Raw genomic sequence first — 71,686 nt, forward strand, 5'->3', positions numbered from 1 at the left:
CTCCGCGGGACTCCGATGGCCATGGAACCCACACTGCTTCCATAGCCGCCGGTCGTTACGTGTTCCCTGCTTCGACTCTCGGCTACGCCAAGGGTGTTGCTGCAGGGATGGCACCGAAAGCTCGGCTTGCCGTTTACAAAGTATGCTGGATTGCTGGATGTTACGACTCCGATATTCTCGCAGCCTTTGATGCTGCTGTAAATGATGGAGTCGATGTTATTTCGCTGAGTGTGGGTGGCGTTGTAGTTCCCTATTATTTGGATGCAATTGCTATTGGTGCATTCGGAGCTGTAGATCGCGGTGTCTTTGTCTCTGCCTCTGCTGGTAATGGCGGCCCTGGTGGACTTACAGTCACCAACGTTGCTCCATGGGTTGCCACCGTTGGTGCTGGAACTCTTGACAGGGATTTTCCAGCTGATGTGAAGCTTGGAAATGGAAAGGTGATTCCTGGTGTGAGTGTTTATGGCGGGCCAGGTTTGGCTCCAGGGAAGATGTATCCTCTCATTTACGCCGGTAGTGAAGGAACTGGAGATGGTTACTCAAGTTCTTTATGTTTGGAGGGTTCTCTAGATCCCAAGCTTGTTAAAGACAAAATTGTATTGTGTGATAGAGGGATCAATTCCAGAGCTGCCAAGGGTGATGTTGTGAAGAAAGCAGGGGGTGCAGGAATGATCTTAGCTAATGGGGTTTTTGATGGTGAAGGTTTGGTTGCCGATTGCCATGTGTTGCCTGCTACTTCAGTGGGTGCATCTGCCGGTGACGAGATTAGAAGGTATATTTCTAAGGCGTCTAAATCAAAGTCACCACCTACTGCTACTATCGTTTTTAAGGGCACGAGACTCGGTGTTAGGCCAGCACCAGTTGTTGCTTCATTTTCGGCTAGAGGTCCTAATCCTGAGTCTCCTGAAATTTTGAAACCTGATGTTATTGCTCCTGGTTTGAACATTCTTGCTGCTTGGCCTGATAAAGTTGGGCCATCTGGTGTTCCTACTGATAACAGAAGAACTGAGTTTAACATTCTTTCTGGTACTTCTATGGCTTGTCCACATGTTTCTGGGTTAGCCGCCTTGTTAAAGGCTGCACACCCAGATTGGAGTCCAGCAGCAATAAAATCAGCATTGATGACAACTGCTTATACAGTTGATAATCGCGGAGAAATAATGCTTGATGAATCCACAGGGAATACTTCAACTGTGATGGATTTTGGTGCTGGTCATGTTCATCCACAGAAGGCTATTGATCCTGGGTTAATCTATGATATGTCAACATTTGATTATGTGGATTTTCTATGCAATTCAAATTACACAGTTAACAACATCCAAATTGTGACAAGGAAGACTGCAGATTGCAGTGGAGCAAAAAGGGCAGGCCATGCAGGGAACTTGAACTACCCTTCAATGTCTGCTGTGTTTCAACAATATGGGGAGCATAATATGTCCACTCATTTTATTAGGACAGTGACTAATGTTGGGGATCCAAATTCTGTGTACAAAGTTACAATTAATCCACCCAGTGGGATTCTGGTGACAGTGCAACCAGAGAAGCTTGTGTTCAGAAGGGTGGGACAGAAATTGAGCTTCCTTGTTAGAGCAGAAACCATGGCAGTGAAGCTTCCACCTGGGGGCTCAAGCCAGAAGAGTGGTTCTATAATTTGGTCAGATGGGAAGCGCACTGTCTCCAGCCCTTTAGTCGTGACATTGCAGCAACCTCTTTAGGTTAGGAATTTTTTGCTGTATTTTCTATTATAGGTTTTTATATATTATCTGTTTATGTATAAAGGGAATGCATGAGGCGTTTTCTATATCAGAAAGCGAATGGAGTTGGGATTTCTATGCAGATTGAATTAATGTACAATTTCCTAGCAATAGAATCTTCAACTAATTCCAATTTTCTGTCTACTGCATGTGGGAAGGATTAGCATCAATTGTGATTGTTTATTAATCTGTTAAATATGCAAGGAAGTGTAATCATTAAATAATGACAATGATTAGGACAAAAATCATGTGGGGGATGTTTTTCTTGAAGTTATAAATGGCCTAAGTTGCTGTTGTCTTGTATTTAGCGCCCCGTGTGCTGCTTTTTGATCAGAGAGCTGCATATTCAGGTAAAACTAAACTATTGCAGCAAATCCATCCTCAGGATTCTTTTATTATTTGATTATATTATTATCAAATCAATATTAGAGTTTCGTTATGCTTAAAGTTTAGCTTCTTCATTTGGCTCTGACGGTGAATCGAACAAGAAACCTCGCTGCCGTGGAAAAATGGTATTGGGTTGTTAGCCATTGCTGTCTGCTGAATCGAAGAGGTGGATTTTGAGGGTTTTTGCAGTTTCTAAATGGGAAAAAAAAAAAAAAAAATCTAATAGTCCGGACTTTTGATTTGACCATCTCTGAATTTGCCAATGCCATAGCCCATAATCCACAGGCAAGAAGCCGAGAACAAGAGGACAACATGGCAATAATAACATTAGGAAAAGCAGGCTTCTAGGGTTACACAAGCAACTGCCAACCCAATAATTATCTCAAGTTAGTTTTAAGTTTTAACAACGACGTTTGAGGCCCAGTAGAAAGAACCCATTTTTTATGGGTCTGTTCCCAACAATTCATCTTACCCAGATAATATAATTCATTGAGATTAGTAAATTAGAGGTTAATGAATTTGATTGACATATGTAGCTGTTAAATTTGGCCTCATCTTACTATATTTCAAATCGAAAATGACATGGGCAATTGATGATTCATTTCCTGTCTGATTTGATTTGATCTCTGAAGCTTGTAAGGAGATTCTGGATGGTCCTAGATTGGAATTCAGAGCACCTTGCTCAAACTTTTATCTAATTTTTATTTTTATTTTTAATTAATTAAATTATGAGTAAAATTTACTATCTCAGCTTTAGCAAAGTTCGTGGTTAACATAAATATCATACTTTTGCTTTTAAGGTGGTGAAGCAGAACATGTCAATTAGGTCGGCAACGTTGTCTGTTCTTGTGCAAAAAGATAAGAAATGCTGTCTCTTTCCGATGCTAATCATGTGATTTCTCCTAACTTCCTTTTAATATAATTAATGATATTATCAAAACTGCCCTTTTAATTTTGCCTGTACATATATCAGATTATATATATATATATGTATGAAAACAAATATTTTTTTTTTTAAATTTATTTAAATATATTTATTATTAAATTAAATATGTGAATATAAAAATAAATGATAATTCATTCATAATATAATTATTTTATAAATTTTAGACGATGAAAAAATGATGTAATATTATATTTTAAAAATTTATTATTAAAATAAATAATGTCAAATAAAGAATAATAATAAATAAAATAATGTTATATTTTCTACATCAATTTTTTAATTATATTTAAAATTCACTTAAAAATAATAAGATAAAATTACATTCGAGACTACAAAATCAAATGATGGTGAGATTTTTAAAGCAATCATAGAAAATTATCATTATTTTTTTAGTTCATTTAATGTAAAATCAATTTTATATGAAAATAAATGCATTAATTATTTAATTATTATCATGTTTTTGAATCACATATGAGCTAATAATCACCGTTTGATATTTCTCAATTAAATATAAATTTTAATTTTAATTTTTAAAATAAAAATAATATTGTTTTTCATGTCTATAATTTTCAGTGATATCGATATATTGGCTACAAAATATTAACATAATATTAATTTATGATTAAAATAAAAGCACAAATTTCTATCTGAAAAATCTAAATTACATAGTACTTCTTTATAATTTAGTTCAAGAAAAGCTATTATTTAATTCATATAGATTAAGTAGTTCTTGAACATTGGTTAGTTCTTATCTTTTTATACAATTAATTATCAATTTCTCTTATAATATGCGTAAACTAAATAATTTTAATTTTAAAATTAAAAAAATTATGTAATTTTTATATAAACTGAATAATTATATTTTAAAATTATGAGATTAACTAAAGGAAATAGCATTTTATTCATAATATACTACTAATGATTTAGATAAATGGATAAATTTAATAGTTAACGAATTAAAAAGTCCGCCATTAAAATATTTAACAATTTAAAATATATATAGAATAATGAGTAGTATCGAATCGAATAAATCGAAAATTAAAATTTTAGTATTTATAAAAATTGAACCAAATTGATTTTATTAGAAATTGAATTGAATCGAACCGATATAATTCGGTTTGGTTTGTTTGGTTTTAATTTTTATTTTAATTAAAAAAATATTTTAATTTTAATATGATCTAATTTATTTATATTATTGAAAATAACATATTATTATTACTAATCGGTTCGGTTTGGTTTTTTCTATTTTTTTTATAAAAATCGAATTGAATTAAAATAATCAAAATTTTTAAAATTAAAAATCAAATCGAACCGAAATGAATAAAAAATCGAACTAAATTTTTAAATTAATTCAATTCAATCGATTTTTTCGATTTGAACCAAATACTGCTAACTCCTATTGACTAGTATTTTATTAAAAAATAAAATAATAAAAAAATTAATTAATTTTATTAAACTGAATAACTAATAATTTCTTTTTCATTTTATGAAAAATTACATTGTAAATTTTTAGAGAAATCATATAATTTGTTTATATACTATTAAAATAAATTAATCTAATTTATATTAATAAGACTAACCTTTCATTTGAAATTTAAAATTTCGTACAAATTTAATTTAATTGATTTTTATTTTTATAATTTTTTGAAGAATTCAATTACTTTTAATTTAAAAATTTTCACAATAGCAAAAATTGAAAGTTTATATAATTTTATAAAAATTTATTTAAATTCTCATATTACAAAATAAATAATGTCAAATGAGGATAAATGTCTAACACATGTTTTGATGAGTGCAGCTATAAAACATAACTAAGTGTTCCTTTTTTTTTTTGAATTGTTATTTTTTTTTAGAAAAACTAAAGTTCTCCTTTGTATTAGTTTCATTAAATACAAATATTAAAAATACTTAGCAAAAATTTAATTTAATTATTATGTTTTATTTTTTAATAAACTAATATCTCTTATAATTTTTTTATAAAACATGTTTTTATTATAAAACTAGCTATAAATAATAAATTTATTTTAATATAAAATAGTATTTTTTTAAAAATTTTTTTAAGTAGAGACGGAGTCATTGAATATTGAACAAAAAATTAAACTTACAATAACATCACAAACCACAAAGCACTTAGGACCTAAAAAAGAAAAAACAAGATAATTCAACCTAATTTTAATAGCTGCCTTTGATTTGACTTCGATACGGAAACTCATTCGAAGCAAAATAAACTTTTGAACTTTGGAATATCATTCTTCATTTGAAGATAAATATTGCCAAAAAAAACTCTAAAAATATTAATCACAAGATCATAAAGTTTTTGTAGAAATTCTTGAAAAAAGAAGGGAATATGAGTAATTCCGAAACGAGATTCGGTCTCCAAATGAATTAAATAAAAACTAAATCGAATGGCCCCAGTTTCAAACAAATAGTCTCTCTGAAAGAGTTATACTAATCCCTGGATCAAAGATATCTACAGATTGAAATAAGTGCTGGCGAAAAAGGAGATAATATATTTTTTGATGATACATATGTATCTTTCGAGATTCAGTTTCACGAGTCATTACACTAATCATTGAATCTAAACGAAAATGAAACCATAGTCAATCTGGAAGAAAAAACACCTCAAAACCAACATATAAGGAGAGAGACAAGATGATAAATTCATAACTACATAATCAGCGACAAGAAAAGGAGATAAACTCTTCGGTGAATTCATTCGCGCCTTTCGAATGGTCTATTTGCGACAAAAGTTTTACAATCACTTATAGTAAATAAGCAACCTACACTCTCACAAAAATAATCCAATGAAATTGAAATATGAGTTTTTATTGTTTAAACAGAGCTTTCAAGACCTGAATAAAAAATTCTACAAATTGAAATATCCCGTCTCAAAACTCAAAATCTCTTTGAAACCCATAAATCATTTTCATGCACACAGTAAAGAGAAACAACAACGTAAAAAAAAACAAAGGCAGTCAGAAAATAAATATTCTCCTATAAGCCTCAAGACTATATAGAAAATGCACAATAAAAAATCCCTGACGGCAAGGGGAGTGAAGATCTACGGACTGGGAGGAAAGGCTGGCCTTCCCTTATTTGGGGACAGAAAAAGGTTGATGGAGCCGTAGAGAAAAGGCCGAGAGCCAAGAAAAAAAAGGAAAAAATATATGGAAATATAGTTAAATTGACAATTTTTTTTTCAAGGGAAGTTGCACTCAGATGGACAATTAAACAATCAACGTTATTTATTTATTTTTTTAAAAAAATCAACGTTTTAAATGCATTAATTTACACAATAGCCCTTGGCTTGGCTGATTATGAAGGAAAAGGAGTGGGTCCCAAGCTAAAAAACTTTGCTTTTCTCTGTTTGTCGTTTATTGATTTAAGGCAGATCCTTCCTGGAGTAAGTGCATGAACCTTCTTTCTTTTTATTTGTTTGTTTTCATCTTGAGGCTTCTATTATTTGTTATTTTTTAAATTATTTTATTTATTCATCCTTTCATTTATTTTTCAAAATTTTAAACTGATTGTCTACAAAAAAAAATTTGAGGAAATAGTGAGTAATAACAAATCCTAAAAATCTTAAGGTATAGGTTATCGTCTATTATCATATTAGAATTGATTATCTAATGGGCAGAATTAAAGAAATTTCAGATTTCGATTTTAATTTGAATTAATTTAATAATTAAAATATTTTCATATATTTTAAAAAATGTTGATTTGAAGTAAAATGAATTAGAATTGTCGGATTCCATACCATAAATAAAGAGAAAATTTTGTCGGATTTTTTCCTTTTTTTTCTTCATGAGAAAATAAGATGCTTTTATTGAATTTTGAATCCTGGTCTGAAGTCTGAACCGGACCTTTGCCTAACGGTGACACGCTTTTTTACTAACCTCTCCACCTGACCTTTTGGGTAAATTTACATGGAATATTCTAAAAGAAAATTTACTATTTAAATTCAATTATCAAAAAAATTTTATTAATTAAACTCTTTATTTTAAAAAATACAATTAAATATTACATGGCATTTTGGTCTTTCCAGATTGCCTTTGTTCGTACACTAACTAAAACATAAATTTTTAAAGAATTATTATAAAATAAAAAGCTGAAAAGTTATTACTAACACGATATTTAATAATAATAATAATAATAAATTTAAATAGAAATAACTCCATGATTCAAATGATTTGGCAGAGAAGTAGGTTATGAGAAAGTCTGGAGTGGAATTTGTATCATGACTTTTCTTACTTAACAAAGCCTTTACGTTAGTCCTTTTCTTTAAATGATAAAACAATAAATTGTTTTTCTAATATTATTTTTGCAATCATTATTAAATAAATATTTTTAAAAATATATTAATGACTTAATTCAACATTAAAAATATATTAATATTTGCATTAATATATGAAAATGTTTTTACGAAATTAAAATTAAAATTTAATATTTGCATTTATATATGAATTATTATTACTTTTTTAAAATTCATTGATTTACCTCATCAATATAGAAATTCATAAGATTTTGATTTCAATGATATTAAAATTAGTTTTGTATTAATAAATTTGAATTATCAATTTAATATACTTATAATTTTTTATTATGTATTGCAATCGTTTTTAATAACTATAAGATTTTAATTTAAGAATGTTACTAAAATAAATAAAGAAATTCAATTAATTGAAAATCTGCATCCAAATGTAAATCAACAAATTCAAAAGGCTATTACGGTAACACGGCACTCATCAATGCATCCTGAAAGGACAAAAGGGTAATTTGACGTTCTAATTCATCATTTACTTGCAAATATAAAATCTTCTCGCAGCTCACGGCCAACTCTTACACTGTTCTCCCCAGCTGCTTACTTCCTTTCACAAATCACAATCACATCTCTCTCTCAATAGCTCAGCTTTCCACAATCGCATTTTCATCCCAGTTTCTCTCTGAAATCATTTTCATTTTCATCCCTCTGAGCGCTATCATCACCAGCTGCAGCTACAACCACCATGTGTGGCGGTGCTATCATCTCGGACTTCATCCCTCCCACCGTTGCTGGGCGATCTTCCCGCCGGTTGACGGCGGACTTTCTCTGGCCTGATCTGAAGAAACCCATTGAGAAGAAGTATTCGAAGCCGGTCGTTGTTGATCTTGACGATGATTTCGAGGCTGATTTCCAGGAGTTTAAGGATGAGTCTGATGCCGATGAGGTAGATGATGTCTTGCTTGATGTCAAGCCTTTTGCTTTCTCTGCTACTGCCTCTCCTCCTACTCGCAATCGCAGTCTTTCCAGGGGTAATGGTTTTATTAACCACCACCTTTTCATCTGCTTTTATGATATTTTTTTTTGTGGGTTTCTAATTTTAGTTCTCTATTTGTTCGAGTTCGTTGTTTCTGTTCTGCAGCTGATTCTTGTTTGGATTTTTTTATGGAGAAATTTTTAATCTTACTTGTAATGGATTTTCATTTTCTAGTTGAGTGTTTGTCTTGGATGCAAGTATTTGTCTTATATTTTTGCGTTTTCTTCCGCTCTTAACATTTCTTTTTTCGAAAAAGGTTCTTGCTTTTTCTATACATTTATTTCATTATTTGAGCAACTTGAAGTTCATGATGGGAATGATTCTCTGTTTCTTAGACGGCTCTTGTGTTACTTTAATGATCATTTTGTGGAAAAAAACACTTTCCCCCCTAATTTTCACGTGGGTATCTTTTGTTTCTATGGGTTGAGAGTTCTCACAACATTTTTATGAGATCTTTTGTCCTTGATTCAGGTTGCCATTATGGTAATATGCTTTGATCAGAAGAAAATGAGAGAAAAAAAAATGTAGGCTGCTACTTTGTCAGGCTCTTGGGTTTTAAATCTGGGATTTTATTCTTCTAAATTTACGAATCTAACTTTATCTAAAGTATTATTTCTTAATTTGACCATGATTATTTTTCAGTTGTTAGATTTTGTTTCTGTCTTGCAAATGAGCATATTTAATATCCTTTAATTTTATCTTTTTCTGCAACTTTAGTTATTCCTTGCCCTTTTAATCTCTGTTAATTTTCTTAAGATCGGTAGGAAAATTAACACAAGGGACAGATAGTCGGGCACAAATGTATCCTTTTGGGATCAAGGGGGAAAAAGAATTTTCCTTGCAATTGTTGTTGTGAAATTATAGCATATGCTATTCTATAATGATCCTTTCTGGTTTGATTGAATAGATCATTTGAATAAATAGTTTTGTTGTGAAATAATGGTATTCTGTTTGCCACTTTGTTCTTTCTGAGCATTAAAGTTCGTTTCTTTAATATGAAGTTAGTCATTTAAGCTTCAAACCTTAGCAGTTAATGTTATTTGTCGGCCATAAATTTGCTATTGCACAAACATAATAATTCTGTGAAATGCTTCTGGCAACGATGAGATCAATTTGCTGTTTTGAAAAATGGATAGTCTTGGTAGACTACAAGTTATGCTTCAACCATATAATCCATGGTGCCTTCCAATTGCATATCGTCTAAGACTGTGTTCTCAAGTGGTTTCATGAAAGGAAAAGTGGCATATTACATGTGTTTATCTCTTGTGTACTGATATTCTTCTTTCCTTGTTAATTTTTTGCCAGATGCTTGTTTTTTTTATTTGTGAGCCTAAGATTTTTTTAGAATGTTGCTTAACATATATTTCCCTCTTTTATGATGTGATAAGATTTTCTAAGCTTGGCATTATTGCACCCTTTTTTGTGCCTTAAAATTGTTATTTGTGTAATATCTCTAGCTTTGTGATTTAGGCTCTACAGCTGTAAAGTCTGTGGAATTCAATGGGCAAGCTGAAAAATCTGCAAAGAGAAAGAGAAAGAACCAGTATAGAGGAATCCGGCAGCGCCCATGGGGAAAATGGGCTGCTGAGATTCGTGACCCTGGGAAAGGAGTACGAGTTTGGCTAGGAACATTCAATACTGCTGAAGAAGCTGCAAGGGCATATGATGCTGAGGCACGAAGAATTCGTGGCAAGAAAGCTAAAGTGAACTTTCCTGATGAAGCTCCACGTGCTTCACCTAAGCGTACAGTTAAGGCAATCCCTCGGAAACCACTTGCTAAGGCAAACTTGGCTCAGAATTTGAGTTACTTGGACAATACAGAACCGGACTACTTCAATACTTTGGGCTCTGTTGATGAGAAACCACTAGTGGGCCAGTTTGGTTTGATGGACTCTTTTCCTGCGAATGTAGATGGTGCAAACAAATCTATTTCTCCATGTGATAGTGTCCCCATGTATTTCAATTCTGACCAGGGGAGTAACTCACTTGACTGTTCCGACTTTGGATGGGGAGAGCAGGCCTCAAAGACTCCTGAAATCTCTTCTGTTCTTTCTGGAACAGAAATTGATGAATCTCTGTTTATGGAGGATGCCAATCCTAAAAAGAAGATAAAGGCCGACTCTGAAATTCTGGTGCCAGTAGAAGAAAACAATGGAAAATCTCCGTCTGAAGAGCTGTTGGCTTTTCAGAACCAGATGAACTTTCAGATGCCATATCTCGAGGGAAGTTGGGAGGCCTCATTAGACAACTTCCTTAATGGAGACTCGACTCAGGATGGTGGAAATCCAATGGATCTGTGGAGCTTTGATGACCTCCCTAATTTAGTTGGAGGACCTTATTGAGCAAACTATTATCTGCCTGTTAGCTTCTGTAAATAAGGCTACATGTTAGTAAGTTGGATAATTTCTGTTAGCCTCAAAATTGCTTGATTGTGTTCTCTTTACATTGATCAAAAGCTTGAAGGTTTTGTCATATTAGCTCTCTAATATAATTTTTGTTTGCTGTGTAGGGATGGTTGTGTCTGATACAATGGTAAGAGCACACCTGGACATGCTTAAATCCTATGTGGGTTCTAAGGAGCTTTTGGTGCAACAGTAGTAAATAGGTATTTTAGGTTCTCCTTATTACATTTTGAGACATTTGGAACTTTTAATGACTGTAATTGTCATTTGTATGTGTGATTTGTGTTGAAAACTGGAACCATATAAATTTTCAAGTTTGCTTTTGTTGTTTTCTGCTGTGGTCTTGGGTTTTTACATGAGGCCATCATTTTTGAATCTGTGCTTCGCTCCCTTTCAAGCCCTGGCTTCCCCAATTGCCATAAGAAGTGGTGTCAAGAAAAATTTTAATTAGGTAGTATAAAAAAATAATTTGTAAATGACTGATAAATTTTTTTGAACAATTGTTTTTTGTCCTCCAACCACCATAGCTTTGCACGTGGGACGAGTGCAGCTGCGATGATAACAAGGAGGAAAGTCAAGGGTGAGGGCGGTGGACTTCTCATAATGTCATGTGAGCTCGTACGTCCACCTCCAATGTTTAGGGCGAGTAGCTCCAAAATTAAGGTGAAGCAAAGGAGAGATCTGGGAGCGGGTCCCTTCCTTTTAATATTTTGGGGATCATAATTATAGGAATGTGAGCCGTGTCTGGCACTCTGCTTTTTAGCAGGTCACATGCTGACTTGGTGGATCACCATATTAAAATTCTTGCTCCTTTTGCCCGTCAGTTCAGTGCATAGATAGTAGGTAAACAATTCATTTTGGAATTCAATTGGTTGCACATTCTTATATGTGGAGTGAATGTGAAATTTGAAGAGAAAATGGGAGTTTCAATAATGGAGGTCAGAATGGTGGCTGGGCATAGAATGTGGGAGAATAATCATCAAATTGAATTAATTTGTAAGTTTGGTTTGGTTTTTATATTTATTTTAATTTGATCTAATTTTAATTTTTTAAAAAATTGATTATTTCAATATAATTTAGTTTTCATTAGAAAAAATTTAATAAAATCAAATTGAACCGATTAGGTTTAATTAGTTAATAATACTATATCTTTTTAATAGTATAGAACTAAGTGAATACTCTTGACATTCACTCACTCCCTCCACTAGTTTGTTTCATTTGTTTCTTTAAATTGGAAGAAGCTAGTGATGAGATCCTACCTAAAGGGGTTGGCAGGAATGTTAGCCCGTATTGATTTGGTTTTTAATGGTTTCATCCGGTTGAATTAAATTGATAAAACGGAGCGATTTATTGAATCCAAAATGCTTCTCAGCGTTCAAGGCCCATCATATTGAATTCATCAACATTTGGCCCATACAAGCCCAGCAACTGTTAATGGAAGTGAAAAGACGTTTTTCACCTCTCAACGAAGAGGGGATGATGTCATAATGATCGAAGAATTGGAAAAAGAAAGAGTGGAATGTTGTAGTCTAGTTTGAGTAAGAGGGAAGGGTATGAACGAGGAGAAGAGGACAAGAAGCAAAAGCCAGAGAAGACATAAACTTGTCCAATCTCAAAACTCAAATAGCCAACATGAAGCAAGGACCAAGAAACAGTCTTCCAACAATATCACATGGAATGGAAGTGAGACAAGCAAAGGTTGCTGGCTGCTATCTCAGCCTAGAGGAAGGTAAAGGGCCCCAGAAGCAGATTTAATTTTTTTTTTTTTTTAAAATAATGTTTAAATAGTGTGAAGATTTTTGTAAACTTGGTATCAAAGATACTTATAAAATCTCAATATGGATAAATCTTGTTAACTTTGTTTCAAAGAATTAAGGTAATTCCACATAGTTATGATGATACAAGAATAAAAACAAGGACTCTGAATAGACTTCTAACCGTAAAAATATGCTATATTATTTCATTATGATATAATATTTTTCTAATTTAATTTTATATATGAGATGTGAAGAACTCGTGCTGCACTTCCATAATTAAATTAAAAAGCATACCTTATTATATAATTATATCTCAATGTGGTCAATAAGCACAGCTTTCAAATATTGAATCAAATCAATTATTTTATTTTCATTTGAGGTGGACTCCAAACCTGCAGATATTATTCAAGAAAATCAATGATTCACAATAAGAACTTCCCCCTCCCAAAAAAAAAAAGAAAAAAAAAATGGCAGAAAAGAAAAGAAAATGGCCGTTTAAATTTGTAGCTGTACACCTGAAACATAGACATTAAATTTTCAGTTGCTGTTGCCTGTTGGTTGATGTTTCTGGTCTGATGTACTGTCTTCCTCTGTTGTTTTTTGTAAATTTTCAGTTAAAAGATGAAAAAAAAGAAGAAAAAAAATTACAATAATATTATTATTTATCAATTTTTTTATTTAATTATCGATAAAAGTTTATTATAATAATAAGGTTAAGTGCCTTTAAAAAGAAAAAAAAAATTAGCTAGATTTATTCTTAAAGAATTATTGTGAGGAGGATTAAACATTTTGAGTAAAGTAATGTTTTATGGATCATAAAATAAACATATATAAAAATGCCCTCAGAAATTTTTTTTTTAAAAATTGAATTTTGAATTTATATACGATGACAAGTTCTCCATTCAAATCTATGCAATATATATGGTGAATTTTATGCAAAATGTTGATATTTTTAGAGGTGATGTGACTTCTGAAAGTTCTTTTTTTTTAATTTTTTTTTACATTAGATCACATGGCATGGAATAATACAAATAATGTATTTTCTTTATGTGATTATGTCAAACTTCACAAGAATTGACCACTTTTAATTTTTAAAATTTAAGTCTGAATACCTTGTTTCGGTCCAAAGAAAAAAGCTTTGAATTGCATGATTTCTCTCGCAAAAATCAAATAATGACAGATTTACTTTATACATATATGTATATATATGCAATAGAAGATTTCTGTGACTAATGCAACCAGAAAGCCAGCCATGGCAAGGCCAAGGCTAAGCTCTCTCTTCTTCGTTGTCTTCCATCTTCAGCTAGTTCTCATTTCAGCAACTTCAGAAGCAAAATCCGACGAGCACCCAAAGAAACATGTTCATTTCTTCATCTTTGGTGACTCATTTCTAGACGCCGGAAACAACAACTATATCAACACCACAACTCTTGACCAAGCCAATTTCTGGCCTTATGGGGAGACTCACTTCAACTTCCCCACCGGCCGTTTCTCCGATGGTCGTTTGATGGTAGACTTTATTGGTGAGTTATGTAAATCTCATTTTGCTCAACCAACAAGATATATATTCTGCCTCTGCTTCAATTCCTCGTTATATATATATATTATCATTATCTTCTTGTCTAATATTGGATTTATTATTATTTTCTTTTCCCTTATAGCTGAGTATGCAAATCTTCCATTAATCCTACCTTTTCTGCAACCTGGCATTGATCAATATAGATTTGGAGTGAATTTTGCATCAGGAGGAGCAGGTGCTTTGGTTGAAACTTTTCAAGGGGATGTAAGTCTACTGTTGCAATGAAAATTATCTTCATCAGTACATAAATTTCTTCTTTTCTTTTTTGTTTTTTTCTTGGAAAAAATATACTGTTCTTTACATGTTAGTTAGGAAAATCTTTCCACTCATGCTACTTTTAGTACAATCAACTTATTGTCTGGATGAACAACCTTTTCCTTTTAATCTTTTTTTTTTTTTCCTTCCATTGGTTTCTATAATCCATAGATGTTATGCTTTTCAAATGTTTTTGCTTGTTAAAAGAACAAAAGGGAAAAGGTTAAAGATCAGAGATCAAGGCTTTAATGGTGAATATATTTAAATGTTAGAAACCTGTAGAGACTATTGACCCAAAAGCTTGTGGGTGATGTAAGCTTAAGTTGAGACAGGTTTTCTTTTTATTGGCCGGATGTACCTAACGTTTTGGGTCCACTAGTTCTTTTGGTCATTGATTAGCAAGCTTGATTTGTCAAAATCAATAGGGAAGGACCCCAGGAAAGAAAAAAGAAAAAAACTTGATGACATCCTCCTACTTCTTTCTTCACATTTCAATCAGACATAAATTTGTTCATATTTGGGACAATTCAAAAGTGAAAAAAGGGGTAAAAAAACGACACAAACGTCCATGTCATGGTTTTGTTTTCTTATTTCTTTTAGGTGATTGATCTAAAAACACAGTTGAGCTACTACAAGAAGGTGGAGAAATGGTTAAGAGACAAATTAGGCAATAATGAAGCTAAGATGACAATATCAAAAGCTGTTCACTTGTTTAGCATCGGTAGTAATGATTACATGAGCCCTTTCTTGACCAATTCCACTGTCTTAAACTCTTACTCCAACTCCAGATTTGTTGGGATGGTCATTGGCAATTTGACTGCAGTTCTTAAAGTAAGTTTTTCAATTATTAATCTTTGCCTACAATCATTACTAGCAAATGGGTGTTTAAAAAAGTGACCCAAATGGGCTGATTATTTGTTACTTGGCAGGATGTTTATGAGCTAGGAGGCAGGAAATTTGCATTCATCAATCTGCCAGAATTAGGCTGTCTTCCTGCTATGAGAATAATTAAACCAGAAAATAATGGTAAATGCTTGGAGGAAGCTTCACTTCTAGCAACTTTACATAATAAAGCTCTCTCCAAGCTCCTCTTTGGATTGGAGAAACAATTAAAGGGTTTCAGATATTCAATCTATGACTTCAAAACCAGTCTTCATCAAAGAATGAAGCATCCTTCCAAATATGGTACGTACTGCAAATAACTACTCATCCAAAATATAAAAATTAACGAAAAATCATATAAAAATTAACGAAAAATCTCATGTATTTATATCATAAATTCAAATAGATCTGATTAAGATAAGAATGGCTCAAAATTAACAAGTCTCAAATTTGCTCAAAATTCTCATGGGACAAGCCATAGTGGTAATTCTTGGGGGAGAAAAATTCTATATCTCAGCTTAAATTTTTAGTACCTTATGTTTGTAAAATTGGAATTGTTACTGAATTGGGAAAATTGGGTGATGAAGGTTTGAAGCAAGGGAAGGCAGCATGCTGTGGAACAGGGAAGTTTAGAGGGGTTTACAGCTGTGGAGGAAAGAGAGCAGTGAAAGAGTTTGAGTTATGTAAAAACCCAAATGAATATCTGTTTTGGGACTCTTTTCATCTCACAGAAATGGCTTACAAACAATTGGCAGATGAAATGTGGGGTGGAAATGGAAATTCTCTTGCTGTTGGGCCTTACAATCTCAAGCAACTTTTCCAAAATTGAATAAAATTTATCTCCTACATCTTCTACTTTTGTAAAATTTAAGTAAACAATATTTGATATTATTTTTTTGCTTCTATTCTTTTCTATCTCTATGGAATAAACACTTCTTTTTCAAGTTTTCGATTGGCACTGTTTCGCGTAAACAAATTATTTATGGGATTTAATATAATCCATTTTTGTCTTTTAAGGATATAATCTGAAAGATCGGAAAGGAATTTTTTAATGTATAATTATTGATATAGTATATTGAAATATTTCCATTTAATTGATATTAATTTAGTATAAATTAGCCCTACCATAAGAACTTAGTTATGATAACTTGAACAAGAAAACACTTTTCTATGGGATGTTATAGTTATCGAATGGTTTAAATGTTTATAAAATATAATATTTTTGTATCGTGTATTTAATTAGGTGGTTAAGATAGAAGTCTAAATTATTTAGTTTATTTTATCAGTGAAGATAATGATTTCTGAAAATAAATCAATGACAACTTGATTTAAAAATATTGTCGTTTATCATAATCAGAAAACTAAACCAATTAGTGAAATAATTCAAAGGTCAACTTCTTATAGTATTTATTTATTTTAAAATGTTCTATTATGATGCCATACACTTGCGTCACTTAAAGAGGTCATGTTTTTAATTTTACTTCTGATAAGTTGAAATCCAATAGAGAATAGGATTAGGTTTCATCATAAATCCAATAGAGAGTAAGATTAGGTTATATGAGTATGAACTTAGTTTTATTTACTCCCTCTCCTCCCTTTTATCTTTATCTTTTTTTTTTTTTAACGTGTAACCGTATTTCTATATCCTTATAGTCTATTATTTCTGTGCGGGGCCGTACGTATGGATATATTGTCCGTCTTTTCTATCGTCAGACGGTCATTTAATACCCTTCAGCATCGCGCAGATACAATCTGAACGCTCGGAGGTTAGTTGCTTCGCATATCCATCACCTCTAGTGAGATTGACCTTTTTCTCATGGGCTTGTTCCTTGTTGAGTCCAGCCTGCCCGAATCAAACCTGGGCTGCATACTAGTAGCCCGGCCTATACATTGGATTTGGATGGGCTATGGCTTGGTCTTTCAATTTGGGTTCGACCGCGCCCGGGTATGAGAGCCCAATGGTTGTCAAGTGCCCCTTTACCTACTTATTAATTATTACATGATTAATGAGAAAGTAAATCTCGAAACCCCGATTATGACCGTGCGGCTCTAGAAATGCTTTTGCCAAAGTATCTTATCTCCACCTTTACCCATTTCAAATTCACATTTTTTACTTCACTCTCAATTCTTCTTCTTGTGCTGCTTTTGCTAACTCGTCTTCTTTCTTCTCTTTAATCCTTACTTTCTAAATTTGAGGTACGTCTCACTTTTTTCATGGCTTCCATTAGAATTCCTGATGTCGTTGGCTTAGTGTCTTCTATCATCCCTTCTTCTCTTTTCAATTTCTTCTTTCGCGAGTACACCAACATCACCATAGGATTAGGGCTCTCCTTCGTATCGAGATGATTGTTCTTCCCAATCCTCCTCCGGCGGGCTTGATAGATGCTCGACAAAGACGTAGTTTAGTTTTCTTTGTGAAACAGCATGATTTCAGGCTGACGTTCCCTTTTACCCCTTTCTTTATTAAGGTTTTTTTGTCACTTTAGGGTGACTCCCCGTATACTATCTCCCAACTTCATTATGTTCATGTGTTGTTTCGAGTCAATTTGTCTGTGTTGGGGTTTTGCCCCTTCTATTGCTTTATTCTCCACCTTCTTCTGCCTCATTCGGTCTACCTATGGATTCTATTACTTCAGTCTCCGGGCAAGGTTATCCATCTTCGCCTGGTACAAGGACTCGATAAAGGGTTGGGCTGAGGCCTTCTTGGTTGTCGAGCTGAAAGGAAGCTCAGGAATCAACTGAGATGTTGATCTCTTTTAGGAGAGGTCCCTCAGGGCTACAATGATTTTCCTACGTCGATCCTATTAGATCAGGTCTGCCTTCTCCGATTGACCTTTGTGAGGAAGAAATATGACGTCGAGAAGTGCATATTCATGTCCAACCTTCAAGACTGTCAGGAAGCTGGTATTATTATTATTTTTTTTCATTTTTCTTCCTTGTTGCATTTCTCTTTTGTTATTCTGAGTTCTAACTGAGTTGTTATCTCTTTTTTCAGCTTTTTCTGTTCCTATGGAGAATGTCAAGCTTCCGAAGAACTTCTCTTTGGCCAGAGAGAACATGAAGGCGATCCTGGTAGCCTTTAAGGCTAATAAATTAGTGGTTGATATGACTCGGAAAGTTTTTCAGGCGATGGATCCAGCAGCAGTGGGTCATTCGACTGTCTCTGCCCTTACTTTGGCACTGGTAATCTACCACCTCGAGGACGTCCATTCCCACTAAAATGTCGACTTCAGTCAAGCCTCCGGCTACTCCAAAACAAGCTTCCAAAAAGCCCATTGCTATTGGCGAATCTGCCGAGAGCATTTCAGAGGAGGGCACTGGAGTTGCCCCTTTGGACGTCCCACCTACCTAAGCTGTGGGGGCCATTGTGATTGGAGAAGCGGCCAGCAAGCGAGCTCAAACCTCAGAGCCTGCTATAGAAGGCAGGGTTGCCAAGCAAGCTCGTGTTGCGGAGCCTACAAAGACAACCTCTCCTCCCTCCACTGATAAAGGAAAGAAGGTGGTAGAGCAGTTGTTCTTAGCTCCTGACAACAAGCTCTTGAATGCTGCTGAAGTGACTCCAGAATCTATGCCAGATTCAGCTGCCAAGGAGCTCTGCATTAAGATGTTTATGGGAACTTCGGATGCCTTGGGTCAGCCACCTTGCCTGCTCCACCAAACAACAAGCGACATTCAATACTCGTTCTGTGGACGACCTCAGAGATAGCTTGAGGGAGATGCTCCTCATGCTAACTAGTTTTATTTTTCTTTTAGGGTATTTTAAGCTCTTTTGGTTTTTTCTAGTTTCATTTTTCTTTCTTTATGGTAGGCCTTTGGGGTTTTCCTTGATATTGATGCTCAGAACCGGTTTTTCCAGAGCTCAGTGGAGCAGTGCATCACTGAGGAGCGTCAAGATGAGAACATCATCGCTACTGGTGAGGCTCGTGGGCAAACTATTGTAGCTAGATATACAACTCGGACTTCCTCTTGTCTTCCTCGCACTATGCCCACCCCTGATTCTGTTGGGAACTTCATGGTCAGGTATCAGATGCTGGTCACTGCCTCGAAATTGTACAGTATTGACCTTTCCAAAATGGCATTATAATTCAATGGCAATTTTACCACGAGGAATACTACATAGTGAGTGCGAAATAGGGGTGGTTCTCCCAGAGTGAGGGCTACTTTTACTTTACCCTCCTTTGCCATCTCTAACCAGTTGTTCCTCTGGTATATTCATCTGTTGGAAGACCCGGTAAACTAGTAGATTTACCTTGCTCCTATCGTCCACTAGGACTTTGCGAACACGAAAATTGTGAATGATAGCCTCTATGATTAGGGCATCATCATGAGGCATTTGACTTCATGGGCGTCTTCCAGAGAGAAGGAGATGGTCACTAGGGAGTGGTCCTGTAACGACCCCAAAATGGACCGTCACCGGCACTAGGATTCAGGTCGGCTTAAGGCCGCCAGAACCCGTAGCAAGCCTGCTATGCTCTCTGTGTACCTGTAAATCTCATACATGATCATACATTTCTGTGAAAATAAAAACTCTTTTCTCTGTACCAAGGCTTAACCTGTGCATGCACTATCTCTGTACTCTGTACTCTGTACTCTGTACCCCTGACTAGAGCTTGCTCTAGATGGGTTAACTCATACATGTTAAGCTTGGTTTTTCACATATTCTGTAAAACATATACATATACAGATCATGTACATATCAACAGATTTACAACACAAACTACTAAGTTAAGCACATCTATAACTGTAAACATACTTATTACATCTCTTTAACATTACATGTCCACTCTACACTATTACATTTCTCTTTTCTCTTTCTGTGTTCTGCTGACTTGCCCTGTACACTGTACACTGAACCTGCAAGACTGGGGTTAAGGGAGTGGGATGAGCTCTATAGCCCAGTGAGTAGAACAATAAATCAATTCATTAAAATATGATCTCATGGAATGCGTCATAACACAGACAATTCACATCAAGAGTAAACCTGTCACCACATAGTCTCAGTAACTCTGTGCCAGGGCGTAGCATCGAGCACCTGGTCTTCCTGTCATATATGTATATGTGTATATAACACCACTGTACTTACCATTGCCAGGGCGTAGTCAAAGGCTCCTGGTCTTTACTATACCTGCCAGGGCGTAGTCAAAGGCTCCTGGACTTCTCTATACCTGCCAGGGCGTAGTCAAAGGCTCCTGGACTTCCTGTCTGAGACTATTGGATCATTCAGCATTTACCCACATCAACAATGTATTATGCAATGCAACATATTCGTGGATACTAATGAAATCAACTTATTACAGAATCATGATGCATGAAATATGCTAAAACATTTCATTGGTCAGTTAAAATTAAGTTTAGTTCCACTCACCTCTGGCTATCTGGACTGACTAACTCTGCAGGCTCTGAAAACTCTGGAGCAGTACTCACTGCTGCTCTCTCTGGTTCCTCTGGTCTGTACCTATATAGATAGACTCATATGAGGGACCAAACTAGCTTATGAACAATTCTATTAAATTCCCCAAGAATCCTCTTAAACTCACTCTAATAACCATGCAAAGCATGCAAAGGAAAACTGGACAGAACACTTTCGACGGCAGGTTCGGCGGCCGAAAGTCCTCTCCAGAGACGAAACTCAAGCACCTTCGGCGGCCGAATCTCCACTTTCGGCTGCCGAACGCTTTCGGGGGCAAGTTTTGGAGGCCACAAGGCACTCCAGAGACGAAAGTCTCTAACCTTCGGCGGCACCTTCGGCGGTCGAACTTCCCTCCAGAGCCGAAAGTCCAAAAGCTCGGGGGCAAGCTTGGGCAGCCGAAGCCACCTCCTCTCTCCTCCTCAGGGGTTCGGCGGCCGAATGTACCTTCGGCTGCCGAACCTGAGTTCATCAGCAGGGCAGAAACTTGTCCTGCCTCTCGCCAAATGCACCAAACTCCACTTCAACTGCACACCATACTTCCTCCACTTGCATACACTCATGTATATGCTCAAAGGGGTCAAAAACTACCTATAAATCCCAAACACACAACACAAACAACACAGAAACAAGCTTTATGCACAAAATCATCAAAACCTCATAAATAACCCTATTCATGCAACTCTTTCCATCAACCCCATAAAACCTTCAGAAAACATACAAACAAGCTCAGGATCTTCACTTACCTCTTGAAATCAAGAAGATGAACGATCCTAACGTGGAGTTTTGGAGCAATTTGCCTTTAAACTCTCCAAACTTCAAAACTTTGAGTGTTTAGCTTAAAACCTTCAAAGAATCATGAAAATTAAGTAAATCTTTGCATGATTTAATGAAAACATGAAGAAATACTCACAAAGGACAGAGTTTCACCTCAGAAGATAAAAGAAACGGTGCTCTAACCGCTTCAACCGACTGAGGGCCATTTATAGGTGGCTGGCCAGACCACCTTCGGCGGCTAAACGTGAAACCGAAAGCCATGCATGTTCGGCGGCCGAACCTCAACTTCGGCGGCCGAACCTGGCTTTTCTGTCTTGGTTCATTTCACTCAAAAACTCATTTCCGTAAGCGTAAAACTTAATGAACATCTCAAAACATTTTAGAAAAACATAAATCTAACCCTTCTAGAGACTTCCGACATCCCGGACTCCACCAGAAAGTAGAATTCCGATGCCGGACTCTAGCCGGGTATTACATTCTCCCCCCCTTAAGAACATTCGTCCTCGAATGGTTCTAAAACAAACAAATAAACACAAAAAAGGAGGAAATTAACCTCAAAACAGATATGGATACTGCTGAAGCATCGACTCTCGCGTCTCCCAAGTACACTCTTCTAGATTATGGTGGTTCCACAGCACTTTCACCATCGGAATCTCCTTGTTCCTTAGCTGTCTGATCTGCGTGTCCAGAATCCGCACTGGCTGCTCTATATAGGTGAGATCTGTAAGAATCTCCACCTCAGGCTCACTCAGAACCTGATTTGGATCTGACACAAACTGCTGGAGCATAGAAACATGAAATACCGGGTGAATTCTCTCCATAGAAGTAGGTAAATCCAGTTTATACGACACATTTCCGATCCTCTGCAAAATCTCAAAGGGTCCAATGTACCGTGGAGCTAATTTACCTTTCTTCTCAAAACGAAGTACTCCTTTCATTGGAGACACTTTCAGCAATACCATACTACCTTCCTGAAACTCTAACTGTTTCCTGCGAACGTCTGCATAACTTTTCTGTCTACTCTGAGCTGTCCTGATTCTCTCTTTGATTATGGGCACCACTCTACTGGTAATCTCTACTAACTCTGGCCCTGCAAGTGCCTTCTCTCCTATCTCTTCCCAGCAAACAGGGGATCACTTCCTCCCATACAAAGCTTCATACGGAGCCATCCCGATGCTAGCATGATGGCTGTTATTGTAGGCAAACTCCACCAAAGGTAGATGCTGCCTCCAAGAACCGCCAAAGTCTAACACACACAGTCGAAGCATATCCTCTATGGTCTGGATGGTCCTCTCTGACTGTCCATCAGTCTGTGGGTGGAAAGCAGTGCTAAACTCTAATCTCGTGCCCATCGCACTCTGCAGACTTCGCCAAAATCTGGAGGTAAACTGAGGTCCTCTGTTTGAAACTATAGACACTGGAACTCCATGTAATCTCACTATCTCATCCAGATAGACCTGTGCCAACTTATCCACAGAATAGTTACTCCGAACTGGAAGAAAATGAGCAGATTTCGTGAGTCTGTCCACAATCACCCATATAGAATCTATCCTGTTGGACGTTGCTGGTAAACCCACTATAAAATCCATAGCTATGTTCTCCCATTTCCACTTTGGAATCGGTAATGGGTTAAGCATTCCAGCTGGTTTTTGATGCTCTAGTTTCACCCTCTGGCAAACCTCACAAGCTGTCACAAACTGCGCCACTTCTTTCTTCATGGCTGGCCACCAATAAACTCTTTTCAGATCCTGGTACATCTTGATGGCTCCTGGGTGAACACTATACTTTGCATTATGAGCTTCCCTCATAATGTCTTCCTTCACACTGCCACGATCTGGTACACAAAGTCGACTCCCATAACGGAGGATCCCTTTGCTGTCAAATCAGAATTCTACACTGTTGCCTGACTGAACAGTCCTGGCAATTTTCATCAACTCTGGGTCCTCGTGCTGTCTCTGAGCTATCTGCTCCAGAAACACAGGTGTCACTCTCATCTGTGCTATCAACGCACCTGTACCAGATAACTCTAGCTGTAACCCCTCTTCTAAGAGCTTGTAAAGCTCCATCACGACTGGTCTCCGTTCTACTGCTATATGGGATAAACTGCCTAGTGACTTCCGGCTTAGGGCGTCTGCCACAACATTCGCCTTACCCGGATGATACTGGATCTTACAATCATAATCACTGAGCAATTCTACCCATCTTCTCTGCCTCAAATTCAGCTCTCTCTGACTCAAGATGTACTGTAAACTCTTGTGATCAGTGAAGATCTCGCATTTAACCCCATAGAGGTAATGCCGCTACATCTTAAGTGCAAAGATAACTGCTGCCATCTCTAGGTCATGGGTAGGGTAATTCAACTCGTGCTTCTTCAACTATCTAGAAGCATAAGCTATCACCCTATCACTCTACATCAAAACACAGCCCAATCCCACTCGAGATGCATCACAGAACACTGTGAAATTCTCATTACTAACAGGCAGAGCTAACACTGGTGCTGTTGTCAATCTCCGCTTGAGCTCCTCAAAACTCTCTTCACATTGGTCTGACCAGACAAACTTCTGGTTCTTCTGAGTCAGTTTGGTCATAGGAGCCGCTATCTTTGAGAAGTCCTGAACGAACCTCCTGTAGTAACCTGCCAGTCCCAGAAAGCTTTTAATCTCAGTCACTGTAGTGGGTCTGGGCCAGTTAGCTACAACCTCTATCTTCTTGGGGTCTACCTCAATACCCTCTGCTGATACCACATGTCCCAAGAAGGAAATGCTCCGCAACCAAAACTCACACTTCGAGAACTTGGCATACAATCCATGCTCTCTCAGTGTCTGCAGAATTATCCTCAGATGCTGGGCATGCTCCTCTGCATCTCTGGAATACACTAAAATATCATCGATGAAAACAATGACAAAGTGATCCAGAAACTCACTGAAAACTCTATTCATGAGATCCATGAATGCTGCAGGGGCGTTAGTCAACCCGAACGGCATCACTAAGAACTCATAATGCCCATATCTGGTCCTGAAAGCTGTTTTCGGCACATCTGCCTCTCTAACTCTCAACTGATGATACTCGGATCTTAGATCTATTTTCGAGAAACAACCTACTCCAGCTAGCTGGTCAAATAGATCATCAATCCTAGGTAGAGGATACCTATTCTTGGTAGTGACCTTGTTCAACTGTCTGTAGTCAATACAAAGTCTGAGGGATCCATCCTTCTTTTTAACAAAGAGCACTGGAGCACCCCAAGGTGAGGTACTAGGGCGGATGAAACCCTTATCTACCAAATCCTGCAACTGTTCTTTCAACTCTTTTAACTCTGCTGGTGCCATCCTGTAGGGAGGAATAGAGATAGGTCTGGTACCTGGCAGCAATTCAATTTCAAACCCTATCTCCCTATCAGGTGGTAGTCCTGGCAAATCGTCTGGGAACACATCGAGGAACTCTCGGACGACTGGTACTGCGGCTGGTTCCCTAACCTGACTGTCTAGCTCTCTCACATGAGCTAGAAACCCCTGACAACCCCTCCTAAGCAAACGACGAGCCTAAAGGGCTGAAATCATACCTCTGGGTGTACCTCTCTTGTCTCCTCTGAAGACACACTCTGACCCATCCTGGTCTCTGAGACTCACTAGCTTCTCTCTACAGTCCAAAGTAGCACTATATGTAGATAACCAATCCATCCCTAGAATGACATCAAAATCCGTCAAATCTAGAACCACAAGGTCAGCTGGAAGGTATCTACCCTCTGTAAATACTGGACTGAAACGACAGACTGACACTGCCACTGATGGGTCACATTTAGGTCCACTGACCCAGAGAGGATACTCTAACTCAGAACTGATCAAACCCAATCTCTCTATGGCTCTCGAAGCAATAAAGGAATGAGAAGCACCGGGGTCCATCAACGCATACACATCTGAACACCCAATGATGAGATTACCTGACACCACTGTGTTCGACGTGTTAGCCTCTTCTTGTGTCACAGTAAAAATCCGTGCTGGGGCTACCGGATTTCCACCTCGGGAACCTGCTGCTGAAGTAGAGGCTGCCCCTCTCCCTCTACCTCTGCCACTACTCTGAGGCATGACTGGCGCTGCTGGCTGAACAACTGGCTGTACCACACTGCCTGAACTCATCTGCTGGGATGGTGCAAAAGTCACCTGAGGACAATCCCGAGCAATATGCCCTTCCTGTCCACATCTAAAATAAGCTGTAGATCCCAACCGACAAACTCCGCCATGTGGTTTTCCGCATCTTCTGCAGACTGGAGCTGTGCCAGAGCTTGAGCCACTACCTATTCCCAGACCTGACTTGACTTTACTCCAGAACTTACTCTTTGTTCCTTTCGCTCTATCCCATCTCTTGCTGCCTGCGGCTGCTGAACTGGGGGCCTTAGAACCCGAAGCCTGTGCCTTTGACTGTTTCTGAATATTGGCACTCGCTTCCATTTTCCTGGCTGCGTCCACTATCGTGTGGAAACTCTCCTTTTCTGCTGGAAGAATCAAGGAAGAATACCTGGGATGCAATCTCATAGTATATCTCCTTGCCTTCTTCTGATCAGTATCATAGGCTTGACCCACATACTGAAGCAAATCCAGGAACTTATCTGTGAATTCATCAACACTCATCTCATCTGTCTGTCGTAACTGTTCAAACTCTATTACTTTCATTTCCCGAGAACTGTCAGGAAAAGCCCACCCTGCAAATTCATTGGCGAACTCTCCCCATGACATGCTATCTATTCTGGGCTCCACATAATTCTTGAACCATTCTCTAGCTTTCTTGCATTTTAATGTGAAACCTGCCATCTCAATGGCCCTACTATCATCAGCTCCCAATTCACTGGTTATCATCCTAACTGATCTGAGGTATTCAAATGGATCATCTCCCGTGTTGTATTTAGGAGCATCCAATTTCAAGTACTCCGTCATTTGTACTTTACCTCCAGATGAGCTAGGTTGATGTCTGTCAACAACAGGGACTACTGGTTCTGGTGGTGGTACTGGTTCATTTGGCTCTGGGTGTGCTGCACTTGGATGGGTAGGGGAAGATGGATACATAGGATATGGTGGGTAATAATGAGGATAAGGCATATATGGCATGTAAGGAAGATATGGGACAAAACTAGAGTACTCCGACATACCTTCCATCGGATACTCTGGATAGCCAAAACCTGAGGTCTGAGCGCCTCCCTGCGACTCTCCCATACCTTCCTCAAATCTGCCTATACCCATGCTAACATCTCTAGACTGGTCAATCTCCATAGCCTCCCTCCTTTCCTCTGATCTTTCTCCTCTCGCTGTACCTCTTCTGCTCTCGTCTACAGACCTTCTAGGGTCTATTGACGTACCTTCCCTGCTAGATCTCTGAGACCTTGCCCTTGGCAATGCAGGAGGACGAGCAGCTGTTCTCTCACTCTCTGGTGGGACTCCAGTCAATCGAGCTGATCGACGAGTTCCTCTCATTTTAACTCTGGAAAACAAAGCATATAACATAGCACTTTAGCATATAAACATCACACATCAATAATGCACATGCATAACTCATGGCATGAAATAGATAGGACTCAATACCCTATCCTAGTGGACATGATTTCCTATTGTGCTTGACCACTTCTAACCTCTATAAGCCCGACACTATCTCTATAGGTCCGATCATGTGAACCTAGGGCTCTGATACCAATCTGTAACGACCCCAAAATGGACCGTCATCGGCGCTAGGATTCAGGTCGGCTTAAGGCCACCAGAACCCGTAGCAAGCCTGCTATACTCTCTGTGTACCTGTAAATCTCATACATGATCATACATTTCTGTGAAAATAAAAACTCTTTTCTCTGTACCAAGGCTTAACCTGTGCATGCACTATCTCTGTACTCTGTACTCTGTACTCTGTACCCCTGACTAGAGCTTGCTCTAGATGGGTTAACTCATACCTGTTAAGCCTGGTTTTTCACATATTCTGTAAAACATATACATATACAGATCATGTACATATCAACAGATTTACAACACAAACTACTAAGTCAAGCACATCTATAACTGTAAACATACTTATTACATCTCTTTAACATTACATGTCCACTCTACACTATTATATTTCTCTTTTCTCTTTCTGTGTTCTGCTGACTTGCCCTGTACACTGTACACTGAACCTGCAAGACTGGGGTTAAGGGAGTGGGATGAGCTCTATAGCCCAGTGAGTAGAACAGTAAATCAATTCATTAAAATATGATCTCATGGAATGCGTCATAACACAGACAATTCACATTAAGAGTAAACCTGTCACCACATAGTCTCAGTAACTCTGTGCCAGGGCATAGCATCGAGCACCTGGTCTTCCTGTCATATATGTATATGTGTATATAACACCACTGTACTTACCATTGCCAGGGCGTAGTCAAAGGCTCCTGGTCTTTACTATACCTGCCAGGGCGTAGTCAAAGGCTCCTGGACTTCTCTATACCTGCCAGGGCGTAGTCAAAGGCTCTTGGACTTCCTGTCTGAGACTATTGGATCATTCAGCATTTACCCACATCAACAATGTATTATGCAATGCAACATATTCGTGGATACTAATGAAATCAACCTATTACAGAATCATGATGCATGAAATATGCTAAAACATTTCATTGGTCAGTTAAAATTAAGTTTAGTTCCACTCACCTCTGGCTATCTGGACTGACTAACTCTGCAGGCTCTGAAAACTCTGGAGCAGTACTCACTGCTGCTCTCTCTGGTTCCTCTGGTCTGTACCTATACAGATAGACTCATATGAGGGACCAAACTAGCTTATGAACAATTCTATTAAATTCCCCAAGAATCCTCTTAAACTCACTCTAATAACCATGCAAAGCATGCAAAGGAAAACTGGACAGAACACTTTCGGCGGCAGGTTCGGCGGCCGAAAGTCCTCTCCAGAGACGAAACTCAAGCACCTTCGGCGGCCGAATCTCCACTTTTAGCTGTCGAACTCTTTCGGGGGCAAGTTTCAGAGGCCACAAGGCACTCTAGAGACGAAAGTCTCTAACCTTCGGCGGCACCTTCGGCGGTCGAACTTCCCTCCAGAGCCGAAAGTCCAAAAGCTCGGGGGCAAGCTTGGGCAGCCGAAGCCACCTCCTCTCTCCTCCTCAGGGGTTCGGCTGCCGAATGTACCTTCGGCTGCCGAACCTGAGTTCATCAGCAGGGCAGAAACTTGCCCTGCCTCTCGCCAAATGCACCAAACTCCACTTCAACTGCACACCATACTTCCTCCACTTGCATACACTCATGTATATGCTCAAAGGGGTCAAAAACTACCTATAAACCCCAAACACACAACACAAACAACACAGAAACAAGCTTTATGCACAAAATCATCAAAACCTCATAAATAACCCTATTCATGCAACTCTTTCCATCAACCCCATAAAACCTTCAGAAAACATAAAAACAAGCTCAGGATCTTCACTTACCTCTTGAAATCAAGAAGATGAACGATCCTAACGTGGAGTTTTGGAGCAACTTGCCTTTAAACTCTCCAAACTTCAAAACTTTGAGTGTTTAGCTTAAAACCTTCAAAGAATCATGAAAACTAAGTAAATCTTTGCATGATTTAATGAAAACATGAAGAAATACTCACAAAGGACAGAGTTTCACCTCAGAAGATAAAAGAAACGGTGCTCTGACCGCTTCAACCGACTGAGGCCATTTATAGGTGGCTGGCCAGACCACCTTCGGCGGCCAAACGTGAAACCGAAAGCCATGCATGTTCGGCGGCCGAACCTCAACTTCGGCGGCCGAACCTGGCTTTTCTGCCTTGGTTCATTTCACTCAAAAACTCATTTCCGTAAGCGTAAAACTTAATGAACATCTCAAAACATTTTAGAAAAACATAAATCTAACCCTTCTAGAGACTTCCGACATCCCGGACTCCACCAGAAAGTAGAATTCCGATGCCGGACTCTAGCCGGGTATTACAGGTCCACTATCTGTATAATTTCAACATTGCTCCCTTCTCCATTCCTTCTTCTATTCTTCCCCCTTCTGCTCATATGACCCTTAGTTCCTCCCATGATCATGTTGATCATCCCGCTGGAGCCATCATTCATTGGTCCCCCTATCTGTCTATGAGGTCTCTCTGCCACCGTGTTTTGTTGAGGTCTCTGCCCTTTCAGCTTCTTTACAAAGTTTCTGAAGTGCCCTCTCTTGATGAGCCTTTCTATCTCATTTATTAATTGGTAGCAATCATTAGTGTCATGGCCATGAGTCCTATGGTATTGGCAATACTTGTTCGGATCTCTTCTACTCGCATCGGCCTTCATGGGCTTAGGCCATTGTTTAAAGTCCTTGTCCTGAACAGCCACAAACACCTCAGCCTTCAACACATTTAAGGGAGTGATTACCTTAGAGATTTAGGGTTGGTATGGTCTTTGTTCCTTTCTTTCCCACTGGTGCCTGTTCAATACCTTCGGCCCCCAATTTTACCTCCACTCCTACCTTTCAGGTCGTTTTTCTTCAACAGCCTTCCCTCTATCTCCTGCTTCCTGGGCGAATCTACTAATGGTTAAGGCGTCATCTTGCCTTATGTACTTCTCTGCACTTTTCATTAGCTCTACTAGGGTAGTGGGTGTCTTTCTACACAATGAGCCGAAAAACTCCAGGGAGGTGGTCCCTTTTTGCATGACTTTTACCGCTCTGGCCTCATCAAGCTTAGGGATCTGCAAAGCCTCCGAGTTGAACCTGGCTACGTACTCCCTTAGGGACTCATTTCTCCTTTGTCTAATCGTCTCTAGGCAGCTAGTCTTTCTCTCTGCCGAGACCCTAGCAATGAACCTGCTGATAAAAACACTAGTTAGGTCCATGAAGCTTTTAATACTCGTTGCTTCCAGGCTATTAAACCATGCTCGTGCTGGTTCGGTGAAAGTGGTAGGAAAGGCCTTGCACATCAGAGCATCAGAGTGGGTCTGAAGCTCCACAAACATCTTGTAGGTCAAGACATGCTCCCGAAGGTTCCCCATGCCATGATATGCGGCCATTGACGACATCATGAAATTTTTAGAAATAGTTTCTTGTTGTACCCATCTCATGAACGGGGATGAGGTTGGTAGCAAGGGGCTACTGTTTTCTTGTGTCCCCCAGTTCTGCTAGGAGCTGCTCTTTCAGCCTCTCCAATTTTTGATCTACGTCCGTCTCTTTTCTTCTTGGCCGCTTCTCTAGGTGATAATTTCTCTCCAACTCTTCACTTTCTGATCTTCCTAGTGGCTCAGAATAATAGCTTTTGGCTTTGTTGTTCTCAATAAGCTCCTTTACCACTTAGCCCCTTGCTATAGCCACAGGCTCATTTCTCCTACTGTCCTCTCCATCTCCTTCACCTGTCCTCTTGCTGCTTTGTTGAGAGATTTGGTGGTTCAAAGAAGGTTGGGGTTTATTAACATTGAATCCTTCAGCTACGGTTAGTATATTCAATGGGGTATTGAGTCCCTTTCGCTGCAACATTTGTCCCATTTATTGGGCAGTGTTTTAGAGTTGAAGAGCCATATTTTGTAGCTCTTGGTTAGACAAGGTGGGTTTAGGCACGGTCCCTACCGAGCTCGGCAAGAGATTGAATAATATGGGTGGCTGGTTCAATGGGGCTGTGGGGCTGGAAAATGAAAACTGTTGTCCTTTCTGACACTGCTCAAGTCATTTGGAGTATTTTGGGTGTGGTTTTCGCCATGATTGGCTATGTGAATCTTAATGGGTATGATGAGGATGAGAACTTTAGTGATAAAAAGATCTTCCTTCGTTCCCACAGACAGCTCCAATTGATAAGCTGAGATCCAATAGAGGGTAGGATTAGAGTATGTGTATGTAAGTTTAGTCTCATTTGCTCCCTCTCCTCCCCTTTATCTCTTTTCTTTTTTTTTTTTTTTATCTTTTTATGACGTATAACCGTCGTCCTATATCCCTATTATTTCCGCGCGGGACTATACGTATAGACGTACTGCCCCCTTTTCCATTGTTAGATGGCCATTTAATAGCCTTCAACATCGCAGATACGATTTTGGACGCTCGGGGGTCAGCTGCTTCGCGTATCCATCATCTCTTGTGAGATGGATCTCTTTCTCATGGGTCTATTCCTTGTTGAGTCCGGCATGCCCGAATTAAATATGGACTGCATAGTTGGCTATGATTTGGCCTTTTAATATGGGCCTGACCACCCCGAATATGAGGGCTAACGGTTATAACTCCTATATATTCACGTAAAAATTTTTTAGCATGTGTAAAATATAATTTTTTTTTATAACAAAACAAAAGATTTATTCCTAGAATAAAAAGAAAATATAATAAAAGAGGAAAAAATGAATTTTTTATAAAAGAATGAAAGATATGTAATTCCATTCTCGGCTATGGAAATGACATGCTACCATCCAGTATAAAAAAATTAATAATTTTGCGATAATTAAGGATATTATAATAGAAAATTGAAAGTTAATTATTTCTTAATCAAGTTTTATAACTTAATCGGGCTGCTTTGACAACCCATAAATTAAATTAGCAATTTTATCAATTTGTAATTAACTTGCACGTTTTTGAGGTCATCAAAAAATAAACAAACATAAAAAAAAAAAAAAACATGAAGTCATGTCCTTATAAAATATCATACAAAATTAAAGATGGCAATAAGCTTAAGTTCCTATATTAATTTCTTGATTTTTGGTTCAAGTCTTCTCATCTCAACTACTAGCCAAACTCATCTATGATGTCCAGAGAACCGTGTTGCCTTGTTCATATTTGGAGATTCATCTTTATCTTTCTTTGTTCCTACAGACGGCGCCAATTCATAAGTTGAGATCTAATAAAAGGTAAGATTAGAATATATGTGTGTGAGTTTAGTCTCGTTTACTCTCTCTCCTTCCATTTATCCCTTTCCTTTTTTTTTTATCTTTTTATAACGTATAACCGTCATCCTATACCCCTAGGCTATATGTGTGTGAGTTTAGTCTCGTTTGCTCTCTCTCCTCTCCTTTATCTTTTTTTTTTTAATTTTTTTTAATGTATAACCGTCGTCTTATACTCTTACACTCTGTCATTTCCGCGCAGGACTATATGTACGAACGTTCTATCCCATTCCCATCGTCAGACGGCTATTTAATACCCTTCAATATCACGCAGATACGATTCCGAACACTTGAGGGTTAGATGCTTTGCGTATCCATCACCTCTAGTGGGATGGACCTCTTTCTCATGAGTCTGTTTCTTGTTGAGTCTATCCTGTCCGAATCAAATCCGGACTGCATACTAGTAGTCTGGCTTAGCCTGCACATTAGATTTGGATGGTCTATGACTTAGCTTTTCAATATGGGCCTGACCGCGGCCAAGTATAAGAATCCAGCAGTTATCTATTTCTATATATTCACGTAAAAAAATTTTAGTAGTAAAACAAAAGATTTAGTCGTAGAATTAAAAGAAAATATAATAAAAGAGGAGAAAATAAATTTTTTTATAAGAGAATGAAATATATGTAATTCCAATCTCGGCTATGGAAATGACATGCTACCATCCACTATAAAAAATTTAATAATTTTGCGATAATTAAGGAAATTATAATAGAAAATTGAAAGTTAATTATTTCTTAATCAAATTTTATAACTTAATCGGGCTGCTTTGACAACCCATAAATTAAATTAGCAATCTTATCAATTTGTAATTAACTTGCACGTTTTTGAGGTCATCAAAAAATAAACAAACATAAAAAAAAAACATGAAGTCATGTCCTTATAACATGATCATCAGAATATCATACAAAATTAAAGATGGCAATAAGCTTAAGTTCCTATATTAATTTCCTGTTATTGGTTCAAGTCTTCTCATCTCAACTACTAGCCCAAATCATCCATGGTCTCCAGAGAACCATGTTGCCTTGTTCATCTTTGGAGATTCATTATTTGATGTAGGAAACAACAACTACATCAAAAATGCAACTTTCGGAGCAAATGTTTAGCCCTACGGTGAAACATTCTTTAAGTATTCAACTGAGAGATTTTCCGATGGCCGACTAATCCCAGATATTATTTGTATTTTCTTGCTCTTGTAGTTAACAAATTAGATGTCTTTCTTTGTCACGGAGATGGGTTCTGAACTTCTAGTTTATAAATTGCATCTTCCTTTGTAGATGAGTTTTTGAATTTACCTCTACTTCCACCGTATCTCCAGCCTGGTAATTGTGACTATATCTATGGAGTGAACTTTACATAGCAAATTTGTAAATTAGTATTCATAGCCCTACGGTGATGCGAAGACTTATAAATTAGTATTCAAAGCCCTTCACTTGTTTAGCGTAGGAGGCAATGATTACATAGCAAATTTGGCCTCAAACTCCAGTGTTTCAGTCATTCTCTAAGGAAGAATTGGTTGGGATAGTTATTCGCAACCTCACAACTGAGATCAAAGTAATCATTTATTTGAATTGGCGAATAATTCAAATTTAAAATAGCTTAATTATGTATACGTAATTGAACGTTAAATTTCAGGAAATTTACAAAAAGGAAGGAGATTTGGCTTTGTAAATATAGGGCCTTACGGTTGTGCGCAATTCACCAGAGCACTAAGTACAACGGTGGCTGCCTGGAAGAAGCCACAGCTCTAATAAAACTACACAACAAAGAACTTTCAAAAGCACTTGAAGATCTAGAGGAAGAACTGGAAGGATTTGAATATTCAGTTCAACCAGATTTAATTAACCGGATTTAATTAAATTACTCTTATAAGATATTTTTCCAGATATTTTAGTAAAATTATCCCTTATATAAAAAAATGCTAAACTTTCTTTTAACATATTTATTTTTATTATCAAAAGTAATTTTTAGTGATTTATTTTCAGGTAGTACTCAATTTTTATTATCAGAAATATTTTTTTTATGTGTTTTAGTAGAACCGTAAATATTTATTTTGATATAAAAAATTAATCAACAGTAACAAATATCGTAGGTAAACAAAAATATATATATATATATATATATATATATAAGAAACAAAAGAAGCAAGGCATTTTATTGAAGGTGACATCAAATCCTATATTATTTTGCAGCAATAACATCACCTGGGATGTTCAAGATCAGAGATGATGAGATGCATATTTATTTAGTAGATACGCCATAGTAATATGACGAATGCCTTACTTGATATATAACTAGCTACTTAATAATATACTTTGAAGGGCCTAGCTCTAGCAGCTTGGGTACGAGGCATCTGAATCTGAATCTGAAGATTGGAGTTATCAGAGGAGGATTTAAAAAAGTCGTGAACCCCGTAAGGTTGCACATATCCTGACGTTTTATTCCACATCCATTCAGCTAATAGTTCATTGGCAGCATCTGTGTTATGGACACCATCAAAAAATACATACTCTGTCTTGTTTCCACATACACAATATTCATATTCCAAAGCTCCACAAGCTTCCCCACGATATGTCGAGTTCCCACAGCAAGCACTGCTCCCATTTTTGAACCCTGATCATACATATATATCATCCAAATTAATCTTATATATGTATATTAGACAAAAGACAGAACAGAGAGAGAAGCTGATTAAAATTACCGTAATATTCAGGTGCATCAATCAGGCAGCCGATGGCATCATATGCATTAAAGACTGTATAATTGAGTTCTGGACACGTTTCTATTAGTTCCCGAAGTCTACGAGGTAGTTCATCTCTGTGTGCTTCTGCATATTTTGCTAAAGTTTCATTCAATTTTCCATATTTTTGTTTAACAAAAGGGAGACCACTTAATGGTGCCACGTTCTGAACTACAAATTTTCTTGCTCCAATAGCATACAAAGCCTGCGCTCAATCAACAATACAACAACACTTATATGTAGATGCACGTAAAGCAATGCTTCATCTTAAATATTATTGACAATGTATAGACGATTATCAAACCTTGATTGCATCCAATATGCCTGCAATCACCTTCTCCACTATAATTGTACTATTTCCTATAAAGTATACGGAATCGAAATAATCTTGTGCACCTATGCTAATCAAGTAAACAGCCTTATTCACCCTCCTCTTCACTTCAGTTTCGTTAAATGCGATTATCGATAAGTCTATGAGGAAGTTAAACAGCTCAACCTGGCTTGTAAGGTTCAGCTGAAACATAGAACAAGAAAATTATAATACAAACAGTGCTCTTTTAGGCTCAAAATTTCAGTTTCTTATTGTTTATATAGAGGGAGATCTATACAGACAAAATCACTCAAAAACAAATATCAAGAGTACGTGCTTACAGAAGTATTGTCCGTCTTAATATCAAGAACACTTGCACCCTCCATAGCGAAATTGGCACCATAAGTGAAATCTTCACTTACGTTGAGAGCAGGAATTAGAAAAGGAAATCCCTCCTTTTCAGCTGTGCATGCAATCAAAGCACAACATTAGAGTTAATCAAATTTCTCATTAATCTCGATTTATATATGTTATATACATCTTACATACCAATAAAATCAGCCACTGTGCGACCATCGGAATATCTTCCCGTAGAATGTCCAGTAAAGAAGGTGGTGCCGTATGGTGAGTGAAAAGAAGGAAGATACTTATCAGGATTTAAGAGTATTTTATTGCCTGGATCATAGAGTCCATCCCCAAAAATGACGAAATATTTATCAAAGGAGTAAACTGGGGTTGGATTGACAAGGGTGAGAACTGATAAACTTAAAATGAACAACGAATGAGCTAAACAGCTTGCCATTGCACAACTTTAATTGAGCTTATGTAGATTTGGTTTCTTTGTGGTTTGAGTTTGGCCATTTCTGATTCCAATTTATAATGGTTATAGATTACATAGGAGTCTACTATATTCAACATATGTATGCAAATGTGAAAATCATTCTTTAAGAATTTTAGATGCTTACATGTTTTACTTAAAGTTTTTGAATAATTTTATTTATTAAATATTATAATTTTATATTTTAAAAAAAAATTGATGAAATTCTAAAAAAATTAATGACGAAGATCAATGTGTTTTGATTACACTTTTATGGTCTTTATTTTAGCATATTATTTATGGTGTATACTTCTTATCTTAAGAAATGAGTAAAAAAGACTATCTAAAATACTCATTATATTTTTTATTACAATAAAATTAAATTTAAATTTACCATCAAAAATTAATTTATTTTAAATTTTTATTCTTTTATTTAGTTATAAAATTTATATTTAATTTTATATATTTTAATAACACTCTAAAAGATGGTAGATATTTAAATAATTAAGAATTTATTTTTTTATAGTTTTTAAGCTAATTTATATATATTTTATTATTTTAATATTTTCATTAAAATAATATAAAAAATAGTGCATGGGGTTAGAGATATCTAAAACTTAAGTTTAGATATTCTGAATGTAATTTATCCATTTTCATAAATATTAAACTTTATTTCTTATAGGATAATAATATGAAATTGAAAATTTTTGTGAGAAATGACCTTGAATTTCAATTATCAAATATTATTGAAAGATATAAACTATATTTTGTAGAATTAAAATTATAAAAAAAAAGTTAATTAAGGCTTAAGAAAATCATCATTCAACTTTTGATAATTTTGTTTGCCCTAAATAAAGTTAGATTATATTTTTATCTGGTAAGTCTTAATTAAAGAATGATAATTTAATTTGTAAATTTGAAACTTTCTGTATTAAATTTTTTAACAGTATGAAAATTGTGTCATTTTCGTTTTTTTTAAAACAACTTTTCTCAAATTTGTGATCATAATGACAAAAAATTCCTTCTCAAATCTTATTTATAATGATAAGAAAAGGATTTGTTTTTAAATTAAATAACCTGGTTTTGTTTTTAAATTTAAATTTTATAATTTCTTTTTAGAAAAACTCACTCATATAAAAGCCTTAAAAAATAAACCCTAAATAAATTTAAAAAATCAATAATTTTGAATAAAAAATAAATTGTCTCATTAAATATATCATCCCTCTTAAATAGTTGTATAAAAAATCTAAAAAATCTTAAAATACTAAAAAAAAAAGACTTTAGAGACAATTTTGAGACCGTATTAAAATTAATTTAATTTAATTTAAATTATTTATAAATTTTATATAAATTTAAAATTATTAATCTTTTTATACTTCAATTTTTTACTAAGTTTATCTTTTATTATATTTTAATTAAAATAGAAAAAAGTAACTTTCACCTGATAAAATTGAAAAATTAAAATAAATGATTTTAATATGTAATGTAACTTTAAGTATTGTTTAAAATAAACAAATTTCCTTTTAAATTGATTTGGTACAAAAATTGATTAAAAAATTTTTAAAAAAATAAAGCTAATAAAATTTTAACTCTATTTAATTTATTGAGAATTATAATATATTAAATTTAAAACAAAAATAAAATATATTTCTATAATTTCTTCACAATTTTAAAATATATAATTCACTTAGTTCAACATTATAATAAATTTCAATTAAAATTGAAAAATAATAACTATATACAATCCAAGCTAACAAAAAAAAAAAAACTTATAAGTTCTTCAACTCATGAAAATGATTACTAATATCATGACCTAATTTAATTAAAAGGTAATTAATAGTATGAAATCTTAAAAATTCTTTGATTTGATTACAATTATTATGATAAATATTTTTGAGGGTGTTAAATCCATCAATCTGATTTTTTATTTTTAATTTAATAATTTTTGTAGATAAAATAATGTGTGTCGATCCCATATAAATTTTAAATTTATTTAATTTTTATAATCAGTGAGGAGAAGAAAAATTATTTAAAACGAATGAGAGAAGAAGAAATAAAATGGTGTGATTGAATGATGAATAAATAATTAATTTAAAAGTTTAGATAATCAAAGTTAATAGATTTCAGTTTATTGATTCAAAAGGTAATTTATTTAATTTTTTATTATTAAGTTAGAGTGTTTAAACAAGTGGATCCCATCGATTTTTTTTAAGATTGAATTAATTTACGAAACACTATATTAATTTTTAATTAATTAATAATTTCATCAAACGTGTAGATTTAATTAATTAATTGCTTTAAGAAGAGAAAAATCCAATTTAATCAACAATTGTAAGCGAATTATTTAAATTAAATCATTCAATTTTTTAATATAGATATACTAATTGTTATTTGTATTAACAGTAATATTTTGTCTATTTAAAATATTCAATACACTTCTTAAATCTCTAAAAAAATAACGATGGAGGAGATGAGATGAGATCCTACTTCTAAAACAATCTTTATATAGATGAGATCCTACTTCTCAAACAGTCTTTATATATACTTTTTTAAAAAATAATGATAATAGATAATATTCAAAATTTAAAACTCCAATCATATTTGTAGCTATTTAAAATAATTTGAATTCTATACGACTGTCAAAATAAAAATCTTACAATATATCCATCAAGTTTGGATCACAACTTTGGATAAGGCAGTACCTTACCGCCTAAAACAGTCTCTGCTGGTTCCTTTTTATACTTTCTATTTGAACACCTTTTTATACTTTCAGTTTTAAATCTGTTCAAAATTAAAATCTAAGTAAAAATTCAATTATTTGCCATCAAATTCATAATAAACTCATAAAAATTAATATGGAAAAAATGTTAATAAAAGTTATTTATTAGCAACTTAAAATTTTTATACTAAATTTTAATTTTTTTATTTTCTACAAAGATATTTAAATTTTAATTTATTAAACCTAATTCACTTATTAATTATTTAGCATTTTTTTTTGTCAATTTCATCCTACCCAATATCTTATACATAATAATAATAATTTTCATTTAATTAAAATCAATGACTTTTTGATGATATAAAAATTTAATGTTTATCTTGGAAAATAATGATAAATTTTAATTTTTGAAAAGTTTTTGTGTAAATAAAATTTCAATGAGAAAAAATGTTAGACAAAAGATTTTTGTTGCTAAGGGTTTGTTCGCAAAAATTTTCACAATAAATTTGCACCACCCGTATATTTGGGTTTCTGCAATGAAAAATTTTCATCGTTAAAGGGTTGTGATCGGTAGCAAAAAACTTTTACAAAAAATTTGTATTTCTCTCCTATGTTTTAGAAATTTGGGCTTCTACAAAAATTTTTCATAGCTAAAGAATTTTATTCCATTGCAAGAAGTTTTCACTTTCTATCTATTTAACAATTTAGTAGAAATCTAGGCTTCTACAACAAAAAATTTTTGTCACTAAAATATTTTATTTCATCGTAAAAGCTTTGATAATAAATTTTCAATGAGTTTAATCTAATATTTGAATTGGGCCATAATTTTTTTGCGACTAAAATTTACATCGCTAAATTAGAGCGATAGGCTTTATGATAGTAAATATGTCACTAAATCAACAACGGAATTTCTCCATCGCTAAATAATTTGCATAAATATTTTAACACAATATTATTTTTAAGTATTTCTTTGGTTCTCATTAAGCATGAAAGTCTATCAATATTAGTGCTTTATTAAGACTTTTTTTAAAAATAATAAAAAAGAAAAAAGCTGCTAATTATTTTATTAGCAAGATGACGATATTTACACATATCAATAAAATAATCTTATGCGTCTGATAACCCATAGTAAGCAATAATTATTTTTTTCCTTTTATATTTATTTTATTTAGACTCTGCATCAATTTAATATCAACGTGTTATTATGGTCATCTCATAATAAATTTCAATTATAATTGAAAAATAATAACTATATACAATCAAAGCTAACACAAAAAATAAAGCTTATAAGTTCTTCGACTCATGAAAATGATTAAACGAAATAAAAGTTTAATATCATGACCTAACCACTATAACAAAATTGTAGAAAAATAAGAGACGAAAAGGAAGAGAATTGAAAGAAGAGAGATGAAACCCTACTTCTAAAACAACTTTTATATATACATTTTCTAAAAAATATATATATATAAAATTTAAAAGAAGTAAAATAAATTGACTAATACTTCTATCGTTGTTATCCTAAGTAATTTTTGATATGATTGTATTTGAAACTATTTGAAATAATTTGAATTCTATATAGTTGTCCAAATAAAAATCTTACGATCCGTATGTCGAGTTTGAGTTACAGTATTGGTTAAGGCAATACCTTCTCATCTAAAACAATTCTAAAACTGTCTCTATTGTTTTTTTTTATACTTTCAGCTTTAAATCTTTCCAAAATCAAAATTTAAGTAAAAATTTAATTATTTAACATCAAATTCATATGTCAATAAAGTTATTTATTAGCAACTTTAAATTTTTATATTAAATTTTAATTTTTTTTATTTTCTACAAGGATATTTAATTTTTTATTTATTAAACCTAATTCACTTAATAATTATTTAGTTTTTTTTTCAATTTCATTCTACCCAATATCTTATATATAATAATAATTTTCATTTAATTAAAATCAATGACTTTTTGATGATACAAAAATTTAATGTTTATCTTGGAAAATAATAATAAATTTTAATTTTTGAAAAGATTTTGTGTAAATAAAATTTCAATGAGAAAAAAAGTTAAATAAAACATTTTCCTTGCTAAGGGTTTGTTCGCAAAAGTTTTCACAATAAATTTGCACCACTTCTTGTATTTGGAATTCTGCAACGGAAAATTTTCATAGCTAAAAAATTGTGATCCGTCGCAAAAAGATTTTACGACAAAATTGTATTTCTCTCATATTTTTTAGAAATTTGGGTTCTATGAAAATTTTTCAACGCTAGAGAATTTTATTTCACAAGAAGTTTTCACTTTGTATCTATTTAACAATTTAATAGAAATATAAGCTTCTACACTAAAAAATTTCCGTCACTAAAATATTTTATTTCATCGTAAAAGCTTTGATAAGAAATTATTGATGAGTTTAATCCAATATTTGATATCCGTCACAAAATTTTTGTGAATAAAATTTACATCGCTAAATTGGAGCGACAAACTTTATGATAGTAAATATCAGTCGCTAAATCAGCAACGAAAATTTTCAATCGCTAAATAAATTACATAAATATTTTAATGCAATATTATTTTTAAGTATCTCTTTGGCTCTCATTAAGCATGAAAGTCTATCAATATTAGTGCTTTATTAAGACTTTTTTAAAAATAAAAAAAAAAAGAAAAAAGCTATTAATTATTTTATTAGCAAGATGATGATATTTACACATATCAATAAAATAATCTTATGTGTCTTGACAACCCATAGTAAGCAATAATTACTTTTTACTTTTATATTTATCTTATTTAGACTCTGCATCAATTTAATATCAACGTGTTATTATGGTCATCAAGGAAAAAATAATTTCACAATGCGATAAGTTCGTCAAGGGAAAAAGAAATCCACAAGGCAACAAGTTTGTCAAGAGAAGAAGAATCTCACAGGGTGAAAAGTTCGTCAAGGGAAAAAGAATTCCAGGGCGACACTTTATCAAGAGAAAAAGAATCTCACAAGACGACAAGTTTGTTAAAGGAAAAACGAATGCACATTATTGCTAAAATCCTATAAGACAGGTTTATTAAGGAAAAAATCAAGACAACTCATTATTAAAATTTCACAAGGTGACAATTGTCAAAGAAAAAATCTTATTTTTTTTAAGTTTGACATAATTAAAATATTTTTTTTTCAAATTGAATTAATGAGATAAAACTAAAATTAAAAAATAAAAATAAATTTATGAAACTGCTGTAAATTTATGTACATATATGCACACTCATAATCTAATAACTTAATATATAAGCTAGTTAATTATTTTTTTAAGTGATTATATCTTAGATATTCTCTATAAAATATTTTTATTTTCAATTATGATAAAAAAATTTTAAATAGAATTTAACTGCTGATAAGATTAATATGATATATAAATATCATTGTTTGCATTATTAAAAATTATTTAAAAATTGTTTGCAGTATTAAAAATTTGATTTGACAATTAATATGATATATAAATATCAAAATAAAATTAAATAATATCCAATTCAAATTTATTTAGTTTTTTTATTTTTTAAAAACACTTACAGCATCTCTATTTCTTCGATAAGGAGGTTGGATTTAATATTTAAAATCATTAGTTAGTTGTTATGTATGCAAATCAATTTTAAAAGAAAAAAAGTTTTTTGGGTTTATTTTTTAAAAAATATTTAATATTACATTACATATTAAAATCATCATATTAACTTTACAGCCTTGTAAGGTGATAATAACTTTTTTTATTTTAAAACACATTAAGTTTCATTATCAATTTTTTGGAATATTATCAACTTTTTGAAAAGTAAAATTTGTAACTGTGAGTTATGATAACTTTTTTTTTAATGGAAATCACATTTCCAGTAAATTTCATATTTTTATTATTTTTATTTTGAATTGAAAATTTAATATAAGTAGAACTAACAATCTAATAAATTTAAAATATAAATAAAACTCACTATAAAATGAAGTGATTAATTTAAATACCAAAATAAATTAAACCAATAAATTTATTTAAAGTATAATTTTATTTCATTTAGTAAATTATTCGTCTTTTAAAAAAATTGATTATATCTTAGTTATTTTCTATAATTTTTTTTCAATTATGATAAAAAATTTAAAAAGAATTTAACTACTCATAAGATTAAAAATTTTAATATACTAACTCTAAAATTAAGTTATAATATAAAATTTTTAAGTAAATTAATTTTAATAGCTATTTTTAACGTGGGTTACATACTGTCTATATATATCCTTGATATTATCTTAATTTAATTTACTTGTTATTTTTTATATAATATAATATTACATATTGTTTGAATTATTAAAATCATTATCATGGTGTATTTAGTTTTTATATTTATGCAAATCAATTTTAAAAGAGAAAATTGTTTTTTTATTTCTTTAAAAAAATATCCAATATTGCGTTAACATTAAAATTATTATTTCAATTTTTCAGTTTTATAAAGTGGTAATAAATTAATTAAAAGAATTTAAGTAAAAATTAAGAATACTAAATGTATATAAACTTTAGGATAATTGCTAAAAGAATCTTATATTTTAATTTTTTTACAGTTCTATCATATACTTTACTAATTCACAAATATATTTTATCGAATTAAATAAAATTATGAAAAGTCCAATGTGTTTAAATGGATGATTGATTTATTTTAATAATTTTTAAATAGGACCTGTGAGTCCTGTCTTTCTTTATTATTTTAAGTTGTAAAATTCCCATCTACCTCCTCTTGAATGTAACTTAAGATTTTTTTTTTTCCAGTTATATAATTATTATGTAATTAGGATATCTAGATAGGAATTTTTTATAAACCTAAGAAGAAAAAGAAACGTTTAAAAATTACAAGGAGTATTGGACGTGGTGCATTGGAGGAGCTCTTTTGACTTTTGAAGATGAAAGAAGCTGCCGCCTATAGTTTTAGGAGTGTATGTTTATACATGTGATATGTATGATATACAACAACAATACCTATGCATGAGATCTTAGTAGAAATCTTAGGATTAAAATCCCTAATTAAAATTTTAAGTACATGTTAAGAACATAATATCTTACCACCCATTGTTATAACATAAAATTAGAGTTTGGTTTTTATTAACTTCTTGAGCAAACCCAAGGTTAATTTCATCCGAATATATTTAGTGCTATGAAATATTTGATATTTCTGAACAATGGTTCTACTTAACTAAATTACTTGATTTGGATAGACAAATCCATGATCATGTAAGTTTAGAATAAGAGCTAGGTATAACATATAAAGTATGATAAAGATAAAGAGTTGTTACCTAACTGATCTAGAAGTCACACACACATATAGAGATGTGATTAATAAATTATGTTATCTACCTAATTTAATTTATAATAATTTATTGAGCAAACCCAAAGTTTTTTTAAATTAAATTGGATCCTAACCTACTAGGAGATCTATTGTTGGATTTCTCAAATTAATAGATAGGGCTATTAATTTAAATAAAATAGTGGGAGACTAATTAAAAGATTAAAAACCTTATCTATTAATTAGGAAAATAAATGAGACTAATAATTATTATTTCTCCATTTATAGATCCTTTTCACCATGAGTAATAATCTATGTCTGCGTAGTATACTTGATGCTAATAAATTAATTGATAAGTTGAGATCTAATTAAAGGTAGAATTAAGATATATGTGTATGAGTTTAGTCTCATTTACTCTCTCTCCTTCCATTTATCCCTTTCCTTTTTTTTATCTTTTTATGACGTATAACCGTCGTTCTATATCCCTAGACTATATGTGTGTGAATTTAGTCTCGTTTTCTCTCTCTCCTCCCCTTTATCCCTTTCCTTTTTTTTTTTTTGGTCTTTTTGTAATGTATAACCGTCGTTCTATACTCCTATAGTCTGTCATTTCCACGTGGGATCATATGTACGGACGTTCTGCCCCATTCCCATCGTCAGACGGCTATTTAATACCCTTCAATATCACGCAGATACGATTCCGAACACTTGAGGGTTAGATGCTTTGCATATCCATCACCGCTAGTGAGATGGACCTCTTTCTCATGAGTCTGTTTCTTGTTGAGTCTATCCTATCCGAATCAAATCTGGACTGCATACTAGTAGCCTGGCCTAGCCTGCACATTAGGCTTGGATGGTCTATGACTTAGCTTTTCAATATGGGCCTGACCGCGGTCCGAGTATAAGAGTCCAACAGTTATCTATTTCTATATATTCATGTAAAAAAATTTTAGCATGCGTAATATATATATATATTTTTATAGTAAAACAAAAGATTTATTCGTAGAATTAAAAGAAAATATAATAAAAGAGGAGAAAATAATTTTTTTTTATAAGAGAATGAAATATATGTAATTCCAATCTCGGCTATGGAAATGACATGCTACCATCCAGTATAAAAAATTTAATAATTTTGCTATAATTAAGGAAATTATAATAGAAAATTGAAAGTTAATTATTTCTTAATCAAATTTTATAACTTAATCGGGCTGCTTTGACAACCCATAAATTAAATTAGCAATCTTATCAATTTGTAATTAACTTGCACGTTTTTGAGGTCATCAAAAAATAAACAAACATAAAAAAAAAAAAAAAAAAAACATGAAGTCATGTCCTTATAAACATGATCATCAGAATATCATACAAAATTAAAGATGGCAATAATTAAGCTTAAGTTCCTATATTAATTTCTTGATTTTTGGTTCAAGTCTTCTCATCTCAACTACTAGCCAAACTCATCTATGGTCTCCAGAGAACCATGTTGCCTTGTTCATCTTTGGAGATTCATTATTTGATGTAGGAAACAACAACTACATCAAAAATGCAACTTTCAGGGCAAATGTTTGGCTCTACGGCGAAACATTCTTTAAATATCCAACTGGGAGAATTTTCCGATGGCCGACTAATCCCAGATATTATTTGTATTTTCTTGCTCTTGTAGTTAACAAATTAGATGTCTTTTTTTGTCACGGAAATGGGTTCTGAACTTCTAGTTTATAAATTGCATCTTCCTTTGTAGGTGAGTTTTTGAATTTACCTCTACTTCCATGGTATCTCCAGCCTGGTAATCGTGACTATATCTATGGAGTGAATTTTGCATCAGCCGAAGCTTGTGCTCTTGTTGAAACTCGTCAAGGATATGCAAATGTAATCTTGCTTGGCTTGTTAGGCTTCAAATATAAAATTGTTAACTGATATATTTTATCTTCTTGCTTCTTTGGTGATAGACCTTCAAACTCAGCTGAGTTATTTCAAGGATGTGGGGGAAAAACTAAGGCAGAAACTAGGTGATGCGAAGACTTATAAATTAGTATTCAAAGCCCTTCACTTGTTTAGCGTAGGAGGCAATGATTACATAGCAAATTTGGCCTCAAACTCCACAGTGTTTCAGTCATTCTCTAAGGAAGAATTCGTTGGGATAGTTATTCGCAACCTCACAACTGAGAGCAAAGTAATCATTTATTTGAATTGGCGAATAATTCAAATTTAAAATAGCTTAATTATGTATACGTAATTGAACGTTAAATTTCAGGAAATTTACAAAGAGGGAGGAAGGAGATTTGGCTTTGTAAATATAGGGCCTTACGGTTGTGCACCATTCACCAGAGCACTAAGCACCAACGGTGGCTGCCTGGAAGAAGCCACAGCTCTAATAAAACTACACAACAAAGAACTTTCAAAAGCACTTGAAGATCTAGAGGAAGAACAGGAAGGATTTGAATATTCAGTTCAACCGGATTTAATTAAATGACTCTAATAAGATTTTTTTTCAAGATATTTTAGTAAAATTATCACTTATATAAAAAAATGTTAAACTTTCTTTTATTATTTTATAAAATAACTTGAGTTTTATACTCTCATTTTTAGTGATTTATTTTTCAGTTGTACTCAATTTTTATTATCAGAAATAATTTTATGCCTATTGTAAATATTTATTTTGATATAAAAAATCAATCAACAGTAAGAAATATCATAGATAAACAAAATATATATATATATAAGAAACAAAAGAAGCAAGGCATTTTATTGAAGATGACATCAGATCCTATATTATTTTGCAGCAATAACATCACCTGGGATGTTCAAGATCAGAGATGATGAGATGCATATTTATTTAGTGGATACGCCATAGTAATATATGACGAATGCCTTACTTGATATATAACTAGCTACTTAATAATATACTTTGAAGGGCCTAGCTCTAGCAGCTTGGGTACGAGGCATCTGAATCTGAATCTGAAGGTTGGAGTTATCAGAGGAGGATTTAAAAAAGTCGTGAACCCCGTAAGGTCGCACATATCCTTTCGTTTTATTCCACATCCATTCAGCTAATAGTTCATTGGCAGCATCTGTGTTATGGACGCCATCAAAAAATACATACTCTGCCTTGTTTCCACATACACAATATTCATATTCCAAAGCTCCACAAGCTTCCCCACGATATGTCGAGTTCCCACAGCAAGCACTGCTCCCATTTTTGAACCCTGATCATACATATATATCATCCAAATTAATCTTATATATGTATATTAGACAAAAGACAGAACAGAGAGAGAAGCTGATTAAAATTACCGTAATCTTCAGGTGCATCAATCAGGCTGCCGATGGCACAATATGCATTAAACACTGTATAATTGAGTTGTGGATACTCTTCTATTAGTTTCACAAGTCTACGAGTTAGTTCATCTCTGTGTGTTTCTGCATATGCTGCTAAAATTTCATTCCATTTTCCATATTTTTGTTTAGCAAAAGGGAGACCACCTAATTGTGCCACGTTCTGAACTACAAATTTTCTTGCTCCAATACCATACAAAGCCTGCGCTAGATCAACAATACAACAACACTTATATGTAGATGCACGTAAAGCAATGCTTCATCTTAAATATTATTGACAATGTATAGACGATTATCAAACCTTGATTGCATCCAATATGCCTGCAACCACCTTCTCCACTATAAATGTATGATTTCCTATAAAGTGTACGGAATCGAAATAATCTTGTGCACCTATGCTAATCAAGTAAACAGCCTTATTCACCCTCCTCTTCACTTCAGTTTCGTTATATAAGGGTTTCCATAAGTCTATGATGAAGTTAAAAAGCTCAACCTGCCTTTTAAGGTTCAGCTGAAACATAGAACAAGAAAATTATAATACAAACAGTGCTCTTTTAGCCTCAAAATTTCAGTTTCTTATTGTTTATATAGAGCGAGATCTATACAGACAAAATCACTCAAGAACAAATATCAAGACTACGTGCTTACAGAAGTTTTGTCCTTCTTACGATCAAGAACAGTTGCACCCTCAATAGCGAAATTGGCACCATAAGTGAAATCTTCACTTCCGTTGAGAGCAGGAATTAGAAAAGGAAATCCCTCCTTTTCAGCTGTGCATGCAATCAAAGCACAACACTAGAGTTAATCAAATTTCTCATTAATCTCGATTTATATATGTTATATACATCTTACATACCAATAAAATCAGCCACTGTGCGACCATCGGAATATCTTCCCGTAGGATGGCCAGTAAAGAAGGTGGTGCCGTATGGTGAATGAAAAGAAGGAAGATACTCATCAGGATTTAAGAATATTTTATTGCCTGGATCATAGAGTCCATCCCCAAAAATGAAGAAATATTTATCAAAGGAGTAAACTGGGGTTGGATTGACAAGGGTGAGAACTGATAAACTTAAAATGAACAACGAATGAGCTAAACAGATTGCCATTGCACAACTTTAATTGAGCTTATGTAGATTTGGTTTCTTTGTGGTTTGAGTTTGGCCATTTCTGATTCCAATTTATAATGGTTATAGATTACATAGGAGTCTACTATATTCAACATATGTATGCAAATGTGAAAATCATTCTTTAAGAATTTTAGATGCTTACATGTTTTACTTAAAGTTTTTGAATAATTTTATTTATTAAATATTATAATTTTATATTTTAAAAAAAAATTGATGAAATTCTAAAAAAATTAATGACGAAGATCAATGTGTTTTGATTACACTTTTATGGTCTTTATTTTAGCATATTATTTATGGTGTATACTTCTTATCTTAAGAAATGAGTAAAAAAGACTATCTAAAATACTCATTATATTTTTTATTACAATAAAATTAAATTTAAATTTACCATCAAAAATTAATTTATTTTAAATTTTTATTCTTTTATTTAGTTATAAAATTTATATTTAATTTTATATATTTTAATAACACTCTAAAAGATGGTAGATATTTAAATAATTAAGAATTTATTTTTTTATAGTTTTTAAGCTAATTTATATATATTTTATTATTTTAATATTTTCATTAAAATAATATAAAAAAAATAGTGCATGGGGTTAGAGATATCTAAAACTTAAGTTTAGATATTCTGAATGTAATTTATCCATTTTCATAAATATTAAACTTTATTTTTTATAGGGTAATAATATGAAATTGAAAATTTTTGTGAGAAGTGACCATAAATTTCGATTATCAAATATTATTGAAAGATATAACTATATTTTGTAGAATTAAAATTTTTAAAAAAAGTTAATTAAGGCTTAAGAAAATCATCATTCTACTTTTGATAATTTTGTTTGCCCTAAATAAAGTTAGATTATATTTTTTAAACCATCTTTTTTTAGTTTCAATATTTAAATAATTAAGGATTTCTTTATTTTTTTAATTAATTAGTTATTAAATTATTATAAAATAATTTATATTATTATAATAAGTACTAAATTTGATTCATTGTTAAAATTAATTTATTTTATCTTTTTAACTAATTTATCCATGCTTTTTAAATATAATTTTTATCTGATAAGTCTTAATTAAAGAATGATAATTTAATTTGTAAATTTGAAACTTTCTGTATTAAATTTTTTAACAGTATAAAAATTGTGTCATTTTCGTTTTTTTTAAAACAACTTTTCTCAAATTTGTGATCATAATAACAAAAAATTCCTTCTCAAATCTTATTTATAATGATAAGTGATGATCTGAGATCCAATAGAATAGGGTTTTACAAGGGTTTTTGTATTACAGAATAAGTTTAAACTTTCTGGGGAGGGGGTTCCCCTTTTATCCATTTCGCTATACTTGCTGGTGACGTGTAAAGGCCTTTCCATGATTGGGACACGCGTCTCTGACATACAGATTCGGGCGTACGAGGGTATCAGCAGCCTGCTCCATGCGTAACGGCCTCTGATTCTCCTCGTGCGTACGTTCGAGCGGATCTGCTAGGTTGTCTTAGTATGGCTCTGGATACTGGGCTGGGCCGAGAGTCGGGCCGGACGCTGAGTCTGAGAGGAGAGGGCCTGCTAGTCACGGACTGGGCCGATCTAAGTGAAGAAGCTTGGTTGAGCTCGGCCTTGAAGGTGGCACGAACCAGGCTTGTCTCGTGTATCAGGTGTGTGGGCCTCTGCAAGATGGGCTTTTGGCTATGATCAAGGCCCTGGGTCAGGATGGAGAAATCCAGCGGTCATCAATTGCCCCTTCACCTTCTCGGTAGTTATTGCTCCTACTGCCGAGGGGGTGAATATCAAGAACCATTATGACCGCGCTTGTTCGTGTTCAGGTGCCTTAATAACATCCTTTCATCTTTCTGTCGTTGTGCAGTTTCCGAATCCTATCTGCTCTTTCCCTTTTCTGGCTTTTCTCCATTCTTCGTGTTCTTTGCTGTCTTTGTTTTCCTGTCATCATTATCTGGACATGTCCTTTCTTTCCTTTTCCATGACTATCTTTTAAAATTCTGACACCGTTAGCTTAGAGTCTAGCATAGCTCTGCTCCGTGCTAAGGCCTCAGGCTCCGGGTACATATCAACGCTAACTTTTCTTCATTCTCAAATCCTCTGCTGGAACAAGAGGTTCTTCCTTTCCGTTTCTCTGTCTGCTTTTTTCCTCCAGCGAGATTGTTCTGATGGTTCTGTTTTATCTGCAAAGGATCCATTTGACGCCTTCTTCAAACGGAATGAGGTGAGCTTGAGTTTGCATTGCTTTGTTGCCCCAGAGGTTAATCTTGCTTTTATCATCTTGATGGAGAATTGTTTCTGACTTGTCTCTGTTTTGAAACTTTTTGCAGTACCTGAGATAAGAATGGGTCAGTTCAAAATTCTTAAAAATTTGATGTTACCTCTAAGGAGTCTGGACGGTGCTTTGGAGATCCTGCTGGTAGGACGGCCGATGGGTGGGATTATTCGGCAAGCTATTGAGACTGTTTTACCCAGGTCGTCTGGCCGGCCTCCTCCTCAGTTTGCTGTCCGAGCTCCAAAGAGGTTCTGGGCTGATGAGAGGTCTGCTCCTTCTTCCGAGAAGAAAAAGGAAATTTCCTTAATGCCCCCGTCGTCTTCTTTTGATATAAATGGAAGTGGAGAGAATGATCAACTTATTATTCCCTTTGATGTGAAGTACCAGTATTATGCAAGACTTTGGTGTGAAGTACCAGTATTATGCGAGACTGAGATCTGCTGCACTCAGTCAAGCTTCTGGCGATACCTTCGAATGTATGCTCAGCGATCTCCTTGGAGCCGTAACTAGAAAGCTCGTGTTTTCATGGTACATACGGACAAGCTCGGATATTATATCCTGTCCGTATGTATCGTGAATCACATCTGGGCAATCAGGGTGTCGACCTATTATAGGGGAACAGTGAGAAATACTTATGGGAATCAACTTGTTCAATTCCCCTATAATAGCGAGACAGATCTTGGCCTTTTCTGCCAAACTCACATTCCGAGCTGCGAGAGTTCTTCCGAGCTGAAGATTAGAGTAGTGAGGTAGGTGATGACGATGTAATCGTAGATGGTGAAGTATCCGGACATGTAAATCCTTTAAAGATAGTCTTCCATTCTGTAGGCCCGGATATGTAAATCCTTTAAGGATAGTCTTCCATTCTGTAATGTACTCTTCTTTTAATGAAATTCTTGTTTTTCGTTCATGCTTGAGCTTGTTCTTTTCTTTGTCGTGGATGGAGTACTGATACTGCTTTCTTTATAGCCTTAGCCAACTAAATTTTGTTTTTTCCGAGCTGAACTGACCGTATTCGTGAGCTTTTGCTTTTGATTAATGATCTGAACTCCGGATCCACTTAGCCAACTGAGCTTTCGCGTTACTCTTTTCGAGCTGGACTTACAGACCTGTGAGCTCTATTTCGGTTTACTTTTTTCGAGCTAGAATGCCGACCTGTGAGCTCTACTTTTATTTCATAGGTTGAACTCTAAGCCCTTAGCTCTGTATGTTTCCGAGGTGCCCTTGTTGCCTCCGATCTCGCGGCATTTGTTCAATAACAATCGAATTAAATCTTATAACTTTTTGAGTGATAAGCAGGTCTGACCTTTATCATGCTCCCACCTGTTTGTACTTTTGAGTCTTTTCATAACTTGCCCCTCTATTTCCTTGGTATTTACCGTGGAAGTGGTGAAGTGGTGAATTTTTGCAGGTTGAGTTACTGTGACTGACGAGTTGGGCTTGTATTATGTAGATGGCAGATGGGCTTATGTAGATGAGCTGTCACTGTGGACTTGGCCCTTGTGGAGAAGCCCAGCGATCATCCTTTTGCCCTTTTACCTTCTCGCTGGTTATTATATAACCGTTGAGAGGGTAGACTTTGAGAGTAATTAATGATCGCGCCGCTCCAAGACAAAACTGTTCAGATCAACGTTTCATCTCATTACTGCCTTTCATTTCGAATTCCTTCTGTCTTCTGAAGAAACTAGCTCTTTTCTGCTTTCTGTCTCCCTGCAACTCCTTCTGCTTGTCTCACCTTATTGCATTTTCAGGTACGCGTCCTTGTTCTTCCATGGCCCTTTCAGAGCTTCCTGATATTGTTGACATTGAGTCGCATATTACTCCTTCCAACATAACTAGGTATATTTCCCGGAGGCTCTTAGATACTCCTCTGTATCTGATTCGAGCGCCTCTTCCAAATGAAAGGATAGTTCTTCCTTACCCACCCCCTTCGGGTTTGGTGGATTCCCAAGAGGGTCGTCGTATAGTGTTTTTCTTGAAGCAGAGAGAATTCGGTCTACCGTTTCCTTTCACCCCTTTCTTTATTGAGGTTTTTGAATATTTCGGGGTGACTCCTCGGATGTTATCCCCAAACTCCATTTTGTTCATGTCTTGTTTTGAGTCTATCTGCCTGGGTTGGGGTTTTACACCCACGGCCTGTCTGTTCGTTACTTTTTTCCGCCTGGTTAAGGCGGTTCAAAACTTCTATTACTTTTCCCCCCGTAGGGGGTTATCTTTTCTCACAGGCTACAAGGATTCTATAAAGGGATGGATAGAGAATTTCCTTGTGGCGGAGCTGAAATTAGAGTCCGCCAGAACGTGGGAGGTGGATCTAAGTTGGGGGGAGATCTTTCCGGGGTGCAACGAGTTGCCCCAATTGAGTCTTGTTGAGCAGGTGGGGCTGCTTCGACTGACTTCTATTGAGAAGAAGTATGACGTCGAGAAGTGTATGTTCGTGTCCAATCTTAGGGATATCCGGGACACGGGTATAGTGCCTTGTCCAATTATTCTGTTTCTTCTTTGCCCGTAATATCAGGAGATATGCTGACTCTTTGTACTTTCGTGTTTTTTGTAGCTTCTGAAGTAAAAATGGATGACATCAAGTTTCCCAAGAACTTTGTCCTATCTCGGGACAATATGCATGCAATTTTTGACGCTTTTGGGGATGGGCGTTCAGTGACTGAGATTGCTGCGGAGATGGTTCAAGCTGCTTCCTCCAAGAAGGTTAGCCGACCTCCCGCCAAAGCTTCTTCTAGAGCTTTGAAGCCGAGCTCCCGCAGCACCAAGCTATCTAGCTGTGGTGGGTCGAGCTCAACTCTTAGGCCTGCTGAAGGGTCTAGGTCTGCCCCAGCTTCCTCAGAGGGCGTGGGAGGAACCTCTCTTCCTATTGTGGAGCAGACCCCTACCGTTGAACAAGTAGAGCAGGGTATTACCCATTCTCCTGGAGGGGTGTCAGGGGAAAAATCTAAGTCCCCTGTTACTAAAGACAAGGAGGCCTCTGGGACAGGGCTGGAGAACGTCCTTATAGGGGACCCAATTCCAGAGGTTTCTACCCAGGATATCTCTGCCCCTATGAGGACTGAACCTGAGGGCATTCCATCAAAGACCGGGGGCAAGCGCCCAGCCCCTCCTAGAACATCTGCCCTATCTCCTGCTCGGAAGAAATCCAGGGCTGCCGCAGGAGCTTGATCAAGCATAATTTAGCCACATTTTTATTATATTTTCTACTGTTTATTTACACATTTTTCTAGCTTAATTTGTGTTTTTGATATGTTTTTACAGAAAAGGAAGAAATTGGAAAGTTAGAGAAAAAGTGAAGAAAAAGCTGGAAAAGTGATTGGGTCAAAGTGATTTGCCCAAATCACTCGCAGAAACTGGCCAAATCACTCGCAGAGACAAAAACAGAAACTGGACTGAACCCCATGAAGCGATTGGGGCAAAATGAGCAAGTGATTTGCCCAAATCACTCGCAGGATTTGCCCAAATCACTTTAATAGCAGAAAATACAGCAGAGGCGGGAAAAGAGCAGAAATTAGAAATTCAAAGAAAAGAAGTCCAAGTCCACTTCAAACACCACAAGATCAGTCCCAAGAGCCACGCCCTTCACTTAGAGAGTTCCATTCTCAATCAAACACAAAATTCAAAGAGGAATCAAAGACTACAAAGAAGACCAAATCAAATTGAGATTACAAAACCCTAATCAAATTGGACTTGGGACTCTCCAGCTATAAAAGGGCAGCATCAAAGGCACCTCATGATCTTTTTCAGCATCTGCCATCCTCGGAAATTCTCCAGCAACACAGCAGAAACTTTCTTTCTTTCTTTTCTTCTTTATTTTTGTATTTTAGTCACCATGAGTGGCTAAATTCATTATTTTCTAGTTGAAGTTGAGAATATTCAAATTTGTGATGAATTGGGAGGTTTAATACTCCATTGTTGAACTCTTGCTTGTTTCAATATTTATGCAATCTGATTCTTTCTATAATTATTGCTTTGCTTTTAGAATCAATTAAGGCCTGTTGCTTTTAATTGCATAAGTAATATGTTGTTTGAATGGTTTAGGTCCGTAATTGCTTAGATTATTTAAACACAAATTTAATCAAGTTGCATAATCTGAACTTGACCACGCGGTTGGCAAGGTTAGAGTTAGGTTTCTCTAAGTCTACATGCAGTTAACAGTTGTTCGATGCCAAAGACCCCAAGGACGTTCCTTGGCAACTTGTTAACTAGTGTTTGATTAGCGAACGTTTCCTAATCAAACTAGAATTAAGGAGGAATTTGGATTGTGAGAAGCGTCTTCCACATCCTAAACTAACTTATTGAAATAAATAAGAGTATCCAAGAAATCAATGATCAATTCTGAACAAATTGAATTAGACTCACACTTCAGCTAGAATCTCTTTCCCATTGATATTCTCACTTATTTAAATTATTCTTCTCTTTTGTTTTTAGCTTTTAACTCATCAAAACAAACCCCCCTCTTTTACTTACTTGTTATTACTTGCCTTAGTCATTATTAGGAAGATACTTGGTGTCAATTCCCTGTGGTTCGACCCTATTGCCACTATCTGCAAATTTATTTGTTGATTGATAATAGGTTATTTTTGACGGCTTCGACAACCGCCTATCAAAAATTGGCGCCGTTGCCGGGGAATTGATCAAACTAACATATTTTCCTTTTATGATCAGGGCTGATCGTAAAGAAGCTATTCTTTACGATCCAGAAATTGAACGCACTGCTAAGACCTTACAAGCATGGCTACGGTAAGTATGTCTTTTCTCTCTTCTCAAATTTCTGAACTAACCTCTATGGTGAGAAATTATGGTATAGGTCAAGCCCAACAACTTCAACAAGCACATGCATTTGAAGGATTCTATGGACAGCCAAGACATAATCCCTACCTTGACACATACAATACAGGTTGGGGAGACGATCTGAGCTATGGCTATACAAGGACAGACCACTACCATGACTACCAAAGAGATCTGCAATACAATCCATGTTGGGGGGACAATCCGAATTATGGCTATGCAAGGGCTGACTACTACCAAAACTATCAAGCCCAAGCAACACCTCAAAACTCCAATATGGAACTTGAAGAGATGGTGAGGAAATTGAAAATTTCTGGGAAAATTCTCCAACAGCAAGTGGATCAAGCGGTCAACTCAGTGGATGCATACATATTAAGAAGAGAGGAAGAGCTTCAAGATCTATGGGACGATGACGAAGGTTCTCAAGAAACAGACCGAGCTGTTGAGTCTACTGCACAAATCACCACTACACTTGAATCTGAACCAGCTACTGCCCAAACAACACTTGTTGAAGCTTCTGCCCTCCAAGAGACAGCAACTACTGTAAAAAATTCAGACTTTGCTGCTGTCCAACCTACTGCAAATAGAGACAACAGTTGCTGTCCATCTGCTGAAAATTCCACATCAGCAATTGCTGAACCTGCTGTCCAAAAATCAGCAAGTGTTGAATCTGCCACCATTGCATCCCTTATTGCTGTCCAAACACCAGCAACCTCAGAAATTGACACAACTGAACCAGAAGTTGTTGCACTTGCTGAACCAGCAACATACACCACTGAAATAGCTCCTGAACAACCAGCAAAGAAGCAACAAGTGGGACAAATGGCTTCATCCTTGAGTAAACTTGAATCACAAGGAAAGCTACCTTCCCAAACTGAGATAAATCCAAGGAAAAATGCTAGTGCCATCACATTGAGGAGTGGAAAAGAGCTGCAAGATAGTAAGGCTGAAAAATTGCAAAAACAGGCCATGGAAAAAAATCTGCCAGAAAGTGATCAGAGCAGTGATTTGCCCAAATCACCCAGACAATCTGCCCAAATCAGTGAGCAGATAGACATGACAGAGGGTGATCTGCCCAAATCAACAGATGATCTGCCCAAATCACCTAAGCAAACAGACCCTGTCTTGCCCAAATCACTAGAGCAGACAGACTTGATAGAGAGTGATTTGCCCAAATCACCCAGACAATTTGCCCAAATCAGTGAGCAGACAAACATGACAGAAGGTGATCAGCCCAAATCATCAGTGCAAGCAGAATTCAATTTGCCCAAATCACCAATGCAGACAGACACGATAGGCAGTCGATCTGCCCAAATCATCAGCGATGATCTGCCCAAATCAATCAGCAGGCAGCAGGCAGAGTCCCAGATAGCAGCTGCACCAGATCTGAAGCCCTTGCCCAGCCACCTCAAATATGCCTACTTGGAAGTTGAAAATACACTTCCAGTAATTATTTCCAACCAACTCAGCAAGGAGGAAGAAGAAAAGCTCCTTGATATGTTAAGGAAACACAAGAAAGCAATTGGGTGGACCTTGGAGGACGTAAAAGGCACCTCAAGACCCTTTGGTGGAGGCTCATCTCACCAGAATCAAGGACAGAATACAGCATATGGAGCACTTGTTGCAGCTGCTGGTGGACCATTTTTCTGCCCACAGACCAGCCACGACAGTGATTTGGCCGAGTGATTTGCCCAAATCACTTGGCCTAATCACCCACATCTCAGGCAGTCCCTTTCCTTCTCCTTATTAATTTTTTCATATTTATGTTTAAACATTGAGGACAATGTTTGGGATAGGTGTGGGGGTATTTACTGCTAGGTTATATTTTTGCATTGTTTACATTATCTTTTTGCTTTCTTTTTTGTTTCATTTTGCATCTTTTTGCCCCATAAACACACACCAAAATTTTTTCTTTTTTTTCACACACACACACAGAATTTTGACTTAACTTTTGCTCTACTCAGCATAGATAACAAGGTTAAAAGAGCTTCCTATCTCATGACCCCATTAAATTATCCAACCCTTTAAATCTAAATTGAAACATGCACAGTGTGTAGCCTTTACTTAGGAAGTTTTTCTTCTTGAATTGAGTTCTTGAAACTGCTGTGGCCAATAGGAAAGGAAAATAAAATACATGCAATAAAAGTTAGTGTAATTCTCTTTGAGTTGATTTGCCCAAATTGATATAAAAAGGAAAAAGAAAAAGAAAAACTCAGCAAATCAAAAAGCACAACCTGTTCCTATGATCTAAGGCTATGAACTGAGCTAATAGTCACTTGGACAAGTGACCAACTGAGTAACCGGAGGTGTATTACCCATGTACACCGTCGCGTAAAAAGGTTGGTGACTTTTCAAGCATAAAAATAAAGTTTCGATGGTCTAAGATTATGAACAGAGCTAGTAGCCACTTGGACAAGCGACCAACTGAGTAACCGGGGGTGTATCACCCATATGCACCATCGCGTAAAAAGGTTGGTGATTTTTTCAAGCAAGGATAAAAAGTGCTGGTAATTAAAAATGCTTAAAATAGGGCAAGTCACTCTTAAGGGATTGCATTAAACCTAATATAAATTAATAAGCATGATCAAATAAAAAACTTTCCCTTGGCCATGGTGAGCGATAGGAAACAAGGAAAGAAGGGGACAACCTTAGTACATGCATCCTACACTGTAGTGTTTCAATTTAGGAGTCTAGGGGGGGCTGATTAAGTGGTACTTAGGCTCAAAAGAAAAAGGAGCTTGATTGACTAAGTTGTTTGTTGCTTGAGGACAAGCAAAAAGCTAGGTGTGGGGGTATTTGATCAAGCATAATTTAGCCACATTTTTATTATATTTTCTACTGTTTATTTACACATTTTTCTAGCTTAATTTGTGTTTTTGATATGTTTTTACAGAAAAGGAAGAAATTGGAAAGTTAGAGAAAAAGTGAAGAAAAAGCTGGAAAAGTGATTGGGTCAAAGTGATTTGCCCAAATCACTCGCAGAAACTGGCCAAATCACTCGCAGAGACAAAAACAGAAACTGGACTGAACCCCAGGAAGCGATTGGGGCAAAATGAGCAAGTGATTTGCCCAAATCACTCGCAGGATTTGCCCAAATCACTTTAATAGCAGAAAATACAGCAGAGGCGGGAAAAGAGCAGAAATTAGAAATTCAAAGAAAAGAAGTCCAAGTCCACTTCAAACACCACAAGATCAGTCCCAAGAGCCACGCCCTTCACTTAGAGAGTTCCATTCTCAATCAAACACAAAATTCAAAGAGGAATCAAAGACTACAAAGAAGACCAAATCAAATTGAGATTACAAAACCCTAATCAAATTGGACTTGGGACTCTCCAGCTATAAAAGGGCAGCATCAAAGGCACCTCATGATCTTTTTCAGCATCTGCCATCCTCGGAAATTCTCCAGCAACACAGCAGAAACTTTCTTTCTTTCTTTTCTTCTTTATTTTTGTATTTTAGTCACCATGAGTGGCTAAATTCATTATTTTCTAGTTGAAGTTGAGAATATTCAAATTTGTGATGAATTGGGAGGTTTAATACTCCATTGTTGAACTCTTGCTTGTTTCAATATTTATGCAATCTGATTCTTTCTATAATTATTGCTTTGCTTTTAGAATCAATTAAGGCCTGTTGCTTTTAATTGCATAAGTAATATGTTGTTTGAATGGTTTAGGTCCGTAATTGCTTAGATTATTTAAACACAAATTTAATCAAGTTGCATAATCTGAACTTGACCACGCGGTTGGCAAGGTTAGAGTTAGGTTTCTCTAAGTCTTCATGCAGTTAACAGTTGTTCGATGCCAAAGGCCCCAAGGACGTTCCTTGGCAACTTGTTAACTAGTGTTTGATTAGCGAACGTTTCCTAATCAAACTAGAATTAAGGAGGAATTTGGATTGTGAGAAGCGTCTTCCACATCCTAAACTAACTTATTGAAATCAATAAGAGTATCCTAGAAATCAATGATCAATTCTGAACAAATTGAATTAGACTCACACTTCAGCTAGAATCTCTTTCCCATTGATATTCTCACTTATTTAAATTATTCTTCTCTTTTGTTTTTAGCTTTTAACTCATCAAAACAAACCCCCCTCTTTTACTTACTTGTTATTACTTGCCTTAGTCATTATTAGGAAGATACTTGGTGTCAATTCCCTGTGGTTCGACCCTATTGCCACTATCTGCAAATTTATTTGTTGATTGATAATAGGTTATTTTTGACGGCTACGACAACCGCCTATCAAGAGCTTCTCCAGCCCTTCCTTCCATTGGGAAAGGGAAAAGTGTTGCTGCCGAGCCTCCGTTGTCTTCCTCTGACAACGCTCTAAATATGTCGGACATTACCTCCGAGTCTCCGACCGGTGCTGTCGCCGAATTTCTCAATGAACGAATGTTCGGCGGAATCACAGAGGCTTCAGATCCTCGTCTTCTTGCCCTGTCCTTCTGATCTCGCTCGCGTGAGGAGCTCGGATCTTCAATTAGGGAAATGCTTCTGATGGTAAGTTGTTTTTTTTTTTTTTCACCTCTCTTTAGGTTTGCTTCATTTCTTTTTCTTGACAGTTGTTCTGCCTTTTTAGGTGACGGGCCTCTTTATGGAGGTGGATGCTCGTGATCGCTCCCTCCAGGAGTCCATAGACCGCCGGATTGAAGAGGCACGTCTGGAGGAAAATCTGTCTACAACCAGTGATGCGAGGGGTAATCTGGCAACTGCTCGGGAGCAAATCCAGTCCCTCCAGGTGAAGTTGCACTCTGCGCTAGAGGCCCTTAAAAAGGCTGATGAGAAGGCGGCTGAGACAGCAAAGCATACCGAGTCTTTAGAAGCAGAGCTGTCTCAGACTCGTAAGGTTCTCAAAGTGTCTGATGAGAGGGCAGCTGCGATGGAGGTTCGTTGTGAAGAAGTTTTGAAGCAACTGTCCTCTATGACGCAGGCTCTTCAAGAAAGAAATGAGGTTGTGAGCCAGAAAGCTGAGGTCCAGCGTCAATATGATGCTTTAAAGGCCGATTTTGAAGGACTTCAGGCTCATCTCAATGAAGTGAAAACTCAGAAGGAAAAGGCCCTAGCTCGGATGGGGGTCCTTGAGCAAGAGTTGAGTACGAGCTCTGATCGTATCAGAGACCTGGCTTCTTCGGCTGAAGAGTTCAACCTTCGCCATCAGCAGCTCAACCATGAAGTCAGGACCTTGGAGCGTAAGTGTTCAGCCCTGCTTAAGGTAGTAAAGCATTTTGAAGACAAATCTCAGCTGATGCGTGAGCAATGCATAGCGGAATATCAGGAGTCTGATGAGCTGAAAAGGAAGATCGAGCAGGCCTGTGAGGCTCACCTCCAGGACTACAAGGACTCTTCCGAGCTTAAGGAATTTGTGGCTGAGGCCTGCGAAGCACATCTTAATGAGTATAAAGCTTCTGGTGAAATGGGAGCGGCTATTCTTAAGAAAGCCTTCCGCATGTATGTGACCGGCTATAATCGTGGTTTAAGAGAAGCCAGACACGCTCTTGATACTCCTTTGGCCGAGCTTCGCAAGTACGAAGCGGACTCAGATGGCGAGCCAGTGTTGTATGGGGAGGATGATTTCCCTATGCCCCGAGGAGATTGCTGGAGGAACATATGCCGGCCAACTGAGTCTTCTTCGGAAGAGTCCGAGCTAGAGGGGGAGGACGTGGAAGTCCTTGAGTCAGGGAAGGATGACCCTAACTCTGAGAAGGAGGATCTCCACCTTGAGTCAGAGATAGCTCCTGTTGTAAACGTTGAGGGCTCTAATCCAAGGGATTCCGAGCTTCCTTCAGATGTGACTGCAAGTATAAATAATGTAGGCGAGGGTGTTCTTACTGATGTAAGTCCTTTAAGGACTATTTATCCCCCCACCTCGTCAGAAGGATAATTTGTAATAGTTATTTGTAATAAAATATCAGTTTTCTTTTTCCTCAAAATACTCTAATATCTTTTTTCTCATATTTGTACACTATGTATTTTCATTCATAAGCTCTGAATTGCTCTTGAGTTGTAAGCTCAGCTAATAGTCTGAGAGATCAAATCTCATACCTTTTAATGGTGACTAGCATGTCTGCTTTTTGCTTTTAGCCCCTTCTTCTTGGTTGTAAATTTGGATGTTTGTTCCGGATAAACTGATCTGGGCTTTGAGTATAGCCCATTTTTCTCCCTTATTTATGCTTCTGAAGATTTCTTCATTTATGAGCCCTTTTAGAGAGGGAGCTCGGCCTTTTACTTTGGCCTTCATATCTTTGAGCTTTTGGGGATATAAGTCTATCCAAGCTGGGAGCCCGGCTTTGAGCTTTTGAGAATACAGGTTCGTCTGAGCTAGGAGCTTGGCTTTTTGTTTTATAGCCATACTTTTAACGTTAGCATCTGTTTTGAGGTCGGCGCTTCTTTAGCAATCGTGCCTCTTCAGGAGGTCGGAACCTGATTCTTCTTTGGTAGCTCTGGGCTCCTTTCTTTTTTGAGGTCGAAACTGTGTTTTTATGAGTTTGTCCCTGCATGGAAAATTTTCATTTTGGGAGGCTTTTAAGCCCTTTACCGACCATTTTTTTTTTCAGGAGATCTTACGAGATCCCGGCTGTTTTTGTTCCGGGGTGACCTCAGGGCCCTTCCGGCAGTTTTTTGTTTTTCCGGGAGTTCTGGGGGATCCCGGTCTTCTTTGTTTACCCGGGAGTTCTAGGGGATCCCGGTCTTCATGCTCCGGGAGGCATCTTTATGATCCTCACCGGCCGTTCCGGGGTGACCTCGGGGCCCGCCGGCTGTTTTTTGTTTTGTTTTGTTTTTCCGGGAGTTCTGGGGGATCCCGGTCTTCTTTGTTTACCCGGGAGTTCTAGGGGATCCCGGTCTTCATGCTCCGGGAGGCATCTTTATGATCCTCACCGGCCGTTCCGGGGTGACTTCGGGGCCCCGCCGGCTGTTTTTTGTTTTGTTTTGTTTTCCCGGGAGTTCTGGGGGATCCCGGTCTTCTTTGTTTACCCGGGAGTTCTAGGGGATCCCGGTCTTCATGCTCCGGGAGGCATCTTTATGATCCTCACCGGCCGTTCCGGGGTGACCTCGGGGCCCCGCCGGCTGTTTTTTGTTTTGTTTTGTTTTCCCGGGAGTTCTGGGGGATCCCGGTCTTCTTTGTTTACCCGGGAGTTCTAGGGGATCCCGGTCTTCATGCTCCGGGAGGCATCTTTATGATCCTCACCGGCCGTTCCGGGGTGACCTCGGGGCCCCGCCGGCTATTTTTTGTACCTCTTTGAGGTTTTGCACAAGATTCAGGCTCATTGGCCTTACTGTCGCTTCGTCATCTCAGCTGGTTTTGGACCTAACTGAGGTCTTGTTTTTTCAAGGGATCTCTCTGAGCCCTGTTCTTTCTTTTTCATGGAAGAATATTATTCATAAAGACAATCATGTTGTGTAGACAATTTTATTTACTCATATTCATCAAAATACAATGTTTTTCTTTACAAATACTTCAAGGGAAATACCTCTTTAGGTGCTGGATGTTCCAAGCGTGGGGCTCGGGGTTTCCTTGCATATCTTCGATTCGGTATACCCCTGGCTTGACCACTTTTGTCACCTTGAAAGGACCTTCCCAGGTCGGTGCTAACTTGCCCGTGGCCACTCTTTTTCCTGTAGCTTCCAGGTTTCTTAGGGTCAGGTCTCCCACTTTTAAGCTTCTTTCTCTGACCTTTTGGTTGTAATATCTTGCTGCTCGTTGTTGATAAGCGGCAGTTCGGACTTGGGCTTCTTCCCTGTAGGGGTGAGCAGTATTCGGTTCAAACCGAAAAAACCGATCGAACCGAACCGATTTGAAAATTTGGTTCGGTTTTTTATATATTTCGGTTCGGTTCGGTTTTCAATTTCAAAAATTTCAGTTATTTCGGTTTGGTTCGGTTTTGATCAGAAAAAAATCGAAAAAATCGAACCGAACCGATTAGTAATAATAATATATTTTTTCAATAATATATAGAAATTAAATCATATTAAAATTAAAATATTTTAATTAAATTTTAAAATATTAAAAATAAAGTGTAAAAAATAAAAAAATTATTAAAAATCGAAACCGATCAAACCGAATCGAACCGAACCGAATCAGACCGGTTCGGTTCGATTCGGTTTCTGACCAAAATCGGTTCGGTTCAGTTTTCATAAACACTCAAATTTCGGTTTTCGGTTTATTCGGTTCGGTTCGGTTTTGAACCGAACCGACCGAATGCTCACCCCTACTTCCCTGGCTTCCTCAAGAGCATCCAGGTTGCTTCTTAACTTATCCTCATTGGTATTCTCATTAACGAATTGGACTCGATGAGTGGGGATCTGCAGTTCAACTGGGACTACGGCTTCTGTGCCATAAGCAAGTGCAAACGATGTTTCTTTAGTGGGCGCTCTGGGAGTGGTTCGGAGTGCCCATAGTATGCTATTGAGTTCTTCTGCCCAATTCTCCTTTGCACCATCCAACCGTTTCTTTAATCCTTGAAGGATAGCTCTGTTGGTGACTTCTGTTTGGCCATTAGTCTGAGGATGAGCCACGGAGGAGAACTTATGCCATATGCCCATGTTCGTCGTGAAGGCTCTGAAAATGCTGCAGTCAAATTGTCTACCGTTGTCTGAGATAAGTACTCTAGGTATGCCGAATCTGCAGATGATATGTCCCCATACGAAATCTATCATCTTGCGAGCCGTGATTGTGGCTATTGCTTCTGCCTCTGGCCATTTCGAGAAGTATTCCACAGCCACCACTACAAATTTCCTTTGCCCCGTAGTCTTGGGGAAAGGTCCCAGGATGTCGATTCCCCATTGTGAGAAAGGCCATGGACTGGATATGCTTGCTTGAGGAGTGGCGGGGGTTCTGATGGCGTTAGCAAATCTCTGACATACGTCACATCTCCGGACAAATTCGTCTGCTTCTTTTTTAACAGTGGGCCAGTAGTACCCTTGACTGAATATTTTGTTGGCTAATGTCCCTGCTCCCTCGTGAGCCCCACATAGGCCTCTATGTATTTCCTCCATTACCTTTGCAGCTTCTTCCGGACTCACACACCGGAGCCATGGGCTGGACTTCCCTTTTCTGTATAGGGTTCCCCTTATTGCTTGGTAGTTGGCAGCACGAGGTGCTATCTTTCTGGCTTCATCTTTATCTTCGGGGAGCTTGCCTTCCTCCAGGTATCTCAGGTATGGGGTCATCCAAGTTGAGCTCTGTTCTACCTGTAGTACCATGTTTGTCTTTTTAAAAGCAGGTGTGCGGACATGCTGTATATATACCTCATCGGGGAGCTGTTCTAACTCTTCTTTGGTCAACCGACTAAGCAGGTCTGCTTCCTCATTTTCTTCCCGAGGTATTCTTTGGAATCTGACGATAACTCCCCGACCCGTGAGCTCGGCTTCTATAGTTTTTACTTTATCAAGGTAGTTCTGCATGATGGGGTCCCTAGCCTGATATACTCCCGTAACCTGGTTGATCACCAACTGAGAGTCGCTATTCACTTCGAGGTCGGTTACCCCTACTTCCAAGGCTACCAACATCCCATTCACCAAGGCCTCATATTCGGCCATATTGTTAGAAGCCTTGAACTCCATCCGTAAAGCATAACATACTTTAAAGCCCTCCGGCCCCTTAAGCATTATCCCAGCGCCACTGCCCTCAGCGCCTGATGCTCCATCTACGTATAGCTTCCAGCTAAATTCTTGGGAAAGCTCTCCCTCTCCCTCCTTTCTTGGTGTCTCCGAGGATGATCCTTCCTTCTCCTCATTGAATGAGCATTCTGCTATGAAGTCAGCCAGCGCTTGAGATTTTATAGCTGTCCTAGGTCGGTATTCCAAACAGTAGGGGCTGATCTCTACGGACCAAGCCAACATTCGCCCTGAAGTTTCCGGCCTGCGTAAAATCTTCTTTAGGGGTTGATCTGTCATCACAACTCCTTGGTGGCCTTCTAGATAAACTTTGAATTTCCGGACTGCCAACAACAGGGCATAAGCCAATTTTTCTATGTTCGAATATCTGACCTCGGTATCTCTGAGCACCTTGCTGACGTAGAAAACAGGTTTCTGCTCCCCTTCTTCCACCCTTACTAGTACTGCGCTGACTGCTTGCTCTGAGGCTGCCAAGTATATCAGGAGTTCTTCTCCTTTTATGGGACTACTGAGCACATGGGGCGAGCTAAGATACTTCTTAAGCTCTAGGAAGGCCTTTTGGCAATCTTCTGTCCATTCGAAATTCGGTACTTTTCTCAACTTTTTGAAGAATGGCAAGCACTTCTCTGCCGCTCTCGACATGAATCGGTTAAGCGCTACTACTCTCCCGGTTAGTCTCTGGACATCTCTTACACAGGTTGGTTCTGGCATATTCAGTATGGCTTCTACTTTCTCCGGATTGGGCTCGATGCCTTTTCCGCTCACCATGTATCCCAAGAACTTTCCTCCTCTGATGAAGAAGGCACACTTTGCTGGGTTCAACTTCATTCTGTACTGATCTAATACCCCAAATACTTCCCTCAAATCTGCTGTGTGTTGTTGGAAAGTTGAACTTTTGACCACCATGTCATCCACATACACTTCCACGTTCCTGCCGATCTGGTTTCTGAAAAGTTTATTCATCAACCTCTGATAAGTTGCCCCAGCATTTCTTAACCCGAAGGGCATAGCCCTATAACAGTATGTTCCATCTTCAGTTATAAATGAGGTCTTCTCCTCATCCGTCTTTTCAGTTATAGCATCCAAAGAAGACATATAATCAAAACCGGCCATTGAGTCGACCATTTTATTAATATCGGGGAGGGGGTAACAATCTTTAGGGTAGGCTTTATTTAGGTCGGTAAAATCTATACACATCCTGTATTTGCCATTGGCTTTTTTGACTAACACCGGATTTGCCAACCATTGTGGGTACATGACTTCCCTAATAAAGCCTACCTCTTCTAGCTTCTGCACTTCCTCCCGGGTGGCCTGCTGCTTCTCTCTTCCCACTACTCTCTTCTTTTGCTTCACTGGTCTGGCCTCGGGGAGGACATTCAATCGGTGTGTCATTACTTTGGGGTCAATTCCCGGCATGTCTGAGGGCTTCCATGCGAAGGTCGGCGCGTGACTTCGGATCAAGGCCATGACTTCACCTTTTTGTTCTTCGGTGAGGCTGGCATTAAGGCTGAAGACCTTGTTTGCATCTGCTTCTGTCAAGGGGAAGGTTTCCAACTCTCCAACTGGCTCCGTCCGGGCTTCTTTTGTTTCATCTCTGACCTCCAGAACTTCCGAGTCGAGTGCTTCTCCAGTTGAGCTCGGCTCTGTTACTGTGGCCAAGTATACCGCCCTTGCTTCTTCCTGGCTGCCCCGGACCATTCCCACTCCTTCTTCCGTTGGGAACTTGAGTGCCAAATACCTGATGCTAGTGACAGCTTCAAAGTCGAACAACGCCGGTCTCCCCAAAATCGCATTGTAGCTCAGTGGGAGCTTGACCACCAAAAACACCTCATAGTGGGTACGAGCTCGGGGTGCTTCTCCCAGGGTAAGAGCTAGCTTCACCTTTCCTTCTACAAGTACTGGTGCTCCTCCGATCCCCTTGATTGGCGACTGGTCCCGAACCAGCTGTTCTTCTGGGATCCTCATCTGCTGGAAAACCCGATAGGGCAGCAAGTTGACCTTACTCCCGTCATCTACCAGAACCTTCTTTACTCGAAAATTATTAATGACAGCCTCAATGACGAGCGCATCATCATGGGGCATCTGAATGCCTTGTGCATCTTCCGGGGAGAAAGCGATAGTCATGGGAGAGTGCTCAACGATCTGCAGGACTTCACTATTGCTGGTCTCCCCTTCCCGGTTTCTCTTCTTTCCTCGCCGGCTCATCCGTCCTCCTGTTCCTCCAACAATCATGTTGATGGTCCCGCTGGACCCATCATTCACTGGTCCAGCTCCTATTCTCCTAGGCGTCTGAGTTGTCGGACCAGGCTGAGGCCTTTGTCCCTCTGGTTTCTTTACAAAATTTTTGAGATGCCCCCTTTTGATCAGCCTCTCAATCTCCGCGATTAACTGAAAACAGTTATTCGTATCGTGCCCATGGCTCCGGTGATACTGACAATACTTATCAGGATTTCTTTGATCTGCTTCTGACTTCATGGGTTTGGGCCACTGGAGGAACTCCTTATCCTGGACTGCCATGAGCACTTCGGCTCTGGAAGCGTTGAGGGGGGTTGGTTTCTCGGGAACCCAAGGAGGGAGCACTCTTGGTTCAAGGGCCCGAGAAGGAGGAGGAGGCCTCTGATCCCTTCTCTCCCAGGCTTGCTTGTACGGCTCAGGCCTCTTTCTGTGTTTCTTCTTGTGTCTCTCTGGCCTCCTCTCCTCCGGGACTTTCTCTTTTCCTGCCATTCCTTTAGCAAATCTACTCGTCACTAAGGCGTCATCCTGCCTTATATACTTTTCCGCCCTCTTCATCAACTCGGCCAGTGAGGTCGGAGGTTTTCTGCTCAAAGAACCAAAGAACTCGGCAGAGGTTGTCCCCTTTTGCATGGCCTCTACCGCCCTTCCTTCATCCAGCTCGGGAATCTGCAGGGCCTCCGTATTGAAGCGGGCAACATACTCCCTGAGTGATTCACCTTCTTTCTGTTTCATTGTTTCCAGATAGCTCGTCTTCCTATCTGCTGGCACCCCGGCTATGAACCGGCTGATGAAGCGGGTGGCAAGATCTCCAAAACTTTTAATGCTTCCGGCCTCCAGGCTGTTGAACCACGCCCGCGCTGGTCCCGAGAGCGTTGTTGGGAACACCTTACACATTAAGGCATCTGACAGGGTTTGCAACTCCATGAAGGTCTTATAGTTCATGACATGCTCTCTCGGGTTACCAGCTCCATTATAGGCCGCCATCGGCGGCATCATAAACTTCTTGGGAACGGTCTCCTGCTATACTATCTTTGAGAAGGGGGAAGAAGTGGGCAAAGAGGTTTCGCTCTGGTCTTTCTTACCTAGCTCGGCTAAGAGCTGCTCCTTCAACCTTTTCAACTTTTGGTCCATTTTTTCGTCTGCTGAACCGGATCTTCCCTCCAAGCTGCATTCCTCTTCTTCTGCTGCAGTTCCCGTTGTTTCGGCAGAATAGTTGTCCGCCCCTTCATTTTCTATCATCTCTCTTGCCCTCCTCCCGTGGATTCAGGCCTCCGGTTCTTCCTCTTCCCCAATATCACGGCTGTTAGTTTGGGGGCGGTCAAAGGTAGGTCGGGGTTCATTGGTTCTGGGTTCCTCCACCACTGGGAGTGCATTCACTGGGGTGCTAAGGCCCCTCTGTTGCATTATCTGCCCCAACCAGTGAGCAGTAGTCTGTAGCTGGAGAGCCATGGTTTGAATGTCCTGGTTAGACAGGGTCATGGTGGGGGTATTCCCTGCCAAGCTTGGCGAGGGATTAAGAGGAATAGGCGTTTGGTTATTCAGCTTTGTGGGGCTAGAAAAGGAGAACTGCTGCCCATCTTGGGCAGAGCTCAGGTCATTTGGAATGTTAAGGTTACTTTCTTGGTGGTTTGCCATCGTGGATCTCAGTGGGTTTTGAAAGTGAAAACTCCGGTGATGAAAAGATCTCCTTCGTTTCCCACAGACGGCGCCAATTGATGATCTGAGATCCAATAGAATAGGATTTTACAAGGGTTTTTGTATTACAGAATAAGCTTAAACTTTCTGGGGAGGGGGTTCCCCTTTTATCCATTTCGCTATGCTTGCTGGTGACGTGTAAAGGCCTTTCCATGATTGGGACACGCGTCTCTGACATACAGATTCGGGCGTACGAGGGTATCAGCAGCCTGCTCCATGCGTAACGGCCTCTGATTCTCCTCGTGCGTACGTTCGAGCGGATCTGCTAGGCTGTCTTAGTATGGCTCTGGATACTGGGCTGGGCCGAGAGTAGGGCCGGACGCTGAGTCTGAGAGGAGAGGGCCTGCTAGTCACGGACTGGGCCGATCTAAGTGAAGAAGCTTGGTTGAGCCCGGCCTTGAAGGTGGCACGAACCAGGCTTGTCTCGTGTATCAGGTGTGTGGGCCTTTGCAAGATGGGCTTTTGGCTATGATCAAGGTCCTGGGTCAGGATGGAGAAATCCAGCGGTCATCAATAAGAAAAGGATTTATATATATATGATTTTTTTAATTTAATATAAAATTTTTGTGAATAAAATATTAAATTTTGACATTTTTTTAAATAAAATAATTGAAATAAATTTTTTCCTCACTCATTTTTTTTTTTTAAGTTTCACATAATTAAAATATTTTTTTTTCAAATTGAATTAATGAGATAAAACTAAAATTAAAAAATAAAAATAAATTTACGAAACTGCTGTAAATTTATGTACATATATGCACACTCATAATCTAATAACTTAATATATAAGCTAGTTAATTATTTTTTTTTAAGTGATTATATCTTAGATATTCTCTATAAAATATTTTTATTTTCAATTATGATAAAAAAATTTAAATAGAATTTAAATGCTGATAAGATTAATATGATATATAAATATCATTGTTTGCATTATTAAAAATTATTTAAAAATTGTTTGCAGTATTAAAAATTTGATTGGACAATTAATACGATATATAAATATCAAAATAAAATTAAATAATATCCAATTCAAATTTATTTAGTTTTTTTTTTTATTTTTTAAAAACACTTACAGCATATCTATTTCTTCGGTAAGCAGGTTCGAATTAAAATTTAAAATCATTATTTAGTTTTTATTTATGCAAATCAATTTTAAAAGAAAAAAAGTTTTTTGGGTTTATTTTTTAAAAAATATTTAATATTACATTACATATTAAAATCATCATATTAATTTTTCAGCCTTGTAAGGTGATAATAACTTTTTTTATTTTAAAACAGATTAAGTTTCATAATCAATTTTTTGGAATATTATCAACTTTTTGAAAAGAAAAAAATTTGTAACTGTGGGTTATGATAACTTTTTTTAATGGAAATCACATTTCCAGTAAATTAATTTCATATTTTTATTATTTTTATTTTGAATTGAAAATTTAATATAAGTAGAACTAACAATCTAATAAATGCGTTAATTATCAATTAAATATTTGTATCTTTGCCTAAATTAATCTAGAATGTTTTGATAAGTTAAACACTATTTCTAGCTCGAAGCAGGGACGCTACTATTGATAGAGACCAATTGCTGATTTTGTTTTCTTTTATTTATAAATAACCTGGTTTTGTTTTTAAATTTAAATTTTATAATTTCTTTTTAGAAAAACTCACTCATATAAAAGCCTTGAAAAATAAACCCTAAATAAATTTAAAAAATCAATAATTTTGAATAAAAAATAAATTGTCTCATTAAATATATCATCCCTCTTAATCAGTTGTATAAAAAATCTAAAAAATCTTAAAATACTAAAAAAAAAAGACTTTAGAGACAATTTTGAGACCGTATTAAAATTAATTTAATTTAATTTAAATTATTTATAAATTTTATATAAATTTAAAATTATTAATCTTTTTATACTTCAATTTTTTACTAAGTTTATCTTTTATTATATTTTAATTAAAATAGAAAAAAAGTAACTTTCACCTGATAAAATTGAAAAATTAAAATAAATGATTTTAATATGTAATGTAACTTTAAGTATTGTTTAAAATAAACAAATTTCCTTTTAAATTGATTTGGTACAAAATTTGATTAAGAAATTTTAAAAAATAAAGCTAATAAAATTTTAACTCTATTTAATTTATTGAGAATTATAATATATTAAATTTAAAACAAAAATAAAATATATTTCTATAATCTCTTCACAATTTTAAAATATATAATTTTTTTATAAATTTATAATTCGCTTAGTTCAACATTATAATACATTTCAATTAAAATTGAAAAATAATAACTATATACAATCCAAGCTAACAAAAAAAAAAACTTAAAGTTCTTCAACTCATGAAAATGATTACACGAAATAAAAGACTAATATCATGACCTAATTTAATTAAAAGGTAATTAATAGTATGAAATCTTAAAAATTCTTTGATTTGATTACAATTATTATGATAAATATTTTTGAGGG

General features: G+C 36.4%; 5 protein-coding genes and 2 pseudogenes across 7 annotated transcripts in view; 5 read left to right on the forward strand and 2 right to left on the reverse strand.

Moving 5' to 3' along the window:
* The window catches only part of LOC110626773 (subtilisin-like protease SBT1.5), a 2,646-nt gene extending 759 nt beyond the window's left edge, over positions 1-1,887 (forward strand). Inside the window, exon 1 of the mRNA XM_021772849.2 lies at positions 1-1,887. This exon is cut by the window's left edge and continues 759 nt beyond it. Within this exon, the coding sequence (XP_021628541.1) occupies positions 1-1,715 (1,715 nt within the window). The 3' untranslated portion in view covers positions 1,716-1,887.
* A 6,034-nt stretch (positions 1,888-7,921) lies between these two features.
* On the forward strand, positions 7,922-11,119 carry LOC110626587 (ethylene-responsive transcription factor RAP2-12). Of its 2 annotated transcripts, none has more exons than XM_021772588.2 (3): positions 7,922-8,379; positions 9,855-10,774; positions 10,894-11,119. In XM_021772588.2, exons 1-2 carry the CDS (start codon positions 8,094-8,096, stop codon positions 10,724-10,726), a joined length of 1,158 nt encoding a protein of 385 aa, XP_021628280.1. In that variant the 5' UTR covers positions 7,922-8,093; the 3' UTR covers positions 10,727-10,774; positions 10,894-11,119. The 2 variants fall into 2 exon arrangements, with proteins under 2 accessions (XP_021628280.1, XP_021628281.1); XM_021772589.2 differs by having other exon boundaries at positions 7,923-8,379; positions 9,855-10,770.
* A 2,526-nt stretch (positions 11,120-13,645) lies between these two features.
* LOC110626085 (GDSL esterase/lipase 5) lies at positions 13,646-16,199 on the forward strand. The gene is made up of 5 exons (XM_021771827.2): positions 13,646-14,066; positions 14,205-14,326; positions 14,978-15,208; positions 15,307-15,562; positions 15,847-16,199. The coding sequence occupies exons 1-5, from the start codon at positions 13,796-13,798 to the stop codon at positions 16,086-16,088; spliced, it is 1,122 nt and encodes a 373-aa protein (XP_021627519.1). The 5' UTR covers positions 13,646-13,795; the 3' UTR covers positions 16,089-16,199.
* Positions 16,200-32,073: 15,874 nt separating this feature from the next.
* Positions 32,074-34,150, forward strand: LOC122725124 (annotated as a pseudogene).
* Positions 34,151-34,561: 411 nt separating this feature from the next.
* Positions 34,562-36,185, reverse strand: LOC110626084 (inactive GDSL esterase/lipase-like protein 25). Of its 2 annotated transcripts, XM_021771825.2 has the most exons (5): positions 35,895-36,185; positions 35,687-35,808; positions 35,340-35,549; positions 34,997-35,240; positions 34,562-34,908 (listed from the first exon to the last, which is right to left on the reverse strand). In XM_021771825.2, exons 1-5 carry the CDS (start codon positions 36,145-36,147, stop codon positions 34,598-34,600), a joined length of 1,140 nt encoding a protein of 379 aa, XP_021627517.1. In that variant the 5' UTR covers positions 36,148-36,185; the 3' UTR covers positions 34,562-34,597. The 2 variants fall into 2 exon arrangements, with proteins under 2 accessions (XP_021627517.1, XP_043818023.1); XM_043962088.1 differs by lacking the exon at positions 35,340-35,549.
* A 5,504-nt stretch (positions 36,186-41,689) lies between these two features.
* On the forward strand, positions 41,690-46,634 carry LOC122725125 (annotated as a pseudogene).
* A 241-nt stretch (positions 46,635-46,875) lies between these two features.
* Positions 46,876-48,644, reverse strand: LOC110608255 (GDSL esterase/lipase). The gene is made up of 5 exons (XM_021747470.2): positions 48,354-48,644; positions 48,146-48,267; positions 47,799-48,008; positions 47,456-47,699; positions 46,876-47,367 (listed from the first exon to the last, which is right to left on the reverse strand). Exons 1-5 carry the CDS (start codon positions 48,604-48,606, stop codon positions 47,057-47,059), a joined length of 1,140 nt encoding a protein of 379 aa, XP_021603162.2. The 5' UTR covers positions 48,607-48,644; the 3' UTR covers positions 46,876-47,056.
* Between the last annotated feature and the right edge of the window lie 23,042 nt (positions 48,645-71,686).

The sequence above is a fragment of the Manihot esculenta genome, chromosome 11 (genome assembly GCF_001659605.2).
Source record: "Manihot esculenta cultivar AM560-2 chromosome 11, M.esculenta_v8, whole genome shotgun sequence".
NCBI classification, from domain to species: domain Eukaryota; kingdom Viridiplantae; phylum Streptophyta; class Magnoliopsida; order Malpighiales; family Euphorbiaceae; genus Manihot; species Manihot esculenta.

Bases quoted from the DNA above. Each gene is read 5' to 3' on its own strand.
- LOC110626084 (XM_021771825.2), bottom strand. From the start codon at position 36,147: ATGGCAAGCTGTTTAGCTCATTCGTTGTTCATTTTAAGTTTATCAGTT. The intron at 35,809-35,894 runs GTATGTAAGATG...TTGCATGCACAG, and splicing joins CACAGTGGCTGATTTTATTG to CTGAAAAGGAGGGATTTCCT. The intron at 35,241-35,339 runs GTTTGATAATCG...GATTGAGCGCAG, and splicing joins GCATATTGGATGCAATCAAG to GCTTTGTATGCTATTGGAGC.
- LOC110626587 (XM_021772588.2), top strand. From the start codon at position 8,094: ATGTGTGGCGGTGCTATCATCTCGGACTTCATCCCTCCCACCGTTGCT. The intron at 8,380-9,854 runs GTAATGGTTTTA...TTTGTGATTTAG, and splicing joins CAATCGCAGTCTTTCCAGGG to GCTCTACAGCTGTAAAGTCT.
- LOC110608255 (XM_021747470.2), bottom strand. From the start codon at position 48,606: ATGGCAATCTGTTTAGCTCATTCGTTGTTCATTTTAAGTTTATCAGTT. The intron at 47,700-47,798 runs GTTTGATAATCG...GATCTAGCGCAG, and splicing joins GCATATTGGATGCAATCAAG to GCTTTGTATGGTATTGGAGC. The intron at 47,368-47,455 runs GTAATTTTAATC...ATGTATGATCAG, and splicing joins TGATGCACCTGAAGATTACG to GGTTCAAAAATGGGAGCAGT.
- LOC110626085 (XM_021771827.2), top strand. From the start codon at position 13,796: ATGGCAAGGCCAAGGCTAAGCTCTCTCTTCTTCGTTGTCTTCCATCTT. The intron at 14,327-14,977 runs GTAAGTCTACTG...TATTTCTTTTAG, and splicing joins TTGAAACTTTTCAAGGGGAT to GTGATTGATCTAAAAACACA. The intron at 15,209-15,306 runs GTAAGTTTTTCA...GTTACTTGGCAG, and splicing joins ATTTGACTGCAGTTCTTAAA to GATGTTTATGAGCTAGGAGG.